At 43.8% G+C, this 70,340-nt stretch overlaps 5 protein-coding genes across 8 annotated transcripts; 2 read left to right on the top strand and 3 right to left on the bottom strand.

The window, feature by feature from the left end:
- Positions 1-5,757: 5,757 nt before the first annotated feature.
- On the bottom strand, positions 5,758-7,164 carry LOC102079980 (spermatogenesis- and oogenesis-specific basic helix-loop-helix-containing protein 1). Its single transcript, XM_019346401.2, has 5 exons — positions 7,113-7,164; positions 6,859-7,024; positions 6,556-6,706; positions 6,318-6,422; positions 5,758-6,222 (listed from the first exon to the last, which is right to left on the bottom strand). Exons 1-4 carry the CDS (start codon positions 7,162-7,164, stop codon positions 6,390-6,392), a joined length of 402 nt encoding a protein of 133 aa, XP_019201946.1. The 3' UTR covers positions 5,758-6,222; positions 6,318-6,389.
- Positions 7,165-12,349: 5,185 nt separating this feature from the next.
- med27 (mediator complex subunit 27) lies at positions 12,350-19,332 on the bottom strand. Its single transcript, XM_013264287.3, has 8 exons — positions 19,090-19,332; positions 14,881-15,025; positions 13,325-13,455; positions 13,117-13,210; positions 12,920-13,027; positions 12,800-12,841; positions 12,647-12,724; positions 12,350-12,562 (listed from the first exon to the last, which is right to left on the bottom strand). Exons 1-8 carry the CDS (start codon positions 19,290-19,292, stop codon positions 12,428-12,430), a joined length of 936 nt encoding a protein of 311 aa, XP_013119741.1. The 5' UTR covers positions 19,293-19,332; the 3' UTR covers positions 12,350-12,427.
- Positions 19,333-22,706: 3,374 nt separating this feature from the next.
- ntng2a (netrin g2a) lies at positions 22,707-41,892 on the top strand. The gene is made up of 16 exons (XM_025911897.1): positions 22,707-23,392; positions 24,735-24,782; positions 24,883-25,101; positions 30,863-31,121; positions 31,399-31,544; positions 31,652-31,890; positions 32,650-32,822; positions 32,907-32,930; positions 34,946-36,541; positions 37,266-37,349; positions 37,538-37,612; positions 37,983-38,150; positions 38,797-38,874; positions 39,588-39,731; positions 40,922-41,011; positions 41,096-41,892. Exons 1-16 carry the CDS (start codon positions 23,351-23,353, stop codon positions 41,224-41,226), a joined length of 3,516 nt encoding a protein of 1,171 aa, XP_025767682.1. The 5' UTR covers positions 22,707-23,350; the 3' UTR covers positions 41,227-41,892.
- A 6,801-nt stretch (positions 41,893-48,693) lies between these two features.
- Positions 48,694-53,026, bottom strand: LOC109195287 (general transcription factor II-I repeat domain-containing protein 2B). The gene is made up of 2 exons (XM_019347303.2): positions 50,425-53,026; positions 48,694-49,222 (listed from the first exon to the last, which is right to left on the bottom strand). Exon 1 carries the CDS (start codon positions 51,348-51,350, stop codon positions 50,430-50,432), a length of 921 nt encoding a protein of 306 aa, XP_019202848.1. The 5' UTR covers positions 51,351-53,026; the 3' UTR covers positions 48,694-49,222; positions 50,425-50,429.
- Positions 49,231-66,700, top strand: LOC102080147 (nesprin-1). Of its 4 annotated transcripts, XR_001222909.3 has the most exons (5): positions 49,231-49,426; positions 49,500-49,558; positions 49,862-49,954; positions 55,140-55,322; positions 55,400-56,241. XR_001222909.3 is itself a non-coding variant. In XM_019347305.2 (4 exons), exons 1-4 carry the CDS (start codon positions 54,346-54,348, stop codon positions 65,658-65,660), a joined length of 414 nt encoding a protein of 137 aa, XP_019202850.1. In that variant the 5' UTR covers positions 53,427-54,345; the 3' UTR covers positions 65,661-66,700. The 4 variants fall into 4 exon arrangements, 2 of the variants coding, with proteins under 2 accessions (XP_019202850.1, XP_019202849.1); XR_003222346.1 differs by lacking the exon at positions 49,500-49,558; XM_019347305.2 differs by lacking the exons at positions 49,231-49,426; positions 49,500-49,558; positions 49,862-49,954 and adding exons at positions 53,427-54,432; positions 65,653-66,700 and having other exon boundaries at positions 55,400-55,535.
- The last annotated feature ends 3,640 nt before the right edge of the window (positions 66,701-70,340 follow it).

Genomic DNA, 70,340 nt, shown 5'->3' with positions numbered 1-70,340 from the left:
GTACATGTGTACTATTTTTTACAGTGGCTTGCAAAAGTATTCGGCCCCCTTGAACTTTCCCACATTTTGTCACATTACAGCCACAAACATGAATCAATGTTATTGGAATTCCAGGTGAAAGACCAATACAAAGTGGTGTACACGTGAGAAGTGGAACGAAAGTCATACATGATTCCAAACATTTTTTACAAATAAATAACTGCAAAGTGGGGTATGCGTAATTATTCAGCCCCCTGAGTCAATACTTTGTAGAACCACCTTTTGCTGCAATTCCAGCTGCCAGTCTTTTAGGGTATGTCTCTACCAGCTTTGCACATCTACAGACTGAAATCCTTGCCCATTCTTCTTTGCAAAACAGCTCCAGCTCAGTCAGATTAGATGGACAGCGTTTGTGAACAGCAGTTTTCAGATCTTGCCACAGATTCTGGATTGGATTTAGATCTGGACTTTGACTGGGCCAGTCTAACACATGGATATGTTTTGTTTTAAACCGTTCCATTGTTGCCCTGGCTTTATGTTTAGGGTCGTTGTCCTGCTGGAAGGTGAACCTCCGCCCCAGTCTCAAGTCTTTTGCAGACTCCAAGAGGTTTTCTTCCAAGATTGCCCTGTATTTGGCTCCATCCATCTTCCCATCAACTCTGACCAGCTTCCCTGTCCCTGCTGAAAAGAAGCACCCTCAGAGCATGATGCTGCCACCACCATATTTGACAGTGGGGATGGTGTGTTCAGAGTGATGTGCAGTGTTAGTTTTCCGCCACACATAGCGTTTTGCATTTTGGTCTCATCTGACCAGAGCACCTTCTTCCACATGTTTGCTGTGTCCCCCACATGGCTTGTGGCAAACTGCAAACGGGACTTCTTATGGTTTCCTGTTAACAATGGCTTTCTTCTTGCCACTCTTCCATAAAGGCCAACTTTGTGCAGTGCACGACTAATAGTTGTCCTATGGACAGATTCCCCCACCTGAGCTGTAGATCTCTGCAGCTCGTCCAGAGTCACCATGGGCCTCTTGGCTGCATTTCTGATCAGCGCTCTCCTTGTTCGGCCTGTGAGTTTAGGTGGATGGCCTTGTCTTGGTAGGTTTACAGTTGTGCCATACTCCTTCCATTTCTGAATGATGGCTTGAACAGTGCAAATATTAATCACAGTTAAATTGAGAGGGGATGGAGCTGTGATGTCATCAAGTACACTGCCGTTCCAGTTGCAGAACGATCGCGCTGCCTTCTTGGGCAGTCTGGACTCCTGTGTGAACTTACGAAGTCCGGACTAGCGAGAACACGAGTACAGACTCGTATACTTGGGTATTTAGAAATGGCCTAACCATCTGCAGTCTATGAACTAACCTCAGATAACAGCAGTTAACAATGTTAACTCGGTGGCGAGTAGCCTTCATTAATAGCGCCTCCATTTCCTGAGGGTTCTGAGATGGAACAGGCTGCAGACTGACCTCCCAGTGTCTGCCTACCATGCCGCTATTGAGAGTGTGCTGGTGCACGCCATCCCTGTGTGGTACGCTGGTTGCACAACAGCTGACAAGAAGAGACTACAGACGGTCATCAGAACTGCAGAGAAGGTGATCGGCTGTCCACTCCCCTCCGTGGACTTAATTGCCAGCTCAAGATTGCTCTCCAGAGCCAGGGCGATTATAAAGGACCACCTCCATCCTAACCACCAGCTCTTCAACATCCTGCCCTCTGGAAAAAGGTTCAGATCCATCAGGTGCAAAACCAACAGACTAAAGAACAGCTTCTTCCCGTGGTCAGAACTCTAAATACAAACTAAGAGTGTGAACAGACTTCTCCAACATATCCACTCTGACGCTGCCATTGATCACCTATCTGCAATATCAGTCTTTCCATGTTCTGTGCAATATTTTTTTTAGCTCATGTGCAATATTTTGGTCTCAGTGGAATTACCATCCCCACCCTAGATGACCATAGCCCCTCCACCCTTTTTTATTTATTTATTATATTATATAATTGTTCTTGTATACAGCCCCACAATGTTTCTGTTTCCATGTTTCTTACACATACACCATGTATATAGTTTCACTCACATCGTTGTATATTGTTTCCTTTTCTTACTTTTGCACCTTTGTGGTCCAGCTACCCAATTTCGCTGTGCAAGAAACTGCACAATGACAATAAAAACCTCTAAGTCTCTCTAAGTAATAGTAATAAAAATCACACAGCAATAGTCCATCGAAGATACTGAAGTTTCGCCCATCCCATTCTTCTGGAAATGTGGTGTCGGAAATGCATTCCTGCCCGTGCCCATTGTGTAACTGATGCCAACAACATTAGCAGGGCACTTACACTAGAGCCTCGTGTGTTTTGCTTGGGTTTCCAGCAATCATTATGAGAGAACCTGTATTAATCCCCGATGGAAATTGAGTGTTACAAAAAAAAAAAAAAAAAAAAAAAAAGCCGCGGGTCGTACTCGAACCCGGGCCGGCCGCTCTCAGCCATGTGACATATGACTACATATTAGAGGTGGGTTTTGATGATCGAGTTTCCGATTAAAATCAATTCTAGCTTGAATAAAGTGATATCGATTCATTAAATCCTGAATCAATTTTTAAATATAAATGTATTTTACCAGAATCTCAGGTTAAAGCTCACAAACACCAAACAGCTAAAACAGTAAATGAGAGCAGGAACACGGATTCTGCACAAAGACACAGCGTGGACCCGCCGACGCATCAGAATCAGTGAGATGGCGGCTTTCTCACCCCACGGCACGTACACGCCGTCGGGGCTGAAAGCCGACATCTCACTGATTCTGATGCGTCGAGTCCGCGCTTTGGTTTACGTCTGTTTTTGCGCTGATTCTCAAGCTGCAGTTTTGTCTCTCTCCAACCAAAACTGAACCAGCAGCAAAAGATCCAAACTACGCTTATTGAATCCAATCGATTCTGAAGTCGGTGACGTTAACCAGCCCTACTACATGCTCATCCAACTGAGCTAAACCTGTGTCCGACTGTGTTTAATCACCAAAATTGGAGAAGGCATAAAGAGGGGACAGCCTAACATATGAAACAGGAAATGACCACCGTGTATTCCATTTATTTCTACAAAGTAACTGTATTAGGATTACCACCTATTTAAATGGTAACTGTAACAGAATACAGCTACTCATATTTTGTATTTTAAATATGTAACGCTGGTACATGTATTCTGTTACTGCCCAACACTGACAGTCTCTGAAGAAATATGTTTAACACTTAAACCTATGTTCTGCATATTCCAGCATAAAATAAAATCATGTTTTGTGTTTGCACTCGCTCTGTCAAATAGATGCAAGTAAAACAGTAGAAATGAATAAAATCAAAGACTCAGCAGCTCTTAAATCTATTGTCAGCTGTTTAGCAGGAGTGGGGTGGGTGGAGGTTTGCCCACAGCGGTCATGTCAGTGGGAGGATCCGGGGGTTTCTCTGTGAATGTGTTAGGGTTCCTGGGTCGGTGACCCAGTGTTTTCAGTTTTGTCACATTTAGGTTATGTTGCCACATCAAAGTTCTCATTTCCTGCTTTTCCTGTGTCAGCTCGTCTCTTGTGTTATTAGCCAGATTATGTTCAGCTGTGTACTCACCGGTCTCTCATTATCATCCTCATCAGTCTGTGTATTTAAGTCCTCTGTTTCCACTCGTTCACTGTCGTGTCATTAATGTTGATGTTGTGTACGCTGTCCATGTTTCCTATCCAGCCAGCCAGTTCAGTCATTTCAGTTCAGCCAGCTCAGTTCAGTCAGCCCTCCGTTTCATCCGTTCATCATAATAAATCACCAGGCTTCACCTACCTGCGAGTCACGCGTTTGGGTTCCTTCTTCCTCGCCTCCACACAAAACCTGACAGAATGTCACATTCCCGTGGCAGCGTCCTCGCTGTTCGCTCAGATTTGAAGTTTAATTTTTCGCTGTAGAAAGAAGTTTTCTTCCCACGCAGAGCATACAGCGGACGCTAATGTTTGATTCTGTAAAAAGTGACACAAACTCAAAGTAATGTGAGTACTTCCAAGCTTTAAACGCTGCATTGTCGTACTCTCTCCATCACTTCCTGTTATCCATTGTTGATCTGCACACATCTGTTACCACGGACGATGCACACTTGGACGTCATTGTTATGAGACACACAAACAAAATCACCGTTTAGTAACGCAGTAACGCAGTTTGCTTATGGGAAAGCAACAGTAAAGTAATTACTTTTTTGCAATAGTAATCAATTACTTATTACTTGAAAAAGTAATCAGATTACCCATCTCTGCTGGCAAGGATGTTTTCTGGGTGCCTCCTGGCTGAGGTGTTTCAGGCATGTCCCACCAAAATGAGGCCCCTGGGGCAGACCCAGGAAAGGCTGGAGAGATTACACTGGCTGGCCTCGGAACGCTTTCGGTGTGGTGGATAAGCTGGATGTGGTGGCTGGGCCGTACAGACATGTAGGTGGATGGATGGAAGACAAGGAGGTTAGTGAGCTGAGATCATCTGACAGATCTAAAGAAACTCAAGATGTGAACACGGTTAGCATGTACCAGTTCCTGTAGAAAGCTCAATTAGCACACACACAAACACAAAGTAACACCCAGATAAACCACTGCAGTTGACCACAGACAGAGGGGACGGGGTCAGAGTGACCATGACTGTTTGTGTCTGTAGTTGAATAATCCTTCCACTTTGTCCTTCCTCAGTGAATCCCAAAGGTTACAGTATTTAAACTGTAGCATCCAGCTGATGGACCTGAGAGTAAAGCACCAAAAAAAACCCATCAGTTCATTATAAAGGAACTGATGGGTCCTTTCACTATAAAGTTTTCAAAAGGAGCACACAGCTGACATTCTCCTCCTCCCCAACCATCATGAAGCAGCAGCATAAAACCTGACATAGAACCTGAACTCGGTTCATAAAGATCAGGGTGTGATTCAGAGTTCTCATCTCAAGTTTAAACCCGTCACACTCCTCATGAACATATGATCTGAAGCTCTTCCTCAGTCACGCTGATGTTTCTATGGACAGCGTGTGAATTATGGGATGGAATTTGCCCCTGCTCCAGAGGTAATGCTGCTTATTTAGAGGATTCTCAGCTCCGATTGGCTGCAGAAAGTTGACCTGGTGATCATTTCATGAACTTAAAGCGAGTCTGAGGACATCTTTCAGGTGTTTAGACCACAGCTTAAGCTGGGCATACACTGTGCAATTTTTTCAGTTGCGATATTCAGCTCCTGCTCAAACTGCACGATTGACTCGCAGGGGTTAGAAGTTCGCAGGTCACGATGCAGGGTCTAAAACTATACGGCCCAATGCTCTGATGCGACCTGAGTGCTCACACTGTGCGTCCATAACATGAAGATTATAACACAAAACCTGTCGCGCTCGCTCTCCCTTTCACTCACACAGACACGCACACCACCACCATCAACTTTGCTAAATTGCTAATGAAAAACATTGATCAGGCAGCTGTGATTGAGCAGCAGTGTAAATCCAACTATTTTCACGGTTGTTGCGGTCGTGATAATTTTGTGAGGCCACATCGAAAAGGCCCAGATGAACTTGCCAAAGTTCTACAAGTTGTGCTTTCATTGCTTGTGTCCAGATCACACGCCGTGCTGCTCTGTCTTTTCACCTTCATTTCTGTGTTTGCACTTGCGCAGTGTGAGAGGCTGCGGTGACACCCTCACGACGGCCGACAGGATTTCAAACAGGTTTGATTTTCTTACGACCAAACGATTGATGATCGGGAGCTGGTCGTGAGGTGTTAATCGCTTCTCGTTACCCCATGTGTACTACACGATGCACGACACACGATGAAGGCAAAACTCGGGCCGATCACCAAAACGGTCGCACAACTGAAAAATTGGCTCAAAATGAGCCAAAAATTGCACAGTGTAAGCCCAGCATGAGGTGTTGCCTCAGACCCAAGGATCTGCACCAATCACAAGCTTTAAATCATTTGTGCAAAAACCTCACAAAACTTTTATTTTGAATTCATGCAGCTCACAGACAGGAAGCACAACCTAATTTTAAAACCAAAAACCAATCTTCTTCTTCTTCATCATCATCATCCTCTAAGCAAGGATACAGGAAATGACTCCTGTCAAAGTAATAGTCTTGAACTAAACCAACTGGACAGCTGCCATGGCGACAGTAGGATGATGTCATCACTCTACTTTCAGTCTCCATCTGTCCGTCTCCTGCTCCTCTTCTTCGCCTCCATCAGTGAGGCGCCTCCTTGCCTGCCAGATGAGTTCGATACCCTGCAGTTATGTATTCATTTTGTACTGATAACAGTGATCAGTAGCATAAGGACATCACCTGACCTCCGTCTCACCTGTTCACCTTCCTCTGGTTCTGGTCAGCCGCCATCTTGTGTCCGGCCTCCCGGATCTTCTGACTCTGACAGCTAATGAGCATGAAGGGCGGCAGGAGGACACACCTGACGATCACATCAAAGCACCCTCATCATTATAGTCATCATCCTTCAGCCTGAATCATCTGATGACATCCCAACAATAACAGATCGTTTTCGTTCTGTGCGTCTTTGGCTGGGTCTATTTCCTGGTGTTTACCTGTATGTTTGGGTCCTCAGCTGGGACTACTTCCTGAACTGTCTTTAAGAGCGCCACCGTCATCTCCAGCACTGTTACCATGTCAACATGGCTGCCTTGGATTGTGGGTAGCAGGCGACACAGCATGCTGCAGCTCTGTGTGATGCGCTTCCTGTCAGGGACATGACATCATCCATGTTTGTCACCTGAGGACAGAAGCTCCACCCCTTAACCTTTGTCCTCTAACCATTACCTTTCGTATTACCTTTCAAAGGAAGTAGAAGTGACATCACAATACATGGCCTTCACAATAATTGTCAGTACCTGCGGTGTCTCTCCAGATAGCTGCTGTTCCACAGCTGTGGGTCCGGACCTTTCCGACCTGCAGCCTCTCCTTCAGGTGAGGCCACCATCAGAGCATCTGAGTCGATGGTGACCAGAACCTCATCAGACTGTCCGGGCACAGGAGCACAGAGTCCATCACGTGGCTCTGATTAAGGACCAGGACAGGGATCAAGATCAGGTTTAGAACTAGGAGGGGATGGGCTTGGCCCCGCCCCATTCTCAGCCTCCATCACCTGTGAAGCAGATGTTGGTCAGAATGTCCAAACTAGGTTTAACAAACTTCATTTGGACTTTCTCTTTTTAAAAAACAAACAAAAATTCTAATTACATTTTTAAAAATGTAATCATAAAACAAACTCCACCAAACACATCACCTGCTGCACACCTGGCCTGCTTCGGTAGCAGAGATGGGCAGTAACGTGTTACTGTAATTCGACTACTTTTTTCAAGCAACGAGTAAAGTAAGGAATTACTATTGCAAAAAAGGTAATTAGATTACTGTTACTTTCCCGTAAGCACACTGCGTTACTAAACCGTGATTTTATTTGCAAGAGTGTCTCATGACAGTGACGTAAGCGAGTGCGATGTTCGTGGCAACAGCTGTGTGCAGATCAACAATGGATAATATATCGAGTGCAGGAGAGAGTATGAGCGTGCAGCGTTTAAAGTGTGGAAGCACTGACCTTACTTTGAGTTTGATTCCATAAAAAGTGACAAAAACATTAGTGTCCGCTGTGCGTTGGAAGAAAACTTCCTCTAAACGTCCGAGCAAGCACCGAGTAGGCTGCCACGGGAATGTGAAATTCCCAGATCCTTCCACTGACTGCTACGACACACCTGCAACAGGACAAACCTGCGCCTACCCCACTCCTGCTAAACAGGTGAAAATAGAGCAACAGGACCGCTGAGTCTTTGATTTTATTTATTTTCTGCTGTGTTTCACTTGCATCTATTTGAAAGACTGAGTGTAAACACAAAAACAGATTTTATTTTATGTGCTGGAATGTGCAGAAAATAGGTTTAAATGTTAAACAAATTTCTTCCAGTCAGAGAATGTTGCATATAATTTAATTTTTTTAAACTAGTTTTACACAGAGACTTTCTCATTTGATATGATGGATTATGCAGAAAAGGTAGAATTGGCCTGAAAGATCTATCGCTTTACTACCTATTCAGGTTGTAAATCATGTTTTTAAAAGGTAACTAAGTAACTAATTACTTTTGAAAATAAGTAATCAGTAAAGTAACGGGATTACTTTTTTGGGGGAAGTAATCAGTAATTAGTTACTGATTACGTTTTTCAAGTAATTTGACCAACACTGTCTGGTGGTAACTATCAAACTTTTTCTGAAGCATAAAACTGAAATCATAGATTTTTAAAATGTTGCTGAGTTTCAAACATTTTAGAAACTTTATTTAAACCTGTAGCACAACGATTATTACCACAAGAGCAGATTTCATGTTTCTTTATTGTTATTTTAATTCCTAGGATTTAAATCTTTTTAAAGCGTATTACTGACCACGAGAGAGATTCATGGAATAAAACTGATTTTCACAGTTTCAGCAGAAAATCTTCTTTGGATTTGTTGTTATATTTAAAGTTTTTAACCGAAAGATGTCACTCATTTTTTGAGCTGTCTGCAGTGCACAGATAATCCACCAGAGGGGAGAAGAGAGCCATAAAACAATGTGGATTGTTGATGTGAGACAAAAAGCATGAAAGTGTTGAGGATTTCGTCTGGGACGGTGGTCAGAGTGATCAAATTACATCAAGTCTGCTGCTGTGTTTAGGATAACCACGAATTAGTCCACCTGAATGAGGGAGGAGTTACTGTGGAACACCTGTGCAGCAGAAACAAACACATCACCTTCACAGGTTTTTGTTCCTCTTTGTTCAAATCACAGCCTGATGACTTACATCAGGTGATCTGTTTGGAGTCCTTCTTCAGGACCTTTTAGTTTTAGACTCACATAAACACCACCCAGATGACGTCATCAGCCTGTGTCCTTCATGTTTAATATCCAGGTAAGCAGCAGGTAAGTTCTGGACTGCTGCTTACCTGGACTTACTGACTTACAGAGCCGATGACCGCTGTCCTATGACCTCAGCATGCTGGCTGGTTCAGTGAAGCTGGATAACAAAAAACACCCTCGGGGTGACTCACCTGTTTGGGCGTATGATTAAGGTGAGTTACAGAAGAGAATGAATTAATGACAGACGCGAGTCTGGTAACGAGCCTCACCTGTCCTCCAGGTGAACCACTTTAACCCTTTCCTGCCCGCAGTGATGATAGTTCAAAATAAAAACCTTCAGACTGAAACCAGCATTATTTTATTTTAAACTTACATTAAAATCAAAGTTTAAGAACGTGTGACTCTAATATCAGCAGAGTCCAGGTGTGCTGCAGTCACCTTATATCAGCTGACAGCCACACCAAGTCCTTCAAAATAAAAGGTGTGAGCTTTAGAGGCCATTAAAGACCTACAGAAATATTCACCTTTATCAAAGCTCCTGACTGATTGAGCGGATAATTCATTGATTGATTAAAGGCTCCATCCACCTCAAACTGCCTCAAAGATGCCGAGGCTTGGATGGCTCTGAACGTCTTGAGCTTCAATGAAAGCAAAACACAGGTAATTATATTCAGGCCTAATAATACCTCACACAACCCACTTCTTAATTATGGTTGGCTTGGGTCATTTATCAAACAGCTCTGGGAGTCATGGACTCGGATTTTAGATTTAATAAACAATCAGTTCTGTGTTCCAAGAAAAGCTTTTTCCTGTTAAGGCAAACAGCACAGCTGAAGTCAGGTTTGTCAAGGCGTGACTGATATAAATAAAACATGCCTTTATCTCACCTCGGCTTGTAACACACTGCATGCTGGAGTCAGCCAAGCGTCCCTCTCACGTTTTCAGCTTGTTCAAAATGCTGCTGCCCGTCTCTCACACACAGGCATGAACATATCTCACCGATCCTGACCTCTCTTCCTCGGCTTCCTATTTATCACAGAAGTCCTAACGTTGGCTCATGAACAGTCCTTCTCCTTCGTCCCTTTCTGATGTACTTCAGCCTCATGTTCCCTCACGGGCCCTTAGATCAGCTGACCAGCTCCTTTTGATTATCCCAAAAACTGTCTGAAACTTGGAGGAGGACGAGCTATTTCAACTGTGGCTCCCAAACTTTGGAACACGTTGCCTTTCAGTAATAGACAGGCATCTTCGCTGTTTTCAAGTCTCTTTTGAGAACATTTTTTTTTCTGGTAGCGCTTGATCGGTGTGAGTTGATGTGCTTTGTTTTAACGTGAGTGGTTTTGTCCTTTGTTTTTGTCCTTTGTTTTTAAATATGCTGTATAAATAAACTGGATCTGATTATTGATCAATTGAGTGAGTGATCGGTAATACAGCTGCTATTAATATGAAGTAAATGGAAACAAGCCTCAGATCAATGAGGAGAATCCATCGAATATGGAGTATTGATCTGCTGATTTCCAGTCTGTAGGAATTAAACATGGAAAAATATGAAAGCTGTATTGAAATGCTCGGCTGTTCAATCACATATCAGCAGGTCACCTGTTAAAGGGCAAAGGTCAGAATGTATTAAATACTTACATCAGTGTCAGAGTCAGCCGGATGACATTTATGGGACTTGACATTACTGAAGAGAATTAAGGGCAGCACGGTGTCACGCCCCACTGCAAGAAGGTCCTGGGCTCAAATCCACAGTGTGGGGTCTCTCCAGCTTCCTCTTAAAGGCCAGAAACATGCCATGCGTGGGGTTAGCTTAACTGTGGATTCTGTAGGTGTGGATGTGAGCTGGAGTAGTTGTCGGTCTCCCTGTGACAGACTGGCGACATGTCCAGGTCACCAGCCTAGCCCCCTGGGTCACTGAAGTCGATAACCAGAAGAAAACGGATGAATTGAACTGAAGTCTAGGATCTGTCCTGGACTGCCAACGTCACACACCTGGTGAAGAAGGCTCTGCTGAGGACGCACTTCCTCAGGAGGCTGGCCCAGTGACAATCCCCCCGGCCCTGCTGAGAGCGTCCTGGTATGGTACCTGCAAATCTCAGGTTTTGTTGACACTTCAGAATCTGTGTGTCTGTCAGATATGATTCAAACTGACTCACGTCCCTTACCTAGCAAACAAACCAACATGTCTACGATCATTACAGCATGATGCTACAGTACTGATGTTGGTGATTAATGATGTAACTCTAATCTGATATTCCAGTCAGAGCTCTGTGGAACTGTCACGGACACAAACACAGTGGGGCAGCTTTAGTGACGGCTGTTCAGATATAATGTACAGAGCGTTGTATAGATTTTAGTTTTTATTGTTTAAAGAGAATCTTCGTAATACGAAGGTTCCAAGTGTCACTGTTATAGTGGGACGTTAATCAGTACGACACTGCTAGTAAACATGTTGCATGTGTGGGGGTTCCCAGCCAGAGTTGCATGGACTGTAGCTCCTCTCCCTGTGCTCAATTATACGTTTAAATTTGGTGGATGTTGCTTTACTAAGTATTAGTTCTGAGGGCTGAAGGTCCCCAAAGTACTTTTGATTACTTTTAATGAGAAAAAGACACTGTCTTTTATCCATTATACCACCAATTCATGTTTTTCACTTGTGCTAAACAGGATGAAGCGAGGCCTGCTGCTGTGTGTGTGCTGATTTAGCTGCTGCTGTTTGTCTTTTAGAAAATAAAGCCAGTTTTTAACAGTCCCTGTTTGTCGTCACACGCAGTCTACCATTTGTATTTATGTATATAGATAATTATTCTCCTCTTGCCCCTGCGGGCGGTCTATCCTCCAAGCTCAGGTCCTCTACCAGAAGCCTGGGAGCTTGAGGGTCCTGCAGTATCTTAGCTGTTCCCAGGACTGTGCTTGGTATTTCTCCAGCTTCTCGTGTTCCTTCTTCCTGATATTGCTGTCATTCGGGACCGCTAGATCGATCACTACAGCCGTCTTCTTCTGTTTGTCTACCACCACTATGTCCGGTTGGTTAGCCACCACCATTTTGTCCGTCTGTATCTGGAAGTCCCACAGGATCTTAGCTCGGTCATTCTCCACCACCCTTGGGGGCGTCTCCCATTTTGACCTCAGGACTTCCAGGTTATACTCGGCACAGATGTTCCTGTACACTATGCCGGCCACTTGGTTATGGCGCTCCATGTATGCCCTGCCTGCTAGCATCTTGCACCCTGCTGTTATGTGCCGGATTGTCTCAGGGGCATCTTTACACAGCCTGCACCTGGGGTCTTGCCTATATTGGCAGTCAGGTTTCCCTGGGCAATATTTATCAGAATCACCTTTATTTGGCCAAGTTTGTGCACAGAAATAAGGAATTTGACTCAACTTTGGGTTTTTTGCATGCAGAAAGCAAACTTTGTAAAAATATATAAATAAATAAATTTAAGCCATGAACAGGCTCACGGCTCAGCAGACATCAATAACAGCTTCAATCACACATCTGTACAAAACAAACTTTATTGAAACACCTTTACATAACAAAGAAAAACTTTACAGATAAACAGGAAGTGTCCTGTTACATGCGACAGGTGTCATGAAATGCCTCAAGGGTCCTAAAGTCCCTCCACGTTGGAGGAAGTCCGTCCTGCAGGAAACGGCCACAACGCTGACAGGACGACTGGAAGAGCTTTATGTAGCTCCGCAGCCAGGTCTGAGAGGGGGACACAAAGGGGTCAGAGATAGACAGGCAACGACAGAGGGCAATTAGATTACTCTGGTGCCCGATTACTCTCACCATGAAAGACCGCACAACGACGTCTGGCATCTGAGGCAGCTGGTAGTGCAGCAGGGCGGTGGTGGCGTGGTCTGTTACCTGCAAGCACCTGGTTGATCAGGGCTCTGCATGCTAGGCCCACATATCAACTTCTATGCATCTGAGAACTCTTACCTTCTGAAACACCTGGTACTGGGACTTGGTCCAGATATCCAGCTGACGAGGACAAAAGAACAGGTTACCATGGTTACCTGGGACACATAATGAGCTGTTACCTGTCAGGCGAACACTCACCTTTCCATCCTCGTTGTAAACGTTTTCGTTGAATCCTCGAACAATGGTTCTGTCGATAAACAGCGACCGCATCACAACGATGGCCTTCAGCACCTTCCCCAGAGTCACCTGGGACAGAGACAGGTGAGACAGACACCTGTTACCTGGTCTGAAAACACCTGTGGGCACAAAGTGTGTTTAAGTGTGTATTCTACTACCAGGAGCACAGCCGACGTCCCGTTGGGTCTGAACAGCTCAATGGTCATATCAGGAAACAGCCTGCCGATGCGAGAGATGACATCATCCACATACCTGTGACAGGTGCCCGTGTGTTAGTGTGAAAGGATAAACCAGGGGAACCGCAGCATAAAGGTGTGAAATAGTGTACAGTAGCACTGTTGTAGTATTTTGTGCAATAGTACTCACTGTGGAGGCAGTACCAGAGTACTGGGTTGGACTTTGGGCCGTCTCTTGGCTGAGGCTCCCATCTGATTGGCTGATCGCTTCAGCGACTGCTGGTTCAACAAACTGGAGGCCAAGCTAGCGTGATACTGCAACTACACACACAAACACACAGTGAGGATTTGACGGTAGGCGGGGCCTCTAAACATGGATTAAACGTTTTCCTCACACTTGTGGGGTCAGACGCTCAGCCTACGTCCGACCCCACAAGTGTCCACACAAGGACGATCCCAGCGTCCTCTGTCTGTCTGACTGTCAGACAGTAAAAAACATGGAGGCAGCATCCGGGTGGGTGGTCCCTGCAGCTTTCTGACCTCTGACCAGTTTACAGGGAGTGGTTTTATCACGTCCATGTTTTTGCAAACACGACAGTGACGGTGGAAGGACTCATCTTCAGCCTTCATAAATGAGGGCCGCCGCTGGCTTGTTCTGTGGAGTCACCTCCATGAGCTCCAGCTGTGGACCAACATCACAGCACCCGAGCTCAGGTGTGCCCGACATGCTCAGAGCAACTGAAGAGTCGCGATCAAGAACTCGCTGATTAATGAGACACAGCTGAAGGGGTATCAGAGGCGGGGGGCTGATTCTGTTCGTCTGAAAACGCTATGAACCATCAGCTGCACACAGAGGCTTGTCACCAGCATATCTGTCTGCGGTCAACACTCGACTTTAACAAACAAACTGAAACAAAACAAACAACTGCGGTTACAAAGGTCGTCCTTTGTGCTTATAACATGTGAAACAGTCAAATAAAAGACCTCACACGACAGAAGCTAAAGTCCAAACAGCGACGATAAAACCGACACAGCAGGTTTGTGTCCTGTGGTGAGTGGAGACGATCACACGCTGAGTTTAAAACACTTGTCATTTTGCAGTGGGTGATTTTTCAGCTGGTTCGTGGTGCTGCCGTCTTCATTTGAAATCGACAGCGAGTCTCAAACTCCCGCCATCGCCACATTTCCATGTCTGGTATGATAGAAACACGCACGCAGACACCATAATATTTCCATGGCAACCCATACTCGATGGTTACAATAACGCCATTTTAACCATCGTATGTGGACAAACTCGTCAAGCCCCAAAAGCCAGTATTTGATGAATACGCCCAAAGTCGTGAAATATGAGATGCACAGTGCTGATGGCACTGGGTCACCTGACTCAAACAGTCCTCATCATGACGTGTCTGCAAACCCGCACATTACGGCGAACAAGAGAAACGTCCTGTTTCAGAGCAGCCAGCCAACAACAGAGCTACTCTCTGCTAAAGACACGGACCGTTCATGAACTGCAGGGAACAGTGACCCCGCTACACTGTCGCTCAGCTGACGTCTCCTCCGCTCAGTTAGCTATGATGGTGCTAAACATGCCTTTCTTGAATTGTTAAATCTGTGACGGTGTGTTACAGCAGGGCTCTGTGTGGAAATACATGTCCAGGTTCACGTCCACTTTGATCTCGCTGTGAGCAGGGCGGCTGCTCTGAGGTCATCATCAATGAACAGGAAGTGCACGTTAGCGGTTACCTTGTTGGACCACTTGTATGCCTGCAGCAGCTGAGAGTACAGAGGAGTTTTGTCCTGCACCGGGTCCAGACTCAGCAGACCGCTGTTATGGAGGGGGTGGGACTCTGAGGGGCGACCAACCAATCCGCTGAGACGCTCCAGCTCACTGACAGATAGACAGAGAGACGGGTTTTTAGTCACCAGAGAAAGTCAAACTGTACAAACGTTTAGTGTTTAGGATTAAAAAGTCATAAAATAACAGTCAGAGGTCAGGCTCACTTCAGCCTGCTCGAGCGTGGCTGATTACACTTAGACTCTTAGTAAACATGGACCTAAAATCATCCAAATCAAATCAAATCACTTTTATTGTCACGTCACATGTGCAGGTACACTGGTACAGTACATGCGAGTGAAATTCTTGTGTGCGAGCTTCTCAAGCAACAGAGTTGTGCAAAAATACAACAACGTAAAACAAGCAAAATATAAAAATGGCTAAATCTGAAAGTAATAAATATATGTACAATATATAAGAGTATATGCATTATTGGATGTGTATACTAAATATGTTTTTCTACGTGTGTGTGTGTGTGTATATACATATTTTACAAATGAAATAGAGTAAACAATAAAATAAGATATATAAAATGTACAGAGGTTGGTAGTCGGACATGTGCAAAACAGTGGTATTAATGTACAGTATGGAGTGCATAATGTTGAAGTTCCAGTAGTGGGTGAGGTGTCTATGACGTGTTCAGCAGTCTGATGGCCTGGTGGAAAAAGCTGTCTCTCAGTCTGCTGGTACGGGACCGGATGCTGCAGAACCTCCTTCCTGATGGAAGTAGTCTGAACAGTTTGTGGCTGGGGTGACTGGAGTCCTTGATGATCCTCCCCGCTTTCCTCGGGCACCGCTTCCTGTAGATGTCTTGGAGGGAGGGAAGCTCACCTCCAATTATCCGTTCAGCACACCGCACTACTCTCTGGAGAGCTTTGCGGTTGTAAGTGGTGCTGTTGCCGTACCAGGTGGTGATGCATCCAGTGAGGATGCTCTCAATGGCACAGCGATAGAAGGTCCTGAGGATGCGGGGGCTCATGCCGAATCTTTTCAGTCTCCTGAGAAAGAAGAGGCGCTGCTGCGCCTTCTTCACTGTTTTGTTTATGTGTACTGACCACGTAAGATCCTCAGCCAGATGTACACCAAGGAAGCGGAAGCTGCTCACTCTCTCCACAGCGGCGCCGTTGATGGTGATGGGGGTGTGTACTTCTCTGCACCTCCGGAAGTCCACTATCAACTCCTTTGTCTTTGCGACGTTGAGGGTGAGATGGTTGTCTTGACACCAGTGGGTCAGGGCGCTGACCTCCTCCCTGTAGGCCGTCTCATCACCGTTGGTGATAAGACCCACCACTGTAGTGTCGTCCGCAAACTTCACAATGATGTTGGAGTTGTTAGTGGCCGTGCAGTCGTAGGTGTAGAGTGAGTACAGGAGAGGGCTCAGTACACACCCCTGTGGAGCACCAGTGTTCAGTGTGATGGGGGATGAGGTGGTGCTGCCCAGTCTGACCACTTGGCGTCTGTCAGACAGGAAGTTAAGGATCCAGCTGCAGAGGGAGCTGCTCAGTCCTAGATCCTGCAGTTTCCTGTCCAGCTTCGAGGGAATGATGGTGTTGAATGCTGAGCTGTAATCTACAAACAGCATTCTCACATACGTGTCTCTCTTCTCCAGGTGTGACAGGGCAGCATGGAGTGTCAGGGCTATGGCATCATCAGTGGACCTGTTGTGGCGGTATGCGAACTGTAGGGGGTCCAGTGAGTCGGGTAGTGCGGAGCAGATGAAGTCCCTGACCAGCTTCTCGAAGCATTTGCTCACGATGGGGGTCAGGGCTACAGGTCGCCAGTCGTTCAATGAGGAGATGGTGGAGGATTTGGGTACAGGGACGATGGCGGCCATTTTGAAGCAGGCTGGGACTACAGACAGAGAGAGGGAAAGGTTGAAGATGTGTGTAAACACTCCAGCCAGCTGAGCCGCGCATGACTTGAGGACGCGGCCGGGAATCCCGTCCGGACCAGTAGCTTTGCGTGCGTTCACCCTCCTGAAGCACTTCCGCACATCCTCCTCAGACACAGTGTGCGCGCTGACGTCATCCGCGGTGCGCACACTGTCCGGTCTCATGGTGTTCGCTGTGTCGAATCTAGCGTAGAATACGTTGAGATCCTCACACAGAGAGGCCGTGGTCTGCGGTGTGCTGGTTTTCCCTCTAAAGTCTGTGATTGTGTTTAGTCCCTGCCACATACTCCGAGGGTTGTCAAACTGTTGCTCGGGACAGGGTGATCCTGACCATCAGCTGCTGTCTTGTCTCAAAATACACTCCGAGTGTTGCTCTGTGGGACGGGAAGTCGTCTTCAGTTTAGGATGTATTCAGAAAATGAACTTTATATTTTAATAATTCCTGTAAGGAAGGCGCATTTCTGCTCTGAAGATCCAAAATTCACTTTGGACAGTATTTCAAGTTTCCACACAAATGACACACAGACAGTAGGTGCTTGGCAGCTGTTAGAATCAGGAATCAGAATGTTTTATCAGTTCCTAAGAAAATTATGTATCTGAATGGACCCTGGTCTGTCAGCATGTCTTTGTGTATCAGCTCTTAAATCAGCAGAAATTAGAATGGACCCTGGTCCGTCAGTGTTATTCTATGTATTAACTCCTAAATCAGCAGAATCGGTGCATCGGTGTGTGGTTCTCCAGCTGCACCACAGCACACAGAAAGGCACTCCAGAGGGTCATCAATAGGGCTGCACGATTTTGCATAAAATGAGAATCATGATTTTTTTGCTTAGAATTGAGATCACGATTCTCTCACGATTTTCTTTTCCAATATAAATATTTATTGCACTTATTAACTGCACATCAACTTCGTAACAGTTGAAACTGAACATAAAAACAATAAATAAACATAAAAACAATAAATGTCTCACATTTTGTCGTTGCTGCAAAATGTTGTACTGCTTGTAATTCCGTCTCCACCGTTGCTCGACACTGCGTGTATAGAGCAGGTAGTGCAATGTTTGAAAAATAGTTGCGTGACGGCACTGTGTAGCGTTTGTCTAGGGTGTTGATCATTTTCCTAAATCCCTCGTTTTGCACAGTGTTGATGGGAGCCATATCTTTGGTCAGGTGATAAGTGATAGCCTCCGTAATTTCTTTGTGCCTGCGGGAGTTCGACGGCTATGGGGAAGCGCTGTATAAGGTTCCCGTTATTGATGTTTGGGTGGTTGACCAGGACGGATTTTCTCCTGTCACTTTCTTGGCCTTTATAGCTTCGTCATCTCTCACGTGCTCTCCGTTGTCGTTTCCCTGCCAGCTGGCTTCTGTATCACGTGGTATAAGGCTCCGCCCTTGTCATTTGTTGAGCAGGAAGAGTGAGCGCTTGTTTTCATGCAGATTATGTCCCGGATCAAAATGCGGTACAATCGTCGTCGTCGTCTTTTTTTTTTTTTTTTAAATCGTTGTCATTTGGAAATGAGATCGCACATAAGTATGAATTGAGATCGCGATTTTCTAACGACTAATTGTGCAGCCCTAGTCATCAATATGGCCCAAAAAATCATTGGACATCCTCTTCCCTCCCTGAAGGACCTGTACAGCACTCGCTGTCTCCTGAGGGCGTGCAGCATCCTACGGGACTGTACACACCCAGGACACCGGGTGTTTAAGCTGGGTGGTTCAGGCTGCTGAGGTCCCGAACAAATAGACTCAAGGACAGCTTTTACAACAACAGCCCTGATCAACGCAAATAGCTGACCTGACTGGCTACCTACCTGGAGCTTTTTTTTTTGGGGGGGGGGGTGTAAAAACAGTAACAATAATAATATTTATATTTCTAACAAGGTGCAATAATAATTAGTGTGCAATACAAATACACTTATTCTTCTTTGTTATTACTAAGTTATTATACTGTATTGTGTTGTTTGTGTCGTATCGTGTCGTGTTGTGTTATATGTAGTGCCGACGTAGGACAGTTTTTCAATTTCATTGTACTATTGTACTATGTATGACTGTGCAATGACAATAAAGAGTTATCTTATCTTATCTTAAATATGAATGGACCGTGGTCCGTCAGTGTTATTCTATGTATTAACTCTTAAATCAGCAGAAATGTGAATGGACCCTGGTCTGGGGGTTAGCGTGTTTTTCTGTTGGCTGGATCGTGACGGACAGTGTTTGGACTCACTTGAGGTCTCTGTTGACCGCCTGCAGGTTTTCCTGGAATTCGGATATAAACTGCTTCTCGCGGCCCTCCAGCGTCTCGCGGTTCTTCATGCCGTCCTTCAGGAACTCGAACACGCGGCTCACGCTGGAGCGCAGTGCCTGGATGCCGCTGATGGCGTGAGAAAACGCATCCAGGTTCACTCCGACATTCACCACGTCCGCCATCTTCTCTGCTTTCCCCCCCGCTGCTGGCGCGCGTTGATGACGTTTAGGAAGGCGTTTAAAAAAAACTAAAAAAAAACAAAAACGTGACTTTAACGTGACTGTGTTTGGAAAGGCAATCTTACAGTCATTAGATGATGATGTAAATAAATGTAAAGATAGAAGGTTAAAGGTCACAGGTGTTTACATGTAACCGTGACCTTTGTTCATTCTGCTTCCCCAGAGACAAAAATCATGTTTGGGATAAACCAGCATTTTGAGCTGGAGGTGTTACCTGACATCTGAGATTCTCAATGAGCACTGAAGGTCCGGGGAACCCCCTTTTAACAGGAAGACACCTCCAACAGGCCCAGGCTGAGGGAGTGGCAGTTGGTCAGGGGTAGGCCTAACCCAGGGGTCAGCAACCTTTAACACCCAAAGAGCCACTTGGACCCGGTTTCCACGCAAAAGAAAACACTGGGAGCCGCAAATACTTTTTGAAATCTAAAATGAAGATAACACTGTATATATTGTATTTTGTGCTTTGTGCGGACAACTAAAGTAAGTAAGTAAAGTGTATTTATTAAGTGCTTTTCACAGACAGGCAGTCACAAAGCGCTGTACACAAATATTAAAATAAACAATACAATCAATAGACATTATACACAATGTAAAAGATCAAATGTAAATAATGTAAAGAATATAAAATACGTAGATCAACAAAAGGCTTGTTTGAACAGAAAAGTTTTTAACTGCTTTTTAAAAGAATCCACAGAGAAACTAAGGTGTGTTGCTTATGAAATCCATGAAGTGCTACAGAGAAAATTACATTTTATTTATGTAATTAACACATTTTGAACTCTTAAAGAAATATAACAAAAGGAAAGACACCCAGCTGAACTAAAATGATCCATGTAGCAAACAAAAACTGTTGTGAGCCGCCACCCTTTTTTTAAAAAGTAATTGGAAAAAAAGCACTATGCTGCTAAAAAAAAATAAATAAATAGATATTTGCAAAATTCTGCCTAAATATCTATTTTACCTTGTTAATGTGTGTGGCGGGGCGTGGTCTGCAGTGCCGCTGCAGGGGAGTCGGACACACCTGAGCGGCACCCGCAATCGCGCCTCACCGCCTTAAAGTCTGTGCTCTCTCTGCTGTTGTGTTGTTGGGCTGTGAGCTGGAAAGCTACAGCCGGCTGTATGCGTACAGCAACCGTGTGTGAAAAGTGGTCAATAAAGAGATGCTGAAAAGCATGTTCATGCAAACATCGTCGGGTCTGCTGTGATGTGTTTACAATGAGACTTCTGGTCCCGAACCTCTGCGCACAGCGTCTGCAAATCGAGGCTTTCATCTTTACGCAGGACTGTAAGCTGTCATCTGTGAGGCGTGAGCGGTGTTGCCGACCCCTGGCCTAACCAATCTTCTGCCATCAGTTTTTCGTTTGTTTGTTTGTTTTCTTTTGCCTGTCTGATTTGGTTCTTTAGCCATCAGAATTATTGTCTGAAGGCCAAGATGCCCAATGGATTTACTTTACCAAGTGCATCATCACGGCCTTGCCATATTGGTCCATTTGATTGACCTTTGTTATTTATTTTATTTTATTTTATTTTCAGTAGTTAAAGACGGGACAGACATGACTGGGGTACAGGAAAGGGAGAAAGAAAGGAGAGAAGGAAAGAAAAACAGAGGGGAAGAGAAAAAATCACCTGGATCACCTGTTGAGAGGAAAAAAGAAGAGAAAACAAGCAAAAAAGAGAACAACATAATAAACACAACACCATTGCAATAATCTAGCTAAGTGTAAATAACAGTAAATACTAAATATTGAATGTTATTGTGCAGCACGCAGGGCCGACAGCACACAATGTGCTTTGGGTTAGCAGCCGAGAAAGGTGCCATCAGTTGCTGCACAGTGATGCCAGCCACGTGTGCGAGCTCAGCAGGTGAGTGAAACAACCCGTGGCTGAGAGCAGGAACTGGACTCCCAGGTGTTCCCACATTGACTACAATCTGGGATCTCTGGAACTTCTGTGGAGCCTCCAACAGCTTTTTGAGGAGCATTGTGGGTTCAGGTGTGGAGTCAGGACAGACTGGATGGAGCCAAGGTGGTGCAGGAGGCCGTGTGCTCATAGGTGGAGCCTCGCTGCAGGACAGTGGCCTTGATCCAGGTGTCCTGGAAGCATGGGATGGGCTTGGGATACGTTCCTGCTGGGGCGGAGCCTCAGAGGTCTCGGATATTTGCCATAAACTAAAACATGTGGCAGTCCTAAGGAGCCGACAGCACAGCAGTGAGGCAAAGGAAGCGTAGCTCTAAAAATTCTCTTCAAACTAGCCAATAAAAGCAGAAAGATTCCTGAGATTATAGGAAGTTTGAGCAGCTTCAAGTTCCTGGGAGTCCACATCTCCGAGGATCTCACCTGGACGACCAACTGCTCCAAGCTGGTCAAGAAGGCTCACCAGCGCCTCTTCTTCTTGAGGACTCTGAGGAAGAACCACCTGTCCTCAGACATCCTGGTGAACTTCTATCGCTGCACCATCGAGAGCATCCTGACCAACTGTATAACAGTCTGGTACGGGAACTGCTCTGCCTCGGACCGGAAGGCGTTGCAGAGGGTCGTGAAAACTGCCCAGCGCATCGCCGGAGCACCACTTCCTGCCATAAAAGACATCTACAGGAAGCGGTGTCTGAAAAGGGCTGGAAAAATCATCAGAGACCCCAGTCACCCATCACATGGACTCTTCACCCTCCTGCCCTCTGGGAGGCGCTACAGGAGCCTCCGGACTAAGACCACCAGGTACCGGAACAGCTTCTTCCCCACAGCTGTCAGACTCCTGAACTCTGCCTCCTGACATCTGACCCACGTTAACACATGGACTGAACATACACACACCCACAATGGACAACTGTACCCTCAAACACACAATAATAACATGGACTGAACCACCACTCACAACCACTAGCACTTTATACAGCCTCTGTAGAAATTATCCCACACCCTCACTTATCTTAACTGCACTACTGTATAGCTCTGTGTAAATAATCATTCTGTACATACAATAATTTTTAACCTTACAACTGTTTACAACTTGCATAGTTCCCATTTCTGTATAGCTGTATAACTCAGATTTCTGTAAAGTTATTTATTTCATATTCTGTATAGTTTTTCATATTTATATCCTGTTCATATCCTGTACATAGCTTGTACTCACTACAGCCTGTACATACCTATAGTTATAGAATATTCACAACATACTTCATACCGTGTACATTATAACATACCACAATAGACCCATTTCTGTAATATACTTGCATATCTATATTATTGCTAATATATATTGTAATATATCTATATCACTAAAGCACTTCTGGATGGATGCAAACTGCATTTCGTTGCCCTGTACCTGTGCATGTGCAATGACAATAAAGTTGAATTCTATTCTATTCTATTCTATTCTATTCTAAGTTTCCATCAGGATCTGACCCTGATGGTCGTTTTTGCTGTATTGCTCCAATGATTTCATAAATTTGTTGTATATATTTTATAATTTAATCATCAGGGATCTTTTTACTGAGCAGCGATGTAACGTTTGGCTAAAAGGCTCTCACAGAGCTGCAGGTGGAGCTGAACCAGAACCACCACATCATCAGCTCATAGCTCAAAGACACCACCTCATGTCAGGCCAGGGGGCGTGGTCTCCGCCCATCGACCCATTCCTGGCCATTTCATTTATTTGTGACTGACACCTTTGTTTACCTGAGCAGGTGCAGAATATCATTTAACTCTCGGAGGAAAAAAGTTTGTTTCCTGTCAGGATCAGATGCCGGTCATGTGACTAGCGGGGTTACTCACCCCTCGCTATGAACCGTCAGATGAACCGTTTTACCACCTGATCCAGAGAGAGAGAGAGAGGGAGGGCTGAGCCATCAGAGCGACAGATCTCTGAGAGAGAAAAGAGGAGGAGATGAGGAGAGGGATTAGAGGAGAAACAGAAGGAGGCTCGCTGAGGAAGAGGAGGATTAATGAAAAGAGGAAGAGAACAAAAGGAAATACAGTAAGAAGAGAGGAGCTGAGGAGGAGGAATGTTTGATCAGCTCATCAAGAATCAACTTGAAGACAGACAGGTGAGTGACTGTCACACAGACAGGTGTGCTTGCAGACAGACAGACACATGGACGAAATAACCTGAGCAGGTCTGTACGAAGGTGTCTCAGGTGAAAACTGATCTGAAAGCTTCAGGTGATAAAATGATGATTTTCTGAAAGTAAACGAGACATTAGTGAGGAGGTGTTTCTAATGAAGTGGACGCTGAGTGTGTGTCAGCCATGGTACTGATCCCGCTCCGGTTTCATCAGCAGGAAGATTTTAATAAAGAGGAAGAGTCGGAGGACCGAGCGTCTCAGTTTAATCATCTCTGCCATCGCACAAACAAACACAGACTCTGAGCCGAGCTCGGACCGTCTCATTTTATTTCTCTAGAGGCTGCAGGACGCTGAGCAACATCTACACACCTGCTCCTGCATGATGACGGCTGATTAAAAGACTTCAGGTAAATCGGCAGGTCCCAAACATCTGGATGCTTTCAGTAGTTGGTCAGCGCTTCAGGGTCGCCGCTGGTTATGGTGTTTATACTGGTAGGAAAAACTTGGCGGTAAAGATCGACACTTTGCTCTAAACTATGTTTGGTGGTGGTTTTGGGGGGGGGGGGTCGTTGTCCGTGGGTTGTGGTACTTCCCTGCCTGAGGCTGAGAGATGGCACGATGCTCGGATCCTGCCCCAGTTTGCAGCTGTCCGCAGTGACAGGTGGTGGGCGAAGGGCAGCGGGTCTTCTTCTATCCCCCCGGGTCACGGCGTTTCTCTGGTGAGGTGAATGTGAGCCTTGCTTCCCTGCATGTTTGGGTGGGAGAACAGGTCTCGACTGAGGTTTGTGCGGACTTGTTCAATCACAGCTCAGAGTACTCAGGTCATATAGGGTTCGGTTGTCCTGCTGGGAGTCTTCAACGGTCACATGACCAGTAACAATGACGTGACTGGGAGAAATGACCTGCCCGGTCTCTGAGTTCTTCACAGTTTGTCCATAATGAAGGGGCGCCTGGTTCCAGCTCAGCTTAGTGACCGGTTTGCGCAGGCTAGTAGCTTCCTGTACTGTGTGTTGCTCCTTACGTTTCCAGGCTGAACAAAAGCAGCACCTCCTTTATGAAAGGAGTAAAACACGTGAAAGCTCTCGGCTGAAGGCAACAACGTAGACATGTTGTTACAGGATAGAAAATATTTATGAATAATTGGTTTGTAATGCACAGGTGAGCTTCCAGAGACAACCCAAGTCTGTGCCCAAAGGTGGCAGTGACAGCTGCAAACAGGAAGTGAGGTCATTTAGAGCAGATCGTTTCCTGTCTGTGAACATGTTTGGTTCAAGTTCACGTCGTACTCAACGTTTGACGCTCTGTTTCTGTTCTTCCACTGCAGGCCTGTGGGCGGCGAGCAAAACCTTTAGCACACCATGACAACCACACAGTAAGCAGATGGTGGCCATGGTAGCCACCTGTTTGAAATAGGCCTGGCAAAGCTGTAACTATGGCATGACCTTCAGCTGAACTTCCTGTTTGCCTGACAGTTCATCATGTCCATCTCACACGTCCTCGCCCTCCTCGCCCTCCTGCTGCCGTGGGGACGGTGTCAGTTTGATGTGTGTCGATCTCTGCACGGCTCGAAGGCGGGGCCTGAGTTTTACGCCTGTCAGCCGCCCCCGACCAACATGAAGGAGGTGATGCAGATCAGAGTTGACCCCCCTGGGATCACCTGTGGAAACCCACCTGAGAGATTCTGTACACTGGTCAGTCTGACGCACCTGAACACACACACCTGATCACAAACCTGAACACACAGGTGACCTCTGAGCCGATTTCCTGTTGCCTGTGTCACAGACAGACATTGTAGCTCAATACTCTGCTCTCTTCATCATTTTCACTCCACAAACTTCAGTCTGTCAGATGAACTCTGTCCACAGGTGAGGGTTTCACCTCACACAGAGCTTGTGATTGGTGCTGCAGCATCAGAATTGTTTGCTGATGAAATTATTTTAAAGTTCTCTGACTGCAATTAAATCGTTGGTATTTCACTCATTTTAAACATGAGCAGCTTGTTATCTTTCACCAAAACAAGGAAGAGCAGACGATCACCATTGTATGACCTCCTGCAGGCGCCCCGAGCCACAGTTTGGACCCCTCTGCAAACACACAGAGGACACGATGATCCCGCTGGCTCTCTAATTGTTCCTTTGGGAAGCTGAAGTCCTGCCTGAATTATTGATAAATGTAACAGCTGTAATGAAGCAAAGACTAAATGCTAATTGATTTCATTTGTGTCAGTGAAAAGACCCCGAGAGTCGGACAGGAAGCGTCTCACAACATACGTGAAACACGCTAAAGTTCAGTGGGTAAATTACACAGGTGCAGTAATGTGATCAGAACATGAACAAGGACGTTCAGACTGTGCAGCAACTGGACGCTGGAGCCACTGGCTCCACTGAAAAATAGACTCAGCTGTAATCACATTGGGTGGAACAGTGGTTATGCCTCCAAGCAAGAAGGTTCCTGGTTTGAATCCCGGCTGTACCTACATGGCTTTTTGTCAGCTTCCTCCTGAGACTTGCGTGACTGAAATCAGCTATGAAGTGTGGGAACAACTTACGTTAGCGTTTAGTTGACATGCTCACGGTTCAAAGTGTCGACGGAGCTGTTTACAGTTTTTAAAGTGAACAGTGGGATGTAGATACCTGCTGTCTGTGCAGGTATCTACACCCCCCCAACATTCAATGACATTTCTTATCACACAGGATCAATAATGAGTTTACATTCAGACCACCACACATGCTTTGAGTCAGACTACTGTAACAGTATTTTAACGGGAATTAATAAGCTTGGCTATCCAAACTTTCCAGGAACCTGTAAGACTGCACCTCTGCTTCCTGGTCCCAACTCGGGATAGTCACGTTTTGGGGGGTTTAATAAATTTGGCTGGAGCTGCTCCGTCCAAAGCAGTCTCTCCTAACAAGACCAGGTCCTTCCGAATGTTTCCCAGTTATCTGATGGGAAATGGGAGTACTCTGAGTTTGGACATTTTGGTGGAAACTACATGAAAATTTAAACACTTTCATGATCATCTGACAGGAATGAGTCTAACATGTCTCCTTCAGCATGTATTTCAGGTTTTCGGCTTTCTTCGTGTGATTAGTTAGTGCTGGTTAGTTAAAGCCACTTCTCCTGCACACGGCAGCTGAAGTTAAAGGATAAACCTCAAACCCTGATCAGATTAGCATCAGTGTTAATCCCTCTCTGCACATGTTAGAGTCTCTGTAAAGGTACAGCATACTGACCTTTAATGACTACACAAAGTACGTGTAAGTATAACGGAGGCCTAGGTTAAAGGTCAACATTAATTAAACACAGGCAAACAGAAGCAGTGGGATCACCGCACAGTTTGTGTTTGCAAACGTCATTGGTGTTAACCGCCTACAAACAGCATGTCAAACCGAATCAGGAAGCACCCGCAACAATAAAACTACAAACACTGCCCATGAAAAGCCACACTGGTGCAGGTCCATGTTCACCATTAATACTAGCACTTCTGCGCTGAGGTTAAGATCTTTCTTCATCTCAGTCCACTCTGACTACCTCGAACAGCACATTTTTAAATCTCAGTTTATCTATGGTCTGTAACAACATATCTTTTATTAAACAGCTGCTGTCTGTATTTACTAAAGAGGCACAGTGTCAGCTCTTAGACTAAATGGTGTGACTGGTGACAGAGCAACCTGTGGGAATAATGATCGCACAAACATGAAGGTTGCCGCAGCCGGTTTAATGGAAAATACACGTCTTATTTTATGATGCATTTGTGACAATCGGTCATAGGAGTGTTCGAATATTTGGAACAAGAGGGGGAGATTTCCACATTTCTCCACCTTAGTAATAATAATGCTGGAGTTTTAAACTGCAAGCCTCACACAAAGATGTGTCTTATTACAAGCAACAAAGTTTGTTGTTAAGCTGAGCTGATGGTTTGGAGTGTTTCAGGCTTTCAGGCATATTTACGGCTGTGCGTAAAAGCAGAGCTCTCGATTTCCCTACCCTCACCTATGTTCATGAGCTATGGGTAGTGACTGAAAGAACAAGATTTCAAATAAAGAAGCAGAAATGAGCTTTCAGGGGGGGCTGGCCTCTCACTTACAGATAGGGTGAGGAGTTCAACCATCCAGGAGGGACTCAGAGCAGAGCTGCTGCTCCACATCGAAAAGAGCCAGTTGAGCTGGATCGGGCATCTGACAAGCATGCCTCCTGGGTGGGTGCAGTTTTCTGAGTATCTCCCACTGGGGGAGACCCAGGACACACTGGAGAGATTATATCTCCCAACTCACCTGGGAATGTCTGGGTGTTCCCCTGGACAAACTGGAGGAAAGAGGAAGGTCTGGGCTTCTCTGCTTAAGCTGCTGCTGCAACTTAAAAAAAAGCGGATGAAAATGGATGGATGGTGTATAAAGACAGAGTGAAAAAGGTAAATGAAGAAGACACACCAATCCATCATGGGAAGGCCCTAACAGCCTAGGCCTATTACAGCATAACTAAAGGAAGATTCAGGGTCAGCTGATCCAGCCCTAACTATATGCTTTAGCAAAAAAGAGAGTTTGAAGCCTAATCCTAAAAGTACAGTAGGAAGGCATGATGAGGTCATTAAGATAAGATGGGGCCTGATTATTTAAGACCTTGTATGTGAGAAGCAGGATTTTGAATTCTGGATTTAACAGGAAGCCAATGAAGGGAAGCCAAAACAGGAGAAATCTGCACTGTTCCAAAAAATAGTAATGTCAAAGTATATTACTGTAATTCTTTACAGTTTTGTACTGTCTTCCTAGGATATCATTCAATTTACATAAGCAGACTGTGATCTTACATGTCAAAGGTAAAACAACATAACATCACTGTAAATATAGTAAAACACAATTTACTTGTTTGTTAAATATATTTTTTTGTACATATGCATATTTAGATCGTAAAAATACATCCAGAAACAGCTAGTTCTCTCCCATCATGCCTTGGGACATGTGCTGCTGTTTAGATGTTCTTGTTTTATTGTTTATGGTTAGTTACTTTTAACTGTTATCTTGAATGTTGTGTTTGCGCCGTGGTGCAGAGTCACTGACAGTTGTTGTTTTGTAGCGGGATGTCACTCATCTGTTCTGCTGTTGTTGAAGGTTGAGGCACATGGAAACACCAGAAAGTGTTTAAATAAAGAGCCCCCCCTACCAGCTTGGGGTGGAATAACAAGCTCAATATCTTTGAGCTAATTAGTTAAGATTCTTTTGCATGCCACAATCTAAATCAGTTAACTGCCACGCTGTGATAACTATATATATTTTTTAATAAATGTAGAGGTAGGAATTGCAATTAATATAAATCTCAAAGTTTTCACAACATTCCTGAACAGAAATAGGCCTCTGCACCTGGGGTGAGGGTGTGGCCATGAAAACAATGTGATATGCCATTGGATGTCGGGACACATAATAACATGACGCTAAGCATCGGCCAATGAATGTGAACTAACAACAACAAGGTCGCGGGTATGGCTGCGACCGTAGGAAAGAATCGTGCATTTTACAGTTTTGTTCTGTTCTTCTAGAATATCATTAAAGTTACGTAAATAGACTTTGACTTCACATTTCAAATGTAAATTAACGTCAAATCACTGTAATGTAATGAAACATAATTGTCATGATCATTAAATGTATCTGTCTGTACATATGCATATTTAGATTGTTAAAATACATTCACAAATGTATCATGATTCCACAAATATCTGTCCGTTATTTGAAAGACTGAACTGTTGGATTCAAATGTAATGCTACAGTAAAGTATATAACATGATCCCTATAAGCTTGTGTTACATCACATAAGTATTATTATCATTGCTAGCTAGGGCGATCGTGGCTCATGAGTTAGCAGTTCGCCTTGCGATCAGAAGGTTGGCGGTTCGAGCCCCTAACACTCTCGGTCGTTGTGTCCGTGGTCAAGACACTTCACGTACCGCCTACTGGTGATGGCCAGGGGGGCCGATGGTGCGATACGGCAGCCTCTCCTCTGTCAGTCTGTCCCAGAGCATGCAATCTATTATTAGTTAAACCAACTGTATATTTCTGGACATTTACGTATTATGATTCATATTGCCACATTCATTGACCTTGTTTATAGGTAATTTCATTGTTTGATCACGTTACAATGTTCCTGATTTGATGTCTAAAAGCACTTGGGAAAGGCAGAATCCCATGTAACATTACCGCAACAAACTCTATTTTCACTACTGAAAATAACCGTATTTTTATGAGGACGTTATTTTCTGTTATTTTACGGTCGAATTTTGGCGCCCCAGCTGCCGGAATATTACTGTTTTTTGGGGATGTTTTCTTTTCCTATTTATAGATGATTTCACTGTTTAATGACATTAACATGTTCCTAATTTAATGTTTAGCGGCACTTGAAACAGGCGAGATCCCATGTCAAATTAGCGCAACTAATTGTATTTTCATTACTGGAAATAACCGTATTTTTATGCGGGAGTTATTTTCTGTAATTATACGGTCGTATTTTGGCGTCCCAGCTGCCGGAATATCGCCGTTTTTTCAAGACGCTTTTTCTAACAGCTCTCTCTTTCTAGTCCCTGTCAGGACTCTTGCTGCAGCATTTTGGATTAACTGAAGGCTTTTCAGGGAGTTTTTAGGACATCCTGATAATAAAGAATTACAGTAGTCCAGCCTGAAAGTAATAAATGCATGAACTAGTTTTTCAGCGTCACTCTGAGACAGGATATTTCTAATTTTAGAGATGTTGCACAAATGAAAGAAAGCAGTCTTACATATTTGTTTAATATGTGCATTGAAGGACATGTCCTGGTCAAAAATGACTCCAAGGTTCCTCACAGTGTTACTGGAGGCCAAGGTAATGCCATCCAGAGTAAGAATCTGCTTAGATACCATATTTCTAAGATTTTCAGGGCCGAGTACAATAACCTCAGTTTGATCTGAATTAAGAAGCAGAAAGTTAGCGGCCATCCAGGTCTTTATGTCTTTAAGACATTCCTGCAGTTTAACTAACTGGTGTGTGTTACCTGGCTTCATGGATAGATAGAGCTGCGTGTCATCTGCATAGCAGTGAAAATGTATGCTATGTCTTCTAATGATGCTGCCTAAGGGAAGCATGTATAATGTATGTAAGGTAAAAGTAAAAAGAACACAAATTCCTGATAAAATGTCTGTTTTCTGCGGATTTCCATCACACTCACTCACTCTGTTTTCTGTCAATCAACCTTTGTCTTCGAGGGGCTTCTGCAACACCATGCCTGGGATTATAATAACTGTAAAATCACTGAAACGTGCAGAGTTGCTGCTTTGAAGAGGCGTTGGAATTCTTTCAATTTAGCAAGTTGTTCAGGAGTTACGGGAGCTACAGATGTTAATGTGACAATGACATTCTTGATTGTTTAAAAACTTACAGCCCGTGTTCGTGTTTTATCAAATATTGGTGCTCAATGTGGTTTTTCCTCAGGAGAACCCGTACCTGTGCAGCGATGAGTGCGACGCCTCCAGCCCAGACCTGTCTCACCCTCCTCAGCTCATGGGAGACAGGGAGAGGGGTGGGCTCATCACTTACTGGCAGACAATCACATGGTCCAGGTTTCCTGAGCCCCTATTGGCCAACATCACCCTTACCTGGAACAAGAGTCTGGAGGTGGTCGATGACATTGTTGTTACCTTCGAATATGGCCGTCCAACCAGCATGGTGCTGGAGAAATCCATCGACAAAGGTGACTGGAAACCTGTTAAACACCTGTTCTGACTAATGTTTGAGAGATTTCCCTGAAACGTTCTGCTGATCAACTTCACTGAAGAGTAATTAGCTGAGTGCAGAGTCTGAGGGGTATCATTCAGAAACCCTTGTCTCCTCTGATCTATGGATGTGGGTGAAACAAAGTCATTTATGAAGCTTTTACAGATGGATTTTGTCTGGAGATGATTCTGAAACCAGGAAACAGGAAGTCACAAACACCGTGAACTGTCAAATAATCCACGTTTGTGTTTCAGGTGTCACTTGGCAGCCGTATCAGTATTATGCCGACGACTGTCTCGAGGCTTTCGGCATGTCGCCCAAACGAGTCACTGATTTAGCACCAAGTAACATTACCCGGGTCATCTGCACCGAGCAGTACTCCCGCTGGGTCGGCGCTAAGGTCTGTAACTGGACCCTGATGCTGGTCCCTGACATGCACAGTATGCAGAACACATTTGTACAGCTTATATTTATTTGTGGTTATCTGAAACTTCTCCTCACCAACAGGAAGAGAAATCTGTGGTGTTTGAGGTGCGAGCTCGGTTCGGGGTGTTTGCTGGTCCAAAGCTGATCAATATGGATGCTCTGTACACTCGGATGGAGACCACAAAGGGACTCAGAGATTTCTTCACTTTCACCAACCTCCGACTGAGGCTCCTCCGCCCGGCACTGGGAGGAACCTACGTCCAGAGAGACAACCTGCTGAAATACTTCTATGCTATTTCCAACATTGATGTTTTTGCCAGGTAACTAACAAAGACATACCATAATCTAACTCTAACTCAGCAACAACTGGCTACATTCACAAATGAGACAAACACGTCCTTGCCCTGCAAAGACCAACATCCCTACTGGGTAACAAACTAAACAACCACAAACAAACACTAACGTACCATTACAATGCTAAAACCAGTTAACAACCAATGTACCAACCTCTACATCACAACCAAGATGAGCCAAAAGCCAGCCATCATCATCAGGCAATTCCAACATTCCAGCCAATCACACAAAGTCATGTAGGGGGGCCAGTTTAAGAGGATTAGGATTCGAGATTTTGGAAAGAAATTGGATTACATTCAGAAGAATTTTCTTTTAAAGCTTCCCTGAAATCAGGGGGTTTTCAGCAAGTTTGAGACATACACAGAGGATAGATGATCCATTGGTCAAGCTGAACACTGTCACCATCTTGACATGACAAGCAACTCAACCAGTCCCACTGTAGCCCTGCCCTAAATCCTGGCCTGCTTCGAGCAGGATAAACTGTTGTATTCAGTCAGACCTGAAAGTACTCACTGAGCTCAGAGATCAGGCGATCTAAAGGCTCGTATACTTCTGTCCAGTCAGACTCCTTCACAGCCAAGAGGAGTCACTCCCTGCTGGACATTAGAAAGAATGCAGGTTTAAGGAGCAGCGTCCATCTTAGTGGTCTAGTTTCAGGAAGAGGTTTCGTATGAGTTGGTGAAACTTCAGGTGAAGCCAAGCCCTTCTTTGTATGTGTTTCTCAGGTGTAAGTGCAACCTGCATGCATCTCAGTGTGCGCTGCGCGATGCAACACTGCAGTGTGAATGTGACCACAATACGGCTGGACAGGACTGTCAGAGCTGCAGCCGAGAGTTCACATCTCGCACCTGGAGACCGGGATCATACCTGCCTCTGCCCAAAGGCACTGCCAACGCCTGTATGTAGCTACACATGCACACAGACACGCACCTGCAAACAGCAATATAAACTCTACACCTGTTTCCATTCATGTCCTTCTCAGGTGAAGCAACAGAACCTGCAGCCAGTAAGTACAGCTCAGCTGATCAGCTGTCTTAACTGTCTGTATGCTCACCTGTCTGTGTTGCATCATGGCACTTTACACTTGTAAGCATCCGTGTATTTCTGTGCAGCTTGTCTGAGGTGAGCTTTTAGCAGCTGAATTCACTTCACATTACATCATCCCCATCAGTCACACGATAGCAGTCTGCAAGGAAAATTTAACAGATGAACAGCTCATCCTCTTAATCTGTGTTAGTTGTTTTAATCTACCAGTCAACTCACACACACACACACACACACACTCATCCTAGGAGATGCAACCCTGACTGAATAGAAGAACCAGATCAACAGATCAGCTATATAGATTAGTAGATCAGCTAGTGACTGACTTTTTTAGATCTGAGGAGTCAGCAGCTGAATTCTCAAACTTCTGGACAAACGTGATTCAAAGTTTCTGAGACTAAAGCACTGACAGGGTGGAAACAGTCTGGGCTAAGAGAGGATTTGTCCAGCAGTCTGTGGATTTAGCTGCATTAGAAATTGTTAGTGTCCATAAAGCCTCTGCAGGACACAGACCGGGTGTTTCTTACAATCACAGGAGATGAGATGTGGCTGGATGGGCTGCAACAGACTCCAAACTAAACCCAATGTTATGGCCTCAGCACCCTATGCAGGCAGGACCAGAGATAATAACCCCATCCAAGCAGAGCAGAGGCTGATGAGCCATGGCAGAGATCAGGTGACTGGGGATGAGCTAGATGCATAAAAGAAACCCAAACTGTATGAACCTTGAGATCCAGGTTCAGTTGAAAAAGGAGCCTCTGCGCTGTGGCTCATTGCACAATGTTGACCTGTTGATGGTGTGAACATCATCTGTATAATTTCTAAAACAATGCTGCTGTTCAGGCTGTTGGGGAACAGGTATAAACATGTTGAGATTTGGGGTGCTGAGAAGGAGGTTTAGTCTCAGATTTAAAGACAGGACTAGCATCAAGACTAGAAGATTAATGACTCAAATGGTTTCTGTTGTTGGTTAGGGATTGCGTGAGGGGTGGGGGTTGATTGCAGTTCCACTAAGACCAGGTTTTGGTGTCCAGGGAGGCCTTTGAGAGCAGGTGGTTTACTCTGGAGTCTGCCAGCCTGACCATCTGCATGGCTGTTATGAGAGTGTTCATTTATTGCACTCCCTTTCATTAAAACCTCCCTGGAGTCTCTTAGCTGTAAAAAGATCTTGTTTTCATTCTTTTTTCTGGTCTGGCTTCATGGTGGGACACACCCAGTAGCTCACCAGTTTGTTTTTACAGCCAGAGAATTAGACTGGAAAGCCCCAGTACCCTGTTCTGCAGACTGTAGAGAAAAGATTACTAAAGAGACGTAACTCTTCTTCTCTGACAGCAGGTGGTGACTCTAACTCTGAAGCATCTGATAGACCTGCCACATCAGATGGATTGACTGACAGTACTACTACTGCTACTATTACTATTGTACCTGAGAGCAGGACGCCAACTGACACAAATACTGCTGTTGGCATTACTACAGCCACAACTGACAGAACTAGTACAGCTACTGTTCCTACTAAAACTGACTTTGGTACCCCAGCTGAGAGTACTACTACTACTACTACTACTTCAGCAACCAGTGACAGTACTGCAGCCACTTATACTGTAACTGACAGTACTACTAAAACTGATACTAATACAGCTTTGAGTACTACTAACCGCATGACTGATAAGACTTTGAATGACCCAACTTCTCCTAAAGACATTCCTTTGACTACATTCATGTACACATTAATGTCTGATAACAGCACAGAGGGTCCTCTTATGGTTTCAGCTGATATTTCTACTAATTCCGGAGGCCATTCAAGTACCAGTACATACATGACTGACTCTAGTACTGTGACTTACTTTACTAGTAGTAATGATTCAGCTGACCTTCCTGTAACTGGTATTGACTCTACCTCAACACTCACAACTGGTACAGTAGTTTTTACTGCTGTCCGTAGTACTATTAGTACTACAGGTTCTGTTGCCTTTACAGACTCATTCAGTACAGCTGGACCTACCACAGACACAGCTCCACCCAACACTCCACGTCTGAAGACTGGAGAAAAACCACCTCCCAGAGTACTAGACAGTACCACCAGCCGTCCTACCAGTACCACCCCCACTGTCCAAGGCAGCAGTACTGACACTGGAGGGTCTATCGCTGACCCACTGGGTCCACCCTATAACTCCACTTCAGACTTTGGTGTACCTGGGACTGATATATCGAAAGTGGTGACCAGTTCTGTGTCACCTACTGTCGCAGAACCATCAGCTGGAATTCTGCCTCTAACAACCATCCCAGAAACGTTTTCCCCAGGTGACGGGTCTCAATTGGAAGACTTTCTCCCCACTGGATCTGTCCGTATCAGTCAGGCTGGAGATACTCTCTTTACAACAAAACGTGATGGAATTTCTCTTCGTCCTGACATACCTCCTCTGGCCGTACCTCCTCCAGATCTACCACTGGAAGCTCCCTCTGTGGATATACCTTCTGCTCTTAATGAAGCCCTTCCTGATGTAATTTCTCCTGATGTTTTACTGGATGTACTATCTCCGGATACACTTTCTCCTGATGCATCATCTCCGGTTACACCTACTAATAATGTACAGCTACCAGAAATGCCCCCTCTTGATCTATCATCTCCAGATACACTCGCTCCTGATGAAATAGTTCCTTTTGTTCCAACCCCCGATGTACTGTTTCCAGATGCACCATCTCCTCCTGCTTTATCTTCCCTCAATGTTCCAGCTCCTGATGGAGCTCCTACTGATATATCTTTCCTTGAGGTACCTACTCAAGAACTTCCTCGTCCTGATCTCCCTCTGGAAGTACCACCTCCTGACATACCTGCTCCTGATGCACCTCTTCCCGACCCACCTTCTCGTAATGTATTTCCTCCAGATACACCTCCTCCTGACCTACCTTTTCCTGATCCACCTTCTCCAGATGTACTTCCAGATGGGCCATCCACTAAGACTCCAGATACTTCAGTAGATTTTCCTCCTCCTGATGTACCTTCTCCTGATGGGGCATCTCCAGAAATACGTCCTCCTGATGCTACCCCTCCAGCTCCAGATATTCCTGAGGAGTCCGTGTTGCCTCCCTATGGAGGTGGTCCTGTATCAGACACAAAGTCCGCTACTATAGATCAGTCTGACCCTGCTGGTAATTTAGCACCTGTTGACTTTACCATCCCAGTTCCAGAAAACCCGAAGTCAGTTGGCCCTGGACAAGGATCTGATTCTCAGCCCATGCCTGTATTTGAACCTGGCAATGTTTCAAGTGACAATATTAAAACGCCTGGATCTAATTCTATCAATGCTGGACAGGAATCTTTTCCAGTTAAGCAAGGCAGAGGAGAGACAGGAAATGAGAAATCTGAATCAAGTGGTCCAGATTCTTCTGTGCCATACAGAAACATTCCTAATGTGGATCCAGGCATTGAGAATCCTGCAGTAGATTCTACAGCAAACAAAAAGGAAAGAACGTCTTCCGGAGAGGAATCTGTTGAGCCATCAGGAGGGTTGAAGTTTGAGGAAAAGAAAGGCTCGAAACAAGAAATGACAAGAGAGGAAACAAAGGAAAAAGGTACAAAAACAACAGATTAGGATTCACAGTCAACAGATATTACTGTAGAAAGTATCCTTCTTGTTAATAGATTACTCCATCCATGGTAAATGGACTCATTCTTATATAGCGCTTTTCTACTCTCCCGGAGTGCTCAAAGTGCTCTATACAACATGCCACATTCACACCATTCTCACAAACACTTTCTCTAAACTTAGTGCTTTCTAACTACATTCACACACATTCATACTCTGATGGATGCATCGGAGAGCAACTTGGGGTTAGTATCTTGCCCAAGGATACTTGGCATGCAGACTGGAGGAGCCAGGGATCGAACCACCAATCTTCTGATCAGTAGGTGACCTGCTCTACCTCCTGAGGTACAGGTCCAGGGTTGTTAGGGCTGGCAACTGTCCCAGCTGTCAGTATAAATTAGAGTTTAGTTTAAGTGCACCGCTGTTTAAAATATTTTCTTTGACACTGAAGTTTCTCAGTTGTTGGGAAGGTACTGTTTCCATGGCTGAAAGTTTCAGTGATTAAGTGGAACCTTTGGAGATTTCTCCATCATGGCATGATTGGTCAGATTACTGACACTGGGCGGATTGTAGGTTTATGCAAATTTTGAAACCATTTTCTAATGAAGCATTAATGGCAGGTTTTTAGTGTGTTTTAGAATAAATGTAAACAGAAAACATCAACATTCTCATACAAATTAAGTATTTCATTTCCTTTTTGAACCAAGCAGTGCCTGAAGCCAAAGAGGAATCTAAAGAAAAATCTAAAGCTGAAGGAGAGAAGGAGAAAGAGGACAAAGGCTATGAGAAGAAAGGTACAGAATGTAGTCACTGTACTGCCACCTAATGGCAGGTAGTAGTAATGTATCCCTCATGGTAAAAATCCTAACAGGATGAATAGATCCGGTAAACGTTGTGCTGATCCCTGATTGGTAGATAATGCAGTGACCCTGACTTCATATTGCCATGCTTACTGGTTACGCACCTGGTTTTGTGTCTGAAGCGACCCAGAAGATCCTGATTCCAGGAGGACCAAAGTTCAGTCAGCTGTCCAAAATTGCTTATGTGAGCTTCCAGGGTAAGACCTCCGTGTGCCACCCTGTACATGACCCCACCCACCAAACAGACCTCACACTGAAATAGACTCCTCCCCTAACCACCTCCAGATTCACCGATGGTGTCCAGAAATTTTATTTCACAAACTTAAGTAGACACTGACTCCTTCCTATCAGCACTGACCCCGCCCCTCATTGCTCTAACTCCTCCCCCTTTATTTCACTACGTGCCATGATGAGCACTAATAGAACAATGTCTCCCCATCAAAGTTCATGTTGTGTCATCAATCTTTGTTTGATGTCCGGGGGGTGGGGGTGGGGCTGTGGGTGGCCCTTCTTTGAACACAGGTGTGTGTGTGTGTGTGTGTGTGTGTGTGTGTGTGTTCCCTTTAGACTGTGAGTGTAATGGTCACTCCAACCGCTGCAGCTACATCGACTTCATCAACGTGGTCACATGTGTGAGCTGTAAACACAACACGCGGGGGCAGAATTGTCAGTACTGTCGCCTTGGTTACTACCAAAATGCCTCGCTGCCGCTGACCGACGAGAACGTCTGTGTTGGTCTGTAACATGCACACAAACGCACACACAGAACTCAATGTGAAGTTAGAAATCTGTAAAACATCTAAAGGTTGAACCGTAGCTCTGGTCTTGAGCTCTTCTATGAAAACCAGGACGAACACGTCCACAGGTTTTTATTCTCCAAAGTGCTCCATTCATTCTGGATGAGCCAGAGAGCGCCTCCTATGGAACAGGGGGGGATCTACAGGGTTTTGTGGTTAGGGTAAAACTGAAAAATCTCCTCAGATGTCTTCACACAGCTCTGACTTTATAAAATACCAAAGTTTATTCTCATCAAACGGCAGCACAATGTTCCACAGGTCAGAAGTTGTCTTATCACATTAGTTTATGTTGATATCTCACAGTGAGTAACCCATCTGAGCTAGACCTAAAAGGTAGAATGGAGATCATTTATCACAATTTCAGGAGCAGGACCACACCTCCATACACGCCCCGTCCAGTTCTCTGTCTATAAATGACCAACCCCGCTGCCGCACCGCAGCACTACAAGCTATTCATGCACATTTTTGTTAGTATGTGGGGATCTGCCCAGGAGCCGCTGCCAGTCCCCAAACCACAGCTCAATTCATGCTCACGCCATCCACTGTTATCTACTAAAAATGCTATCTGTTACGTCCCGGTCTAGGAATACAGGAGCGCAACATGAGGGTTAAAAGGAAAGTGACCCCGCTCCCCAGAGCCATATCCAGAAGCCAGTTTACAGGTTAAGGTGCTTTCATTGCTACGAAAAACTGAAAACTTTAACTCCGGGGTGAACACAGGCCAAAATAACAAACAAAACAAGCTATTCCAAAAAGGGAGGTGCTACCTAAACCCTGGGAGAAACAAAAACCCAAAACCAACTCCCTGATTTAATAAACGAGAGAAAAAAGTACAGAAAATAATAAGGCAGCTTCAGTGCAGTATCTACAACCTACATACAAAACTTAATGATTCTCTAAAGTGACACACGAAGGTTTATCACAGATGGTTTGGAGGGCAAGGATGGTCTGCTGCTGGACACACGGAACAAAATCCAAACACCGTGATCCAAAATATGGGTGGGGCCGTAACACTGTCCAACCTGAGGATGTGGTCCCAGCAAGTGAATAGATAGATACTCTATTGATCCCACAGGGGAAATTGTTGTGTTACAGCAGCATGGCAAAGAGTGAAAATGGTCCACTCTACAATAAACAACAAATAACACAGTTGGAGTGCCACAGGTGAGGGCCTTATACTGTGACAGAGCGCAGGAATTTATATATTTTTGAATTTATATATTTTTATATTTACAACAGCGACACAAACAAAAGTAAGAATGAAGTTAGAAACAGTAAGAGTCAGACTGACGTTGTGCAAACTGCATGAATAAGTCCTGTTTACACTGTACATGTAAGGTGTAACACAGACGTGTTTGGGATGTCGTGTCCTCAGAGTGCGAGTGCCACGCAGACGGCAGCGTGTCTCCTCGATGCTCGGACTCGGGTCTTTGTCAGTGTAAAGATGGAGCCACGGGGAGGCGCTGTGACTCCTGTTTACCTGGATACACCTGGAGAGGAGGCGGGGTTGGCTGCACAGGTACACAGAGGGGCTGAATATGATGCGCCTCATGTTATCGATGAGTTGATTGGCAGTGTTGGGGAGTAACGGAATACATGTACCGCCGTTACGTATTTAAAATACAAAATATGAGTAAGTGTATTCTGTTACAGTTACCGTTTTAAAAGGTGGTATTCAGAATACAGTTACTTTGCTGAAATAAATGGATTACACAGCGGTATTTTCCTGTTTCATATGTTCGGCTATGCCCTCTCTATTTTTGGTTTCCACGCCCCAAACAAAACACGCATTAAGAGGCTCTCATGTCTGTGTCTCAATCTCGCGGCCCATGTCACCCCTACTTGCGGCCGCATAATGACGTGAAGAAATATTTAAAAAAATTATTCACAAAAATGATTTAATATGAAGGCAACAGGCAGAGTGTTACAGGCATCGCCCTAAAGACTGTAGCTTCATGGGCAGTGTAGTCCGTGCTGCAGGGAGAATGGACTGCCACACCCTTTATTTGTCTGTGAGCGAGGGAGGGAGAGAAAGGAAAAGTAGGAGCTGTCACCGAGCAGAAACGGGAGCTGGAAGCATGTAAATATAATAATAACCACTGCAGGCAAAAAGTGTGCCTGGCGAGCCCAGCTGTAAGTAAGCTATTAAGACTCGACTGTACACTGTGTTCGTGTTTTTCTCCGAAACAATAAGTTCCGTTGGAGCAGCCTTTCAACGCCTCTCTCTGTCTCTCGCTAGCAAAGGTGACCCAGACAACAAAGCGAGTTTTCAGCTACAAGCCCGACACGAACCCGACGTATTAGCCAGAGGTCCCTTTACTACGGTTCGGAGCCGCGGACCTGTTTTATATACGCATGGAATAGTTTTCTATAGGAGATCGCTGCAAAAAGTGCAGCCTTACCTAATGTCCACCTACTGTTACTCATTTATATTAAGATTTAAACATCTAGTTGGTATTGGTATGGCGAGTAGCCTTCAGTAATAGTAATAAATCACCCAGCAATAGTACATTCATGTAGTTGTAAAAAGCACGGTAATATAATAGGTAATCCAAAGTATTCAGAATACGTTACTGTCATTGAGTAATGTAACGGAATACGTTACAAAATACAATTTGGGGCATGTAATCTGTAATCTGTAGAGGAATACATTTTAAAAGTAACCTTCCCAACACTGTTGATTGGTGATCGATGATCTTTCGCCATCAGCAAACGTGTGCGACGGCGAGCGTTTGGTCTGTCGGAATGGAGGAACCTGCGTCGACTTCCTGCGCTGCGTCTGTCCTGAAAACTTCACAGGTAAACACAGCTCAGGTGGTGTAGGTGGGGTGGGAGATGCCATGATGTCACAGAACAACTTGATGATGTCACGTGCACCTTCAGGTTTATTCTGCGAGCAGAGGGTGTGTCTGAAGAAGAACGGCTGCCTGGAGAACACTGAGGACTCCGCCTCCTCTCTGGCATCACACCTTTACCTGCTGACCTTCGGTCTGATCACCGCCACTTTCTGCTGACCCCGCCCCCAGGCACAATGTCCCATAATGGCATCACCTGGGGCGATGTGATTGCAACCAAATGTTTTTCACTGAACTTCATGTTTTCTTGACGTTGTCGTACAGGATATTACATCACAATCTTATGACATCACATAAGGCCCCGCCCACTAAGACGATCATCACATTATAATTTTAGGAGACCAACAACAGGTGACTTTAACCTGACGAATCAGAGACAGCCGAAGTCTGCAGGAACAAAACTGCCTCAACCCTCCTCTCCCTCCACCCCGTCCTCTCCACCCTGTCCTCTCCACCCTGTCCTCTGAATAATAAAGGTTTATCTTATCTCCTTTTCCCCCTCCTCCTGTGGGGTTCAAGGACTCTTTAATTTGTACGGATGAAGCTCTTCAAAAACATCGTCACCCATATTGCACTTGGAGCTCTGACTGGTGCATACGTCTGAAGATCAAACCAGGTGAAATCAGCTGATCAGTAAAGTCACGTGTCCTCTCTATTTCATGCAGAAATGTGATGAAGATTATTGATAAAGCTGCTGATCGCTTGCCCAGCTCCAGCATTGATAAATGGTGATTCTCTTTTTGCGGCAACATTTTAGCTTCATAACTTTTTAAAAAATATATATGTTTATGTTTTATATTTCCAAAGGTTGATTCTGTTCATCTGTTCATCAGTGGGAGAAATGTTTCGTCACTCATCCAGGTGACTTCTTCAGTCTCAGCTGACTGCAGGTTTCCCCAAACCTTATAAACAGAACTATGCATAATGACTGAAACTAAAAAACTAAACTAAAACTAAAAACTGGTCCACCCCAAGGACACAAACACAGACAGAGTAACATAGTGTACGCTGTTAAGTGCCAGGAGGATTGCCAGGATTTATACATCGGGGAAACCAAACAACCTCTGGCGAAGCGGGTGGCACAACACAGAAGAGCAACCTCATCAGGCCAGGACTCTGCAGTTTATTTACACCTACAGGCCAGTGGACACTCTTTCAATGAGTGTCCACTGGACACTCATTGAAATAACATCCTGGACGGGGAGCAACGCTGGTTTGAGCGCGGAGTCAAGGAGGCCATTTACGTGAAAAGGGAAATTTACGTGAAAAGGGAAAGACCATCTCTGAATCGAGGAGGGGGCCTAAGGGTCCATCTGTCACAATCTTACAATGCTGTGATTGCAGCCATTCCCCAACTCTCTGTGAATGGTACTCATGGCCATTGATCAGTAGGTGTTGATCAATGGTAATGAGAATTTGCATTATTATGATGAAGAAAATGACCTCACAGCCCGTTGTTGTCAGTGCTGCTAGTTTCAGTCATTATGCAAATGTACTGTTTATAAGACTGGAAACCTGCAGTCAGCTGAGACTGAAGAAGCCACCTGATGATGACGAAACCTTTCTCCCACTGAAAACGTCCACATGAACAGAATCAACCTTTGGGATTTACTACCTGGATGATTGAAAGTGCATTAATATGTTTTATATTGTGTTATATTTTATTATTTGTTTTAATACAGACATGTTTAACTATATGAAATCCATTATGGTGGAGCTCAGGGATAGATAAGATAGTAATTACAGGTAGTTTTCTTAAACATGGCCTCTGATTGTGTTCCACCCTGTTAGGGACGTTTACATATAGACCAGAAATAGTTAAACATGTAAATATTGATCAATAGTGACTTTAGACAAAGTATGTCCCTTTTGGTAATATAATGTTTTATTCTTGAAACTGTAACAAGTTATTTAATAACAAATACTACAGGTCTGTATTATACAAGAACAAATTTATTTTAACCCATGTTTTCCAACAGCATGGAAAATACTTGCAGTTTTAAAAACATATACATATTTGTGCATTTAATGTTCCTGACGTCTCAACTTGGCACAAAAATTTTCACAACACTTATTGGTACTGTTCAATAATCTTTAAAAAACATTTTTCCAAACAGGATGGAACATCAGTGTTTTCAATTTTAACATCTGAGTAAACATCTACGGTTCATCTTTGCTTCTTATATATTTGTTCATTAAAAAGTACGTCAGAAACAAGAAACAAAAAATCATTAACCAAAAAAGTAAAACATGCAAGTTGCTGTAAAATACCAGAAGGTAACACACAACATCAAACATGAACAAGGACCAATAACATAATTCAAGGAATACACCACCTTTTTATGAAAGCACAAGTTGAACAAGTGGAACAAACCACTTAGGAATTGGTCTATGCCATTAGCTTGGCGCAGTTAGCAAGTTGTTTGCAAAAGTGAACCAAAAATATCATGAGAAAAAAAGTAAAGTAAGAGAGACAGTTGAATCTTACCTCATTTTCCACAGTTGAATTCCCTCCAAAAACAAATGATGTCACTTCCTGTGTTCTCTCACAGGGGCTGTTGTTTTTTTTAAGGCAATAAAGCAGATTCTAACAGGGTGTAAAATTACTACTGGGATAAGTACAGTATGAAGAAAGAAGTAAATAAATTTTACCAGATTCAATTGCATAATAAAATAAAGTTTACTATAGTCATCAAATGTGTGTGTACATATATATATATATATATATATATACATAATAAATCCCCCTTCGCCCCTGCGGGTGGTCTATCCTCCAAGCTCGGGTCCTCTACCAGAGGCCTGGGAGCTTGAGGGTCCTGCGCAGTATCTTAGCTGTTCCCAGGACTGCGCTCTTCTGGACAGAGATCTCCGATGTTGTTCCCGGGATCTGCTGGAGCCACTCGTCTAGTTTGGGAGTCACCGCACCTAGTGCTCTGATTACCACTGTTACCTTCCCCCTCCACATTTTCTCGAGCTCTTCTCTGAGCCCTTGGTATTTCTCCAGCTTCTCGTGTTCCTTCTTTTTGATGTTGCTGTCATTCGGGACCGCTAGATTGATCACTACGGCCGTCTTCTTCTGTTTGTCTACCACCGCCAGTTGGTTAGCCACTACCATTTTGTCCGTCTGTATCTGGAAGTCCCACAGGATCTTAGCTCTAGACCACACTAGGGGGCCTGTCCCATTTTGACCTCGGGACTTCCAGGTTATACTCGGCACAGATGTTCCTGTACACTATGCCGGCCACTTGGTTATGGCGTTCCATGTATGCCCTGCCTGCTAGCATCTTGCACCCTGCTGATATGTGCTGGATTGTCTCAGGGGCATCTTTACACAGCCTGCACCTGGGGTCTTGCCTGGTGTGATAGACCCCAGCCTCTATGGATCTTGTACTCAGAGCTTGTTCCTGTGCTGCCATGATTAGTGCCTCTGTGCTGTCTTTCAGTCCAGCTTTGTCCAGCCACTGGTAGGATTTCTGGATATCAGCCACCTCCTCTATCTGCCAGTGGTACATACTCTCAGAAAAATTATGTTCTTAAATGGTTCTTCAGATGTCTTCATGGTTCTTTAAAGAACCATCATACGTCAAAGAACCTTTTTATTTTGTAGATCAGGGGTCACCAACCTTTTTGAAAGTGAGAGCTACTTCTTGGGTACCAGGGCTGGACTGGGACAAAAAATCGGCCCGGGCATTTTGACTAGAGACCGGCCCACCAGGATAGAGATTGAAAATGTGACGTCATTCAGGGGTAAAACCGCAAAGGATTCTGGGAACTTGAGGCAAGAGGTACTAGCGCACGCAGGCTTTCAATTGAACTCAGTCACACAGCGATAAAAAGAAACCCAAAAAATGGCAAGAAGCTCTTGTATTATTAACTGCAATAGCCGGTCGCATGACAGCCACGGGAAGCCGAAGGGTAAAGAGATCGTTTTTTTTTTTTTAATCGGATTACGTCGTTGAAGAGAAATTGTTTAAGCCATGTTTCCGAAGTAAAAGCCGACGGATGGTCTGGATATACCAAATATAACGTCTCAGAACACTCCAGCTCACATGTTAGTCTGCTCCAAGCATTCCCACAAAGGTCAGTGTTTTGTAGCAGTTAATATGTCATTTTTCATAACATAATTGGTGATATAGGTTACAAGCAAGTGTGGCGCTGAACAGAAATTGTCGCGCTATGCTCCTTTATTTATTGTGCATAAATAGTGAATTGTCCTGACACAATATTGCGTTTCGCTTCTGTTATTACCAGAGGTGGGACCAAGTCATTGTTTTGCAAGTCTCAAGTAAGTCCCAAGTCTTTATCCTCAAGTCACAAGTCAAGTCTCAAGTAAAGTCAAGCAAGTCAGAGTCAAGTCGCAAGTCAAGACAGACAACTTTCAAGTCAAGTCCCAAGTCCGAAACTTTGAATTTCAAGTCCTTTCAAGTCTTTTTTTTAACCCTCTGGGGTCCCGGGTATAATTGGCCGTTCTTGACTACTTTTGATTTTACTTCTATATTTCACTTTTAAAATATGTTTTTCTTGCCTTGTTTGGTATCATTATTTACAGCACAACCTCAAATATCTGAAATTTGAGTTATTTTTTTCATTTTGGTATACTATATTAGCACAGTTGATCTAAATTCAGACAAAAAATTCAGAATCCGAGTAGAAAAAAGTTATATTTTTTTACATGTTTAACGAATCATTTTCATAACTTGAAATGCAAATAGAAATTGTACATTTCTAAAAATTATGCACAAGTTTTGCAAACAACAAAGTTATATGGTACTATTTACCTAAAAATGCAGCCAAGGCCTCAGGCGTTTTTTATATAACCATTTAAATCTATTTACAGAACAATCAGGTGTGCTGCATTAAATAAGAAGGCACACAAATTATTTGTGCCAGTCCAAAAAATGTAGTTTGTGTTCAGTATAAGACAGAGGAGAACAGCACAGGCCTAAACCCTGCAGGTCTGACAACTGGAGGTGCAACAGCCCAGTTTTCTATGTGGAGACAGCGTTTACACTGGAATCTGCCTTTGACAGCTTTTTTAGATCAAATATGAAATTCAGCAGTCTAACCGACACACAATACAAGACAATAACTACACAACAAACTAACTACAGCCTCCAAACACGCTAAACGTCACTAATGTCTCACATATGAAAACTCTCTCTCTCTCTTTCTTTCGCTCGCCCGCTTTCCGTCGCGGGTGTCACTCCTAAAAACTTCCCCTTCTCCCTAAACAACCAAATGTCACATGTTGCCTTATCATTTTTTTGATTGGCTGACATGGTAAACTCTAACACCAATAGGGAAGGGGTGTTTTTTCTTTTTCTTTTTTCACTCGCAAGTGGAGAGCGTATGCTAGGCTGTCTGTAGAAAACGCCGTTTTTGTCTAGCATCCCTGTTGAGAATAACCTTTGCAAATAAACAACAGCTAATAATATACGATCAAAGTATTTTATTTGATGTATTGACATAAATGACAGAAGAAAAAGGCCATGTATAGCAGGACTACTCAATTACACACTAAGGTGGGCCACATTTTCTAACCAAAAAAAAATTTCCCAGGCTCAGACATGCAAAAGTTAAACACGACCATACACTAATTGCAAATTAAACACAGTGATTTTGAATTGTGATGTGATGGTAAAATAAATATTTGTCAGTCTAAACTGGGTTAAATCTACGGGGTTAATGATGGGGAGGAGACGGAGAGAGACTGAGTACAGCTACAGAACCCACTTTCTGAAACGGACCCTGCTCACCATTCACCGACAATTCTGAGCTAACAAGTTGCATGTTATTCTTGGATGCGCTTGCAGGACCGGATTTAAAATAGCATGACAAACATATCATACCTGTTAAAGCCAAACAGTATCATCAACGTAGCCCGGAGAACATTTGCTAATAAGATGAAGTTAGCTAAGTCAGCTGTCTCATCGTAGCAAAAAAAAGCACCACCTACCGTTCTTTATGCAACTTCAAATGTCGGACAAAGTTGGAAGTTGTTCCATCTCCGTCTGTGATTCTCTTCTTGCATGTTTTGCATATTGCATTTCGTTTTTTGTTGACTACTTCGTAGTTTATGTACCCGAAAGAAATTACTCTTGGAAGCATTTTTGGCTCGAGCGTTTTTGTTCTTGTTTTTTTCAAATCTGGTTAATTTGATTGGCTGTGCTACAGCCCACGCCCACATACATACGGAGTGTGGTAAGAATGAATGAATGAATAAAGTGAATTAATGGTCCGCACTTTTTATATAATATGTATGTTAAATTTTAGATTTGGGTAAAATATCAAGTCTTTTCAAGTAAACAGGTTCAAGTCCAATTCAAGTCCCAAGTCACTGGTGTAAAAGTCCAAGTCAAGTCACAAGTCTTACAACCTTTTTTCAAGTCAAGTCTAAAGTCATAAAATTAATGACTGGAGTCTGACTCGAGTCCAAGTCATGTGACTCGAGTCCACACCTCTGGTTATTACCATGGTACATTGACAAAAACATATACTTTTATTTACAGGATAAAACAGTTTTTTTGTATCACTAATTGCCCAGTGCGATTACAGCATACAATATTATTGTCACTGCTACATTTCTGTAATGCATACCAGAAATTATTTCCACTACTAATTAATTACCGTTGAGCTCAAAGGTCCTATTAATAAACGGTTAACGATTGTGTATTTATGAAGACGATTTGTGAGACTGGTAAACTTACCTTTGTTTGTACGATGGTCGTTCTACACGGTGCATTTCAAGGTCCTGTACCCATCCGTCGGTAAACTGTACCCGGGCTTGTTGCAGTGACCTGAAGTTACTAAAAACTTAATGAGTGTATGCACTCACTCCAAGAACCGTATAATTATAAATCTGAGCGTGGTGAAAGTTGGGCAGCACGCTAATGTCTTTTGTCCACTCTGTGTGCTCCTAAGGGTCTGGCCCTTTCACTCCTTTGATTTTTTTCCTCGTATCTTTTCTTTGCCTTTTCGTCGAGTCTGTCTTTGTACGGACCGGCATTGTTCTCCTTAGTTTTGTACATTCCTTTTTTGTGCGGCAAAGAAAAACCAAGAAGGTATTGGAACCGGAGAATGAACGTTTTGCGGTGCTGCAAATGCTTGCATTTGATGCGGTACTTGGATTGTTTTGCCTCGAGTTCCCGGCATGCAATGCGCGAAAGTCACATGATCTGTCAATCGCTATAGGAAAAACCTTAAATTAAGACCAAGAACACTAGAGGTGAGACATGATCATTAATTAATATCAAAATTAATAAATGACAGATTTAGTGATATTTTCATAAACACCTCCTTTCCTTTTTTTGTTCTCCATTTTCTTTAGTTCGTCTATAAGATTGCTAAACAAGGGGGCGGGTGCATCCAGCCTCCTCGACTGTAATTGGTCCAGCCCAGAGTCGATCATGACCAATTGGCCAATCCATCATTATATATACACCCTTCCTAAAAAAAAAAATAAAAATCCATCGGCCCATAAAAACAAAAAATCGCCAGCGGCCCACCGGGCAAATGCCCGGTATGCCCGATGGCCAGTCCAGCTATGTTGGGTACTGATTAATGTGAAGGGCTACCAGTTTGACACACACTTCTCACATAACAAATTTCCTCAATTTAACTTTAATTATGTGTTATCATTAATAATTAATGATATTCATCTATGTAAAGACACTGATTATGTTAATTATTTTTCACCATAATTATAAAGAATGCAAGTAGGAAACAAGGTAGAAAACAGATAAATATCAATATGCAACGCTTTATTTCTATAAATCTCTGCAAGTATTTACATTTTAAAGTGATCACTTCTATGACATTTTCACTTACCACTAACAAATTTTAACAAATCATGCACTGTTACATACATTATTTTTGTATGTATGTAACATACAAAAATCAACTCTCAAATTTTACAGAACTTTTCACCAAATTGGCAGCATTTTAAAACAAATTATTACATGTTACACTTAACAAACACATTTGTTTTTCAATAATTAAATTCAACTTTGACATGACACTGTAATGTTGCCACTGAGAACATCTAATATGGCTTTCTTTGTCTGTTAGTGGGAAACCTGGCATTGCATGCTGTTCACCAGTGTGTTGTAATCTGGGGTATAACTTGACACTGCAACTCTGAGTGAGTCTTGCAGATGTGTGTAACCCAGAGTAAAATCTGTTTTACTAGCATTTAGTAATTTCCTGCACTTATTTCCTGCTATTGAACGCATCACAAATACATGACTCCAACCACATGACTTTACTCAGCCAATCGGATGGCATGTAGGTCATAGTAAGCCTGTCCCGGCTTCCTCCCGTCAGATGCGTGGAGGCAAGCCAGGTGACAGAGCTGTTGCAGGTTTGTATTGGCAAACATTTGCTTTTCCCGTTTTAATGTATTTTTTTAACACCAACTAACTTATGAAACTTAGACGCTGATTACTGTGAGCCAGAGGCATAGTGTTGTTGTACGCTGAACAGAACGGAATTGGTGAGTTTGAACTTTTAATTGACTGTTTGTATTGTTACCAGCTGACGCTAATTGGCTGCTGCCGTCCAAACAATTTGATTTTGATTTGACCGATATTTGTTGAATAAAAAATGTTGTGAAGCTATATATCATGTATATAGCAGTTGAAATGTTTCAGTTAAATCCTTATTGGTTGAGTATACTGTTGTTTATTTATTCATAAATTGTGTACACAGGAACAAGAATAACTTAATGTATTTAGCTTAACTGGCTGACATTTTTGTATTCTTGTGATTTCTTATTGGCCTTGTTTATTTAATGCAGGCCAGGTGAACCTTTTTGGGTATGAAAAAGGATGGCGGGCCAATGAACGGCTAGGAGCAGGACTCATTCTGCATTGAAGCTTCCACTGGTTGGGTAGGAAGCTTTCAAAGACGACGCTCTGTCCCTATTTTCCAAGTACACTGATTCCACAATCATACACACCACTGACATTCAGATAAAACTCATGGACTTCAGTGTGGATCAGTGGTTTTGATGTTAACATGTTATTTATGGGGAACTGGTTTTTTTTGAGAATCTATATTGCTTGGTATAAGCCAGAAGAATTTGCTTAGTTGTCTTTGTGCACCCCCACTGGGTTTTTGATTAATTGAATAGCTGCAGCAGGAGTGATTATTTAAGTTTTCCTTTTCTTTTTTTGTTATTTTTCTTTGGGTTTTGGTTAAATACATGGTACCTGCAAAAGCATTTTGTGTTGTGTGTATTTATTAATTACTGCCCATCAGCTCCAGTAGCATTCCTAAATCTTCTGATTAATAATAACCATAATATTTCACTCAATACCTAGCCTGTATTAATTCATTAGCGCTTCATCAGTGTTACATGTGCATCAGAGAGGCGTGTTCTGTTTGTTCTTGATGAAGTTCAAGTCAGAAAAGGCTGATTCACAAAGATAGGTTGAACCAAACAGACTGGCAACCTTCATAGCTGCTGTGCATACACCACTGTACTTTTCTGTGTCAACAAGGCACCAAAAGTTTGGTGCACCCTGATAGGCTTTGAGGTGGACGTCATTTTGCAATGTTACAATTTCGATTTCCACCTGTCCAGCATCCAAGCTGAACATTGAACTTAGTTGCTCAGCAATGCATGTTGTGTCCACATTCATGAAAGGATTGGAAACAAATGACACACATGGCTCAAGCTGATCAAGGTCACAAAACCTGTTCTCAAACTCTTGACCAAGTCGGTTTATGACTTGAGTGTATTTTTCTGCAACTTTGTCAAAAGTCTCAGATGCAGAAGCATTGTCTTTCAGCACCATCTGCACAGAGGGAAAGTGCAGCACCTTTTTTCTCTGTAAATGCACAGAGAAGATGCTCATCTGGGCTTTAAATCCATTTAAAGCACTTATCATGTCAGCAACAGTCTTACCTTTGCCTTGCAGCTCACAGTTCAAATGGTTCAGTTTCCCAGTAATGTCCGTTAAAAACGCAAGGTCAAGTGTCCACTCAGTGTCCTCCAGCAGAGATGTGTCTTCCCCTTTGGATTGCATCAACTCTTTGATTTCACCTAAAAGTGACGACAAAAAAAGCAAAATCCGTCCCCTGCTGAGCCATCGGATTTCCGTATGTAGTAGCAGGTCACCATATTCAGCTGACAGCTCCTCCAATAGCACCTTGAATGTTCTGTGCTGTTTAGCTCTGGAGCGGATGCTGTTTATGATCTTCACGACGGGAGTCATGACGTGCTTGAAGCCGATCACCTTTGCGCATAGCGCCTGCTGGTGAATGATGCAGTGGTAATGCATGAAGTTTGGGAACTCTGTGTCACCTTTACAGTGAGCGATGAATCCTGTATGTCGGCCGATCAGCAGGAGCCCTGTCAGTAGTCACTGATACCAGCTTTTCCAACGGTACCTTTTTCTTCGCAAAAAACTCCTTCACCGCGTTATAGATGTCAACTCCCTTCGTAGTTGTCTTTAGCGGCAGTAGTGTCAGAAGTTGTTCTTTTGTGGAGAAACCATCAAATACCATCCGGATAAAGACCATCAGCTGTGCTGTACTGCTGCTGTCCACGGACTCGTCACACTGGATGCTAAACCACCTGCACTTTGCCAGATCCTGATCCAGTTTTTGCAATTATCATCATTGCTTCTTTGAAAACCTCCCCGTCTAAAAATGCCTTTTTCTTAATCATGAAATGTGTAGCTCTAAATGAGGCTTCGGTTGCTTTTTGGGAGTTTTTCACCGGTCTCGTGAAAAAAGACTGTTTGCTCAAACCTGCCTTTAACTCGCGGGCCTTTTCCGCTCGCAGTGTGCTGCCCTTTGGGTAGTTAGCATGGTAGCTTGTGTGACACGTTCGGAAATGTCTCTCCACGTTGTGCCACAGTTGTAAAAAAGAACTCTTCCTCCCATTCACTGTGAAAATAATGTTTTCTTTCTTTTTTCCACCATGTTTTCCTCATCTCCTCACCTTTGCTGGTCATCACGGCAACTGTTTCCATGGAGACCAGTTAGCGCTGATCTAATATTTAATAATAAACTTTTTTTTTTTATATATTATCTCTAACAAATTGACACCAATGCAATTGTGATTTAAAAAAAAAAAAATGGCAAAAAATAAAAATAGATGCAGCTTACTGGTAAGTTGTTATGGTGAGCTATTGTTAGAACAGGCCCGCGGGCGACTCATGTGGTCCTTGCGGGCGACCTGGTGCCTGCGGGCACCGTGTTGGTGACCCCTGTTGTAGATGGTTCTTCAGCTATTACAAATGGTTCTTTAAAGAACAAAAGGTTCTTCATCCTTAGCTATCTGAGTTTGATGGTGTAAAATGGCATAAATATTTATTCACTATGAGGGTGTGAATTATACTGTGTGTTTTGTTTGTGTGCATGTGTGTGCGAAGGGGGAGGGCGGGTTACCTGGCAATTACCCTTTAAGAGCAGATGGTAGGAAACTGAATATTCAAATAAAAGTTAGAAATACTTGCTTAAAAATATACTGGTGGCAGGGGTGGGGGCCAAAGCCTAAAGACCCAACCCCCCCCACCCCTATGGAATTTATTATTGAGACATTTATGATTATGGTGAGTTAACAAACAGACACAATGCACACATTCAAATACTGTACTTTAGTTTTAAATTTTAATAAAGTATTACTATTTTCTGCTTCAAGGCATTACTTTTGAGATTATTATATATATTAGAAAATATAGCATAATGATAATACTAGTTATTGTAAACTTTACAAACCACCCAGCAGTATGTAAAGTCAAATTATAAAATACAAGTAAATAACAATTGCACAACAAAATGTCAGTGTAATGTTCATTACCGACACACTTACTTAGTTTTGACAAATTTGTTAATGTGTTTCGAGCCAAATAAATGACAGAGAGAGAGGGCGTTTCTCAATATGCGTACTTGTGCGTACTTGCGTTCTCGTGTACTCGTGATACGTCATCAGTCGGAGACCAAGTACTGTTCCAATTCGAAGTACGCATCAAGCCGAGAACGCGAAAAAGTCCCGGATGTGTTCTCGATCCGCCCGTTTTATCGAGCATGCATCGGTGTGGACTTGGGACAGCTAAATATCCCAGAATGCATTTCGTCCGAAACTCAACAGCGGACTCCCGGCACATCGTTTTCACCCCCCGGGTGAAATAATCGGTCCACAAATGCGGCCTCAGGAGGATGCAGCCCATGAATTTGGACACGACCGTTGGGATGCGCATGTGCAGACAGACTGCGCAACCGGCGGGCCTTGAACTTTTTAAGGGAAAAACACTTTCTCACAGATGGTGACAGCGAAGCGGATAACAGTCTCGAGTACCTGCTGGTCTTTGAAGCTCTGGATTCTGGGACTGTTGGAAAAGGTAAAACATTTTCATTAAAACTTTTTTTACTGTTTTGTTTTTGTTACTCCTCATTGTAGCTTGCTGTTAATGCTGTGCTAACAATAACAGTTAGCTATGTTAGCTACGTTAGCCGTTGATGTTAACGTAATTTAGTGTCGGTATACAGAAACTGTTTTCCTAACAAAACCACTGTTATTAAGTGAAGGCGCTCTCAACTAATTTGAACCTTTGGCTTCTAAAATATGTGGTCCTATTGTGTGCGGCGTACATAACGTAATGTCAGCTAGACTGATATTAAAATTTATATTAAAGTCACTAAAATGGCGCCTGAAGCCTGTTTTGACATGAGCTGTGTCTGCTCTAGAAACTGAGAAATTCAGTAGATCTGAGCCGTACATTAAATACTCACATCAGCCTGTACTTTGAATTCTGTAAGAGCTGTATAAAACACAGCTATGCATAAGTGTTTTGAATGAATAGAAATGTGACACATGAGAAGGTGTCTGTGACTGTTCCTGTATAACTTATTTTCGGACTAGTTGACAAATTATGCTCCGGTCATTTGATGTTACCAAGATGGATGTCCTTTTGTAATATAGTTAAATTTTCTTTGTACATTTCATTTATCCACCATCGTACATTAAGCCAAGAGGTCATTATACTAACAAGAGGTATCAACGCTGGGCCAAAGTTCAGCACGTGGTTAAAGTTTGTAATCCAGCCAGGGTGTAAATATCCCTCAGCAGCCAGTCGCAGAGATGAAGCAGGTAGCATCAACACATAAATCTACTCTACCCGGCTTAAATCACAAGACCACCTCTGACCGAAAAGCTGTAGATTTTTCCTGTTTGCACAAATTAATCCAGATTCACACTAACTCTGTTCACAGCTCCAACAAAATGAGGAAGAGGGAGAAACACAATTAGACTGAATTACAATTGGATGGATGTCGAGGACAAGGAGAAGGAAGCTTAGGATGAGGAGGAAGAAAAGCAGCAGGAGCATCTTTAGGGATCTCTATGATGTCATTGAGGTTTTTCATTAATTTGTCCTCTCACAAAGAAAGATGACTTGTTTTAGTTCACCTACTTCCTGTATTAAATAGTGATGTGCAAAACATTGCGGAAAACCACAGAGCAGGCACGTATAGTGCACCTGCAGGTAAATGAACATCAAATCTCTCAGACTCAAATCTGTATATTTATCGCCCTTATGATAAAACCCATGTCAGCCATTGGTTTATGGACTCAACATTTGCTTTATTGTTATTTCTGTCGGTTTTTGTGAGCCTTTGGGACCATATTAGGACGAGGGATCAGAATCTGGAGTCATGCACACTACTGTTTCATTTAGTGTGTATCCATAAGATTTGTACAGCAGATCCAAGTTGTGCCTTGAAAACAGGAAAGTCGTCTGCATAGAGGAGAACTTTAATAGCAGGCTTGTACAAAGTGAGGCTTTGTGCTCACATTTGCTGCTAACATTCGTTTTAATTCTGTTTTCCCTGTTTTGATGCAGAATTCACTTGAAATCAGGCAAGAACTGGACTTGATTTTTATGTGTTCTTGTGAATTGATTGTGTATCGCATACATTTGATTTGACTTTCTGCAAGACAACAGTCGTCCGCTGGCCAAAAAAGTTTTCCAAATACCTCCACGTGATCAAGTCTGGATTTAGAAAAGAATAGCAAAAGAATCTGCACCTCCTGCTTCACATGCAATTTGTGCTTGTGTGTTCAGAGGCGGCGGCGAGAGGGGAGACCTCGGCTCATCCATCTGGACAGCCTGACCAGGAGGAGCCGAACATTAACTCGGGTCTTCCAGGGCACCCTGCAGACTCGGCTGCTGGCATTGGCGAGAGAGTGCGGCCGCGGCTGGGATGACGTGAACGCCAAACAGGAGTCCATCACAGGTCGACTGCAGGTATGCGAGTCAGACCTTCTGAGGAGGGTTTCACTTTTCTCTGTTCTTTATAATTGACTTTTTTCTCTCTCTCTCAGCTCCTTGTCTCAGAGTGGGAGGGGTTTGAAGCACAAAGGGAAGAGCTTGTCGTTTGGTTGGCTGATATGGATGTCCACCTGAGTGAGGTTGACCAGCTGACAGGAAACACCTGTGGAAAAACTGAAACAACTGCAGGTGTGGGGTTGTTTTGATATGACATATATTTGATATGATACATATGTCAGAGACATTATCCTAAACTGGACTAACAAAGGACCATGAGTCCAACATGAAACTTACTTTACATAACGTAAGGCTGAAGTTCATTGATAATTTTAATCAAAAACTTGTTGCTGAAATATTTTTACTGAACATGCAAACATCTGCTGATGAAAATGTGTTGATTTATTGGTCTGTTATGAAGCTACTGCTATTTCTAATGTGTTTTTATCACTTTCTGATGTTTTATTGAACAATACATGTATTAATTGTTATCTATAGATATAGTATTTATATTTATTTATAGTATAGCAAATATATTTAATTATTAGTGTTTAAATGACTAATATGTGACATGTATTACTTGTGATGTTGTGCTGAGGGTTAAAATGCCTTTTTGTCTTTTGGTATATTATGAAATGACAAACCATTAATGTCTATGCTGTGCTCGTGTTTATTTTACCCTACTCCTATTCAATTTATGCTACATTTTATTTTAAAAGATTTAAAATGGTTTAAAGAACCAACCAAAAAAAGTTCTTTAAAATGGGGTGTTTTGTTTTTTTGTAAAGAACCATTTGAAGGACCTTTTTAAAAATGGTTCTTTAAAGAACCATAGTTTGAAAGGTTCTTTGTGGCACCAAAAAAGGTTCTTCTATGGCAGGGGTGCCCAATCCTAGTCCTCGAGAGCTACTGTCCTGCAGCTTTTAGATTCATCCTTGTTCCAACACACCTGAATCAAATGAATGTCTTGTTATCAGGCCTTTGCCAAACTTGATGACATGCAGAAGAGGTCATCAAACCATTTGATTCAGCTGTGTTGGAGTAGGGATGCATCTAAAAGCTGCAGGACAGTAGCTCTCGAGGACTAGGATTGGGCACCCCTGTTCTATGGCATCAGTCTAAAGAACCACTTTTGGTTCCAGTTGGCACCTTTATTTTTCTGAGTGTACCGTGTTCTGTTCTTCCATGATGGTTCCTCACCTTCCTCCTCTTTCTTGGGTTTATGACCTGGCGCCCTGGCTCCTCCTTGCCGTAGCATTTATGTTGTACCTTGTCATTCTCTAGCTGTGAGAGCAGCCCCTTCTTTCGAATGTTGGAACACTGAGCTACTAGTTGTTTCACCGTCACTGTGGATGTTGGGTATCGAAGCATCCATAGGTCCCTCATCCTATTCATGTAACCCCTTCTGCCAGGGTTACTTGCGTAGTAGCATTCCAACAACGGCCTATTTTTTCATCTCTTGCCCACCAACGCCTTCTTGTTCTAGTAGCCCACTTCTCGTGTGTGTGTGTGTGTGTGAGACACACACACACACACACACACACACACACACACACACACACACACACACACACACACACACACACACACACACACACACACACACACACACACACACACACACACACACACACACACACCATCAAGTGCGGGATCTACCAAGGAGATCCTCTGTCCCCACTGCTGTTCTGCATAGGCCTGAACCCCCTCAGTGAGATCATTAACAAGACTGGCTACGGATACCGACTACGGAATGGAGCAGTTGTCAGCCACCTCCTGTACATGGATGACATCAAGCTGTATGCCAAGAGTGAACAAGACGTCGAGTTACTGATCCACACCACCAGGATATACAGCAATGACATACAGGGTATGGAGCAGTTGTCAGCCACCTCCTGTACATGGATGACATCAAGCTGTATGCCAAGAGTGAACAAGACGTCGAGTTACTGATCCACACCACCAGGATATACAGCAATGACATTGGAATGTTGTTCGGACTGGAGAAGTGTAGTCGGATGGTAACAAAGAGAGGGAAGGTAGTCAGAACTGAGGGGATCGAACTACCAGAAGGCAACATTGCAGACATAGAGGACAGTTACAAGTACCTGGGGATCCCGCAGGCGAATGGGAACCATGAAGAGGTCGCTAGAAATGCTGCAACCACCAAGTACCTGCAGCGGGTCAGGCAAGTCCTGAGTCAGCTGAACGGTAAGAGGAAGATCTGGGCTATCAACACCTACATCCTGCTGGGATAATAAGCTAGCCAAAGGACGGGAGAGAAGCCACTGACATCAAGACCAGGAAGCCCCCGACCATGCATGGAGGGTTTCACCCCAAGTCCAGCACCCTGAGGCTGTACGCTAAGCGGAAGGAAGGAGGCCGGGGACTGGTGGGTGTCAGCACCACAGTCCAGGATGACACAACAAACATCCACGAATACATCAGTAAGATCGCCCCAACTGACCGAGTGCTCAGTGAATACCTCAGGCAGCAGAAACCCAAGAAAGAGGAGGAAGGCGAGGAACCATCATGGAAGGACAGGCCCCTGCACGGTATGTACCACCAGCAGATAGAGGAGGTGGCTGATATCCAGAAATCCTACCAGTGGCTGGACAAAGCTGGACTGAAAGACAGCACAGAGGCACTAATCATGGCAGCACAGGAACAAGCTCTGAGCACAAGATCCATGGAGATCAGAACAGATCAGAATCGTGTTTATTGGCCATGTATATGCACAGACATACAAGGAATTTGGTTCTGGTAGTTGGTGACTCTCAAGCACAGTAATGTATATCTCAACAATGTAAGCAGCACAATTAACCCACACACACGTGTGTATGTGTATATATATATATATATATATATATATATATATATATATATATATATATATATATATATATATATATATATATATATATATATATTATATATATATATATATATATATATATATATATATATATATATATATATATATATATGTATTATATATGTATATATATGTATGTATATATGTATATGTGTGTGTGTGTATATTTTAAAAAAATATAAAAAAAAACACCCAGCACGCCCCTGCGGGCGGTTTATCCTTCAAGCTCGGGTCCTCTACCAGAGGCCTGGGAGCTTGAGGGTCCTGCGCAGTATCTTAGCTGTTCCCAGGACTGCGCTCTTCTGGACAGAGATCTCCGATGTTGTTCCCGGGATCTGCTGGAGCCACTCGCCTAGCTTGGGAGTCACCGCACCCAGTGCTCCGATTACCACGGGGACCACCGTTACCTTCACCCTCCACATCCTCTCGAGCTCTTCTCTGAGCCCTTGGTATTTCTCCAGCTTCTCGTGTTCCTTCTTCCTGATATTACTGTCATTCGGAACCGCTACATCGATCACTACAGCCGTCTTCTTCTGTTTGTCTACCACCACTATGTCCGGTTGGTTAGCCACCACCATTTTGTCCGTCTGCATCTGGAAGTCCCACAGGATCTTAGCTCGGTCATTCTCCACCACCCTTGGGGGCATCTCCCATTTTGACCTCGGGACTTCCAGGTTATACACGGCACAGATGTTCCTGTACACTATGCCGGCCACTTGGTTATGGCGTTCCATGTATGCCTTGCCTGCTAGCATCTTGCACCCTGCTGTTATGTGCTGGATTGTCTCTGGGGCATCTTTACACAGCCTGCACCTGGGGTCTTGCCTGGTGTGATAGACCCCAGCCTCTATGGATCTTGTACTCAGAGCTTGTTCTTGTGCTGCCATGATTAGTGCCTCTGTGCTGTCTTTCAGTCCAGCTTTGTCCAGCCACTGGTAGGATTTCTGGATATCAGCCACCTCCTCTATCTGCCGGTGGTACATACCGTGCAGGGGCCTGTCCTTCCATGATGGTTCCTCGCCTTCCTCCTCTTTCTTGGGTTTCTGCTGCCTGAGGTATTCACTGAGCACGCTGTCAGTTGGGGCCATCTTCGTGATGTATTCGTGGATGTTTCTTGTCTCATCCTGGACTGTGGTGCTGACACTCACCAGTCCCCGGCCCCCTTCCTTCCGCTTAGCGTACAGCCTCAGGATGCTGGACTTGGGGTGAAACCCTCCATGCATGGTCAGGAGCTTTCTTGTCTTTATGTCAGTGGCTTCTATCTCCTCCTTTGGCCAGCCTATTACCCCAGCAGGGTACCTGATCACGGGCAGGGCGTAGGTGTTGATGGCCCGGATCTTGTTCTTACCGTTCAGCTGACTCCTCAGGACTTGCCTGACCCTCTGCAGGTACTTGGTGGTTGCAGCTTTCCTAGCGGCCTCTTCATGGTTCCCATTCGCCTGTGGGATCCCCAGGTACTTGTAACTGTCCTCTATGTCTGCAATGTTGCCTTCTGGTAGTTCAATCCCCTCAGTTCTGACTACCTTCCCTCTCTTTGTTACCATCCGACTACACTTCTCCAGCCCGAATGACATTCCAATGTCATTGCTGTATAGCCTGGTAGTGTGTATCAGTGAATCGATGTCTCGTTCACTCTTGGCATACAGCTTGATGTCATCCATGTACAGGAGGTGGCTGACAACCGCTCCGTTCCGTAGTCGGTATCCGTAGCCAGTCTTGTTAATGATCTCACTGAGGGGGTTCAGGCCTATGCAGAACAGCAGTGGGGACAGAGCATCTCCTTGGTAGATCCCGCACTTGATGGTGACTTGTGCTATGGGCTTGAAATTGGCCTCTAGTGTTGTGTGCCACATTCCCATTGAGTTCCTGATGAAGGCTCTTAGGGTCCTGTTGATCTTGTACAATTCTAGGCATTCCAGTATCCAGCTGTGGGGCATTGAGTCATAGGCCTTCTTGTAATCAATCCAGGCTGTGCACAGGTTGGTCAGTCTGGTCTTGCAGTCTCGGCTGACTGTTCTGTCTACCAGTAGCTGGTGTTTTGCGCCTCTGGTATTCTTGCCAATCCCTTTCTGTGCCCCGCTCATGTATTGACCCATGTGCCTGTTCATCTTAGCCGATATGATGCCTGACAGGAGCTTCCATGTAGTACTGAGGCAGGTTATTGGTCGGTAGTTGGATGGGACCGGTCCCTTCTTGGGGTCCTTGGGGATCAGGACCGTCCGACCTTCGGTTAGCCATTCCGGGTGTCTCTCGTTAACTAGCAGCTGGTTCATTTGTGCTGCCAGACGCTCGTGGAGTGCAGTCAGCTTCTTCAGCCAGTAGGCGTGAACCATGTCGGGCTGTCCAACTCTTCATACTGGAGACCCTTTCTTGGATGTCTGCCACTGTGATGGTTACTGGACCCTGTTCAGGGAGGTCGCTATGGTCTGCCCTCAGATCCACTAGCCACTGAGCATTGCCGTTATGGGTTGCGTCCTTCTCCCATATGCTCTTCCAGTATTGCTCCGTCTCCAGCCTTGGTGGTGCTGTTCTGTTATTGTTCCCTTGCCACTGAGAGTACACCTTTGCTGGTTCTGTGGAGAACAGCTGGTTTATTCTCCTGCCTTCTATCTCTCTGGTGTACCTCCTCAAGCGGCTGGCCAAGGCTGTGAGTCTTTGCTTGGCAGTTTCCAAGGCCTCAGGTATGGACAGCTTGCTGTATTTCTTATGCACCTTCTTTGTCGTGCCTTTCTGCAACTCCGTTAGTTGGCTAACCTCCCTCCGTGCTACTTTGATCTTGCCCTCTAGCCTCCTTCTCCATGGAGGGTACTGCCCCTTGTGGCTGTTCAACTTGTAGCCAAGCATCTCACTGATCACTGCTGCCGTAGTGTAGATCAGCTTGTTAGTGTCGGTAATCGTGGTTGTAGGTATCATCCGTAGTGCTGCATTAACATCATCTAGCAGACCTTCTGAGGGTACTTCACGTAATCTTGGTAACCGGCTAGGGGGGGTCCAGGTTTCAAGCTTGGCCATGATCCTATCTTTCAGGTCAGTTCCTCTCGCACTCAACGATCCTTCTCCTATCGCACTTGGGGCTATGTACCCAATCTCGGGTGGGGGTGATGATATCTCCCCCCTGACCTGGCGTCCTGACTCCTCCTTGCCGTAGCATTTATGTTGTACCTCGTCAATCTCTAGCTGTGAGAGCAGTCCCTTCTTTCGAATGTTGGAACACTGAGCTACTAGTTGTTTCGCCGTCATTGTGGATGTTGGGTATCGAAGAATCCATAGGTCCCTCATCCTATTCATGTAACCCCTTCCGCCAGGGTTACTTGCGTAGTAGCATTCCAACAACGCCCTGTTTTCGTCTCTTGCCCACCGATGCCTTCTTGTTCCAGTAGCCCACTTGTCGTCAGGGTGCCCTGGTTCCTCAACACCTGACGCGGACCTTGTTGATCCGGGCAACGTCCGAGCCGGCATGCCTTCATATTTATCTGTCTCGCTCATGTCTGCGGTAGGCTCACTTTTAGCATAGGGGGTCTAGCCTTAGGACCCTTACTGGATACAGACGCCCCAGGCAGGAATCGAACTTGCGATCTTCTGCTCCAAAGGCGTGTAGTCTAAGCACTACGCTGTGTATGTGTGTGTATGTATATATATATGTATATATGTATATATGTATATATATGTATATGTATGTATATATATGTGTATATATATATATATATATGTGTGTATGTATGTGTATATATATATATATATATATAAAATTACACACGCATGCATGCTACACATGCATACACAAAGCTGTGTAAACCAACCATAAATAACCAATCTAAATCTTATATACATAAAATACAGGAATGAAATGAATACCACAGAATGTACATAAGGTGCAGTTGCAGTCTGGCAGTGGGAGCAGTGTGACAGTTCAACTGTTTAGGAGGGAGATGGCGAGGGGAAAGAAACTGTTCCTGTGTCGGGTGGTCCTGGTCTGCAGGCTTCTGTACCGTCTGCCAGAAGGCAGCAGGTCAAAAAGTCTGTGTCCAGGGTGTGAGGGGTCTGTGATGATTCGTGCCCGTTTCCTGGTTCTTGAGAGGTACAGATCCTGGATGGAGGGCAGGGGGGCGCCGATGATCCTTTCTGCTGCCCGTACAGTCCGCTGCAGTCTGCTCCTGTCCTGTTTTAGTGGCTGCACCATACCAGACTGTGATGGAGGAGCACAGGACAGACTCAATGACTGCAGTGTAGAACTGGATCAGCAGCTCCTGTGGAAGACTGTACTTCCCCAGTTGTCTCAGGAAGTGCATCCTCTGCTGGGTCTTTTTGAGGATGGAGTTGATGTTGGTCTCCCACTTCAGGTCCTGGGAGATGGTGGTACCCAGGAACTTGAAGATCTTCACAGTCGACACAGGGCTGTCTGATATGGTGAGGGGGAGCAGTGTTGAGGGATGTCTCCTGAAGTCCACTGTCATTTCTACAGTCTTAAGCATGTTCAGCTCCAGATTATGCTGACTGCACCAGAGTACCAGCCGCTCAACTTCCTACCACTATGCAGACTCATCACCATCCTGAATGAGGCCAATGACGGTGGTGTCATCTGCAAACTTTAGGAGTTTAACAGCCGAGTGCTTGGAGGTGCAGTCATTAGTGTAGAGCAGGGGTCTGCAACCTTTAACACCCAAAGAGCCACTTGGACCCGGTTTCCACGCAAAAGAAAACACTGGGAGCCGCAAATACTTTTTGAAATCTAAAATGAAGATAACACTGTATATTGTTTTTTACCTTTGTGCTTTGTGCGGACAACTAAAGTAAGTAAGTAAAGTTTATTTATTAAGTGCTTTTCACAGACAGGCAGTCACAAAGCGCTGTACACAAATATTAAAATAAACAATACAATCAATAGACATTATACACAATGTAAAAGATCAAATGTAAATAATGTAAAGAATATAAAATACGTAGATCAACAAAAGGCTTGTTTGAACAGAAAGGTTAACTGCTTTTTAAAAGAATCCACAGAGAAACTAAGGTGTGTTGCTTATGAAATCCATGAAGTGCTACAGAGAAAATTACATTTTATTTATGTAATTAACACATTTTGAACTCTTAAAGAAATATAACAAAAGGAAAGACACCCAGCTGAACTAAAATGATCCATGTAGCAAACAAAAACTGTTGTGAGCCGCCACCCTTATATCGCCTTTGGGCTGTTGGAGCCTTGACCTGACTTTTAAAAAGTAATGGAAAAAAAGCTCTATGCTGCTTGAAAAAAAAAGATATTTGCAAAATTCTGCCTAAATATGTGTTTTACCTGGTTAATGTGTGTGGTGGGGCGTGGTCTGCAGTGTCGCTGCAGGGGAGTCGGACACACCTGAGCGGCACCCGCAATCGCGCCTCGCCGCCTTAAAGTCTGTGCTCTCTCTGCTGTTGTGTTGTTGGGCTGTGAGCTGAGACGCTACAGCCGGCTGTATGCGTACAGCAACAGTGTGTGAAAAGTGGTCAATAAAGAGATGCTGAAAAGCATGTTCATGCAAACATCGTCGGGTCTGCCATGATATGTTTACAATGAGACTTCTGGTCCCGAACCTCTGCGCACAGCGTCTGCAAATCGGGGCTTTCATCTTTACGCAGGACTGTAAGCTGTCATCTGTGAGGCGGGAGCGGTGTTTGTTTTTAACACAGTTCATGGTGGAGAACAGCTGCCGACATAATGTGGATCTGAAGATCCATAATTGGCCTACCTGGGGTTGAAAGTCTCGATAAATGCATGGCGTTTCGGCGGGTACACCGGCTTCAGCGAGTGTGACGCTTATTTTGAGCGATGGAAAAAAAAAATAAGATGTGATTTTGAAATATAAAAATTAAATTATAATCTTCCAATTTAGAACTACAAGTTTAAAAAAAAAAAAAAAAAAAAAAACTAAACACAAATAAAATGCACTTCAGCGAAATACTTCTTTCCCAAACCACCCGGAGCCGCAAAATAAGGACTAAAGAGCCGCGGGTTGCCGACCCCTGGTGTAGAGGGAGAACAGTAGTGGTGAGAGGACACATCCTTGAGGGGCACCAGTACTGAGGGACCGAGTTTCAGAGGTGATCTCCCCCAGCCTCACTTGTTGCTTCCTGTCTCTCAGGAAGCTGGTGATCCACTCACAGGTAGCTGGTGACATGCAGAGCTGGGAGAGTTTGGAGGAGAGACGTTCAGGCACGATGGTGTTAAAAGCCGGACTAAAGTCCACAAACAGGACCCTGGCATAAGTTCCCGGGCGGTCGAGGTGTTGCAGGATGTAGTGCAGCCCCATGTTCACTGCATCATCCACCGACCTGTTTGCCCGGTAGGCAAACTGCAGGGGGTCCAACTGGTGGCCTGTAATGTCCTTCAGATGGGCTAACACCAGTCGTTCGAAGGATTTCATGACCACAGATGTCAAGGTGACAGGTCTGTAATCATTCAGTTCTGTAATGGTGGGTTTCTTGGGGACCGGGATGATGGTGGAGCATTTGAAGCAGGAGGGAACTTCACACAGCTCCAGGCATCTGTTGAAGATGCGGGTAAAGATGGGAGCCAGCTGTTCAGCACAGGTTTTGAGGCAGAAGGGTGAAACACTGTCTGGTCCGGGGGCTTTCCTGGGCTTCTGTTTCTGAAATAGTCGGCTCACATCCTCAGTGTGTATTCTGAGTTTTAGGGAGGAGGAAAGGGGGGTGAGAGGTGTGATGGAGGTCGTTGAGTCTGGATTGGGGAGGGTGGTGGTGGTGGTCATCGAGTCTGGATGGGGGAGGGGGGAGCGGTGTGTTGGGAGTCAATGTCTGAAACAATGTCTCTGGGGAGGGGAGGGTGAGGCGTGGGAGCCTGTCCATCTCAAACCTGCAGTAGAAAGTGTTTAACTCGTTGGCCAGGTCTTTGTTTGCTTCAACAGTGGGTGGGGGGCGTCTGTAGCTGGTGATTTCCTGCAGGCCCCTCCACACTGATGCAGGGTCGTTGGCTGAGAGCCGTTCTTCCAGCTTCTGGGAGTAGATCCTTTTAGCTGCTGTGATCTCCTTGGTCAGTGTGTTCCTGGCTTGCTTGTACAGGGCTCTGTCACCACTTCTGTAGCCGTCCTCCTTGGCCTTACGAAGATGTTGGAGTTTAGGAGTGAACCATGGTTTATTGTTGTTGTTGTATGTGCAAAAGGTCACACACATCTTCACAAAAACTGTTGTGTGATGTCACACGGTCTGTCAGGTCATCCAGGTTCTCAGATGCAGCTTCAAAAACAGTCCAATCAGTGCAGTTATGCAGATAGGCAGTTGCAGACAGGCATCTTTTAAAGTGGTGTAACAGTGATCCAGTGTAATGTTGTCCCTGGTGGGGCAGTCTATATGCTGTCTGTATTTAGGAAGTTCGTGGTTTAGGTTTGCTCTGTTAAAATCCCCAAGGATAATTGTAAAGGAATCTGGGAATTTCCTTTCCAGGGTGGTAATCTGGTCAGCCAGCTTGCACACTGCGTTGTTCGCGTTGGCCTGAGGAGGGATGTAAAGACCGACCAGCATGAAGGAAGAAAACTCCCGCGGTGAATAAAATGGTTTGCAGTTGATGAAAAAAGTAACCAGGTTTGGGCTGCAGTACTTCTGTAACACTGTGACATCAGTACACCAACCTTCGTTAATGTAGAAGCAGACTCCACCACCCTTTGTTTTCCCTGAAAGCTCCGTTTCACGGTCCGCCCAGTGAAGTTGGAAGCCCGGCAGATTTAACACAGCGTCTGTGGCTGGGGTCTATCACACCAGGCAAGACCCCAGGTGCAGGCTGTGTAAAGATGCCCCTGAGACAATCCAGCACATAACAGCAGGGTGCAAGATGCTAGCAGGCAGGGCATACATGGAATGCCATAACCAAGTGGCCGGTGTAGTATACAGGAACATCTGTGCCGAGTATAACCTGGAAGTCCCGAGGTCAAAATGGGAGACGCCCCCTAGGCTGGTGGAGAATGACCCAGGTAAGATACTGTGGGACTTCCAGATACAGACGGACAAAATGGTGGTGGCTAACCAACCGGCGGTGGTAGACAAACAGAAGAAGACGGCCGTAGTGATCAATCTAGCTGTTTATGATTGTAAACTGAACAAAAACAACAACAGCAACAACATTAATGATAATGACAAACAAAAGTACTTAGATTTATGTAAATCTCACGTCAGGAAGATCTGCATTCGATTTCATGGGCTGAAATAAATAGAAACATTACTGCTAAACAACCAAAAAAAACTCTAAAAAGCCTAAAAATTACTAAAAAGGCAAGGAAATGTGGAACATTGTAATTAGTGAATATTAATAAAGCATAACTGTGCTTTGTTTCTAACCTTGGTAAGTAAGTGGTCTGTAGCCAGGAGAGGTGGGATTTCTGTGAAAGTCAAATTAAATGTGAATAGGTTTTGATAGTTATTGTATATAACAAGTGTAAACAGTTTTATTTGTAATTTTTTTTTTTTTTTTTCCCTTTCTGAGAAGGCAGAATAATAAGAAAAGGCTAAAGTACGTCACAATATAATTAAGTTACATATTTCAATTACCAAATTATGGAAGCGTGAAGCTGCCACCCAGGCAAAAGAAAAAAATTCTGTTTCCAGTATACATGCTTCCCTTAGGCAGCATCATTAGAAGACACAGCATAAATTTTCACTGCTATGCAGATGACACGCAGCTCTATCTGTCCATGAAGCCAGGTAACACACACCAATTAGTTAAACTGCAGGAATGTCTTAAAGACATAAAGACCTGGATGGCCGCTAACTTTCTGCTTCTTAATTCAGATCAAACTGAGGTTATTGTACTCGGCCCTGAAAATCTTAGAAATATGGTATCTAAGCAGATTCTTACTCTGGATGGCATTACCTTGGCCTCCAGTAACACTGTGAGGAACCTTGGAGTCATTTTTGACCAGGACATGTCCTTCAATGCACATATTAAACAAATATGTAAGACTGCTTTCTTCCATTTGTGCAACATCTCTAAAGTTAGAAATATCCTGTCTCAGAGTGACGCTGAAAAACTAGTTCATGCATTTATTACTTCCAGGCTGGACTACTGTAATTCTTTATTATCAGGATGTCCTAAAAACTTGCTGAAAAGCCTTCAGCTGATCCAAAATGCTGCAGCAAGAGTCCTGACAGGGACTAGAAAGAGAGAGCAGATTTCTCCTGTTTTGGCTTCCCTTCATTGGCTTCCTGTTAAATCCAGAATTGAATTCAAAATCCTGCTCCTCACATACAAGGTCTTAAATAATCAGGCCCCATCTTATCTTAATGACCTTGTAGTACCATATCACCCTATTAGAGCACTTCGCTCTCACACTGCAGGCTTACTTGTTGTTCCTAGAGTATTTAAAAGTAGAATGGGAGGCAGAGCCTTCAGTTTTCAGGCCCCTCTTCTGTGGAACCAGCTTCCAGTTTGGATTCAGGAGACAGACACTATCTCTACTTTCAAGATTAGGCTTCAAACTTTCCTTTTTGCTAAAGCATATAGTTAGGGCTGGACCAGGTGACCCTGAATCCTCCCTTAGTTATGCTGCAATAGGTGTAGGCTGCCGGGGATTCCCATGATGCATTGAGTTTTTCCTTTCCAGTCACCTTTCTCACTCACTATGTGTTAACAGACCTCTCTGCATCGAATCATATCTGTTATTAATCTCTGTCTCTCTTCCACAGCATGTCTTTATCCTGTTTTCCTTCTCTCACCCCAACCAGTCATGGCAGATGGCCCCGCCCCTCCCTGAGCCTGGTTCTGCCGGAGGTTTCTTCCTGTTAAAAGGGAGTTTTTCCTTCCCACTGTCGCCAAAGTGCTTGCTCATAGGGGGTCATATGATTGTTGGGTTTTTCTCTGTATTTATTATTGTGCTATCTACTGTACAATATAAAGCGCCTTGAGGCGACTTTTGTTGTGATTTGGCGCTATATAAATAAAACTGAATTGAATTGAAAAAATAGAGCTATATCACGTTATAACGTCAAAAGTTTACTGTTCTAACATTATGCTTGTACGAACGTGATAATTATGTATATTGTAATAACGTGATATTATATTGTTCAAACGTAAAAAGTATATTGTATAAACATGATAGTATATTGTTAGAACAATAAACTTTTCACGTTATAACGTGATATACTTATATTTCTCTTTTGGCTGGGTGGCAGCTCTATGCTTCCGTCCCAAATAAACGAGAATGAAGTAATAATATATTTGAGAAAAGGCACCTGCTAGCTTGATGATGGAGGCTTCGTAGACTGGCCACCCGCCTTGTGGCTTCTTGTCGCCAGTCCACCAAATAAAGGTCCGTTTCCTCCATGCCGGCTTATTATTCCTCATTAAAATCTCGTATATGTTCAGTTGGCAGAATTGAGAATTTTACATCTTCCAACCACTTAATTAACGCGAACATAATCGGCTTGTTTCTTCCCGTCTCCTGTATCCGGCCGTTCCTCTCACTGTCGGAATTCGCGCCTCAGAGACATCGGTTATTTTTAAAAAAAAGAAAAGAGAAAGAAACAGCAACAACTAATAAACAGAGTTTTTGCACGTTCATTGCACATTTGTGGGAATATTTACTTTTTATTAATTACTTTTCCTTTTATCTTTATTTTTAAAATCACCATGGCAATGCGCATGCGCATACTCTCCTGCACGCAAAGGGCTTTGGAGTTGATGTAACGCCGCAATGCATTGTGGGAGCGCAGCACCATATTGGCAGGCCACGAATCAAAACAAGAGTGCTACGAACCATTCTGAAACGTAGCTCAAAAGAAAAAGGACAGTCTAGAGACAGATTGTGTCCAGGTGCAAAGGGACAGCACACTGTAAAATATAACTTGTTTCAACTTAAAAATATCAGGTACAGGGCTGCCTTAAAATTTTAAGTTAAGTCAAGAAACAGAGTTTGTTCTTGTAACTTGTTATGTTGATGAAAAATCACATGTCTAAACTTTCGTCTTAGTTTAGTTGGCTGAGATTTGTTAGTCAGTTCAACTCCTTTAATTGTCATTTTTACTTGGGAAAACCCTTTCAGCTAAATTAAAATAATCTATTGTTTAAACTCTTGTCCTAGTTCAGTTGACTTGGGTTTTTTAGTTAATTCAAATACTTTAGTAGTTCTTTTAACTTAGGAATCTATTTTAGCTTAACTAACATAATCTGTTAGCTAAGATGATTTAAGTTTATTAATTAACTGAGCTCCTTAAGGTAGCTGAGTGAACTTGTAAATCAGTTTCATTTTAATTATCAGAGTTGATTGACTGGATGTAAAGAAAAATGTGTATTGAACATCTTAAGTTTTTTTTTGTTTTTTTAGCTTTCTAACATCCATTTCAGCAAAACTACCTGTTAGGTTTATCTTAGATCTCAGGTTTAAATATCTACATTCCTTTAAATTAATTTTCTGTTGTTTACAGAAAAAAATAAAACCCCACAGATTCCATTAAAGTCTATCTGATCATTTCAGGCAGAAAGTTTGTTTTAAGAACATGACAAGACAATTACTCATGAGCACCCAACATTCACCATTTATTGTGCCATCTTAGTCATCTGAGAAACAGAAAAATCAGTGACGTAGCTCATCAGGCTCACAATCCATCAAAACTCAAAGGCTGCTCCCTGTGAAACAATAAATTTGAACTTGGTCTTGAGCCCAGTTTGGGTGAAGATTAAATTCTGACCAATACTCTAGGAGCAGTAGTGATTCTTGTGAAGTAACAACATAAAGTCTGCATTAATGTAATGTATCAACGGGACACTTGCTATTTTAGAAAAGTTATTCTTTACATTTGCAAAATTTTTAAACTTCATTGTGCTCAGTCACACCTGTTAGCATAAAACGTGAAATATTAAAATAGTACAAAACCTTTGATAAGTGACAGTAAAGATCAGTTTATAACAACTAAGACATCAAACTCTTGTGTTTGTCTTCGTTTACAATTGCAACAAATTCCACAGAACCAATATCTCTGAAAATGAGTGCATGCTTCTGAAACATTTGATAATATGGATATTTCAGAAACATCAGTTTGAATCTGCTCAATTGCAAAACAAAGGAAAAACTACTGACTTGCATGAGATAAGCATCTGCAGAGTCCACCATTATATTGTTGTTCACATAAGTTTCTTAAACCAT

Source organism: Oreochromis niloticus, linkage group LG12 (assembly GCF_001858045.2).
Source record: "Oreochromis niloticus isolate F11D_XX linkage group LG12, O_niloticus_UMD_NMBU, whole genome shotgun sequence".
Classification (NCBI taxonomy): Eukaryota; Metazoa; Chordata; class Actinopteri; order Cichliformes; family Cichlidae; genus Oreochromis; species Oreochromis niloticus.
Note: the sequence above shows the minus strand (reverse complement) of the source record. Positions and strands in the feature narration are given on the sequence as shown.

Bases quoted from the DNA above. Each gene is read 5' to 3' on its own strand.
- med27 (XM_013264287.3), bottom strand. From the start codon at position 19,292: ATGGCGGACGTGGTGAATGTCGGAGTGAACCTGGATGCGTTTTCTCAC. The intron at 15,026-19,089 runs GTGAGTCCAAAC...TCTATCTGTCAG, and splicing joins GCGGTCAACAGAGACCTCAA to TGAGCTGGAGCGTCTCAGCG. The intron at 13,211-13,324 runs GTGAGTACTATT...CACCTGTCACAG, and splicing joins ACTCTGGTACTGCCTCCACA to GTATGTGGATGATGTCATCT.
- LOC102079980 (XM_019346401.2), bottom strand. From the start codon at position 7,164: ATGAAGTTTGTTAAACCTAGTTTGGACATTCTGACCAACATCTGCTTC. The intron at 6,707-6,858 runs GTACTGACAATT...TGTCCCTGACAG, and splicing joins TATCTGGAGAGACACCGCAG to GAAGCGCATCACACAGAGCT. The intron at 6,423-6,555 runs GTAAACACCAGG...TGTGATCGTCAG, and splicing joins CTGAGGACCCAAACATACAG to GTGTGTCCTCCTGCCGCCCT.
- ntng2a (XM_025911897.1), top strand. From the start codon at position 23,351: ATGTTTGATCAGCTCATCAAGAATCAACTTGAAGACAGACAG. The intron at 37,350-37,537 runs GTACAGAATGTA...TTGTGTCTGAAG, and splicing joins CAAAGGCTATGAGAAGAAAG to CGACCCAGAAGATCCTGATT. The intron at 41,012-41,095 runs GTAAACACAGCT...GTGCACCTTCAG, and splicing joins CTGTCCTGAAAACTTCACAG to GTTTATTCTGCGAGCAGAGG.
- LOC109195287 (XM_019347303.2), bottom strand. From the start codon at position 51,350: ATGCATTACCACTGCATCATTCACCAGCAGGCGCTATGCGCAAAGGTG.
- LOC102080147 (XM_019347304.2), top strand. From the start codon at position 54,346: ATGTCGAGGACAAGGAGAAGGAAGCTTAGGATGAGGAGGAAGAAAAGC. The intron at 54,433-55,139 runs GTTTTTCATTAA...TTGTGTGTTCAG, and splicing joins ATCTCTATGATGTCATTGAG to AGGCGGCGGCGAGAGGGGAG. The intron at 55,323-55,399 runs GTATGCGAGTCA...TCTCTCTCTCAG, and splicing joins CCATCACAGGTCGACTGCAG to CTCCTTGTCTCAGAGTGGGA.